Genomic DNA, 72,089 nt, shown 5'->3' on the forward strand with positions numbered 1-72,089 from the left:
TACTTAATATGGTATCAAACTTATAAAGGAGCTCACAAAGTTTGATTCAGTGTCAAATTTATCACTTATTTAATACAATATGAAACATGTTAAGTACTTTTGTGAGTAAACTTGCCCCTGTGCATAAAACTGATCTTCAAAAATTTGTGATTTTATGTGTCAAATGAACAAGAATATATATATAAATATATAAACTTGCAAGAGGAAGGAACATAATTCTATGTTTGGAGAAAAAAATTTATAGAAGTTGATTAGAATGTGAGATTTAGGGGTTAGAGAATAAAATTAGAATTTTTCTAAAAAATAATTTCTTGTTGTTTCTTCATGGTTGTGAAAAAGGAAACTGTGGATTAGCTCCCGGATGTAGGTTACATGTGTGTAATGCTGGAGAGGTTGTGGCACTTTCTTAATGCTTTATATGTGACTTATACAATACCGTGGTTTCAAAATATATGTAATCTCTTAATTTAGTTGTTACAAATTTATTCTATTCATTGCGGAAACTAAAATTTGTAGCTATTATAAGTCATTAATCTGAAACTACATATCAACAACTACATGTATTATAAGTCATTTAGCCTTACTAAAATATAACAAATAACAAATATGAAGAATGAGTACATTGGTAAAAAAATGTTCATTCCTAGGATGCCTCCTAAATAAAATGTTGTGTATCATATCCATTATCTTGTCCATTATAATCGAAACAAAGTCGTTCTCCCTTTTTTATATTACGAAGAGCGACAAGATAAACATGACATTTACCACGAACATTGTACCTCACAGATTTGAGGTTTTTCTTCTTTCTTCCCTCCTGTATTTTTACAGCACTAGTCAATATTTTGGTATGGGTATCCATATTTTTTAGACAACGAAAAATATAGAATTAAAGGGTATGAACCACATAAATACTTACGCAGAATGGTTGTAATGCCACTGATGAAGCGAGCTATATTTCCCCGCTTGTCCGGGCAAATAAAGAGACCATCTTCTTCTTCTGAGTCTCTGTAAGTAAGGAGGGTCATAAAGCTATCAAAATTCTCATCATCTCTCCGATTCCTGACAAAATCTACATCTCCTGTATACTCAGCAAGAAAAGTCATGGCTTTGATTGGACCATCTGCTTCAACTTTGTACCTGGAAATGCAAAAATGCATAATTAATATACATTCTATCTGTATAATTAATAACAAAACCCAATTAATCTATCAAATATGTTTTATACCCTTCCACTTCATCAAAAACAACTTTAAGAGGAGGACATTTTCCTCCTTTCATCATTGCTTTACATTTCTTTATTGTTATGTAATCTTCGGTAGATAGTTCCTAACCAAATAAGAAATATAACATTAAATACAATGTGCATTCAATTAAGATAAATTCGAAAAGAAAAGAACATTACTTAACAAAGGAAACGAGTTGTGCTCCTATAATTAAAATTTAAAATGTATATACCTGGATGTCATCTGCCTCATACTTGGATTGATTAGCAGATTTAGGAGCCATGTCATGTGAGTATGTCAGTTTATCACTAAATGCTACGTTCTTACTCTGCAGAGCAAAACGTAGAGAATCCATTTGTCTGTTCCTACTCTCAACATCATTTGCTGGAACGTACGGAAGAAATTTTGTAGATTTTTTTGGCAAACGTTTACGCCTTTTTTGAGGAACTAAAATATCAACAATATATAAGATAGCTATCAAAATATGAGGTCATGACAATAATTCATAATACAACTAAGTAATTTATAATACAACTATAAGTAGAAAAAATATTATGAATCATGTTTATATTTTTAAATAAAGCTCAAGTAAGATAAATGTCAATTATTTACATTTGTAAAAAAACAATTTTTTTTAATGTATATGTGAAAAATTAGCACATCTTTAGTTGTACCTAGTTAGTTTAAATGATGTACACAACTTTGAGAAATAGGCCCCTACCTGCTACAAAGAAGTTAGGGGGATTTATGGTCTGTTTTTGCTTTTGACAATATTAGTACTAATAAAACAATATGCTATTGATAAAATGCAAAATTATGTCACATAATATGGAAATTAGCAAAATTAAAATTAAAATTAAAACACTTCATGTACTAAATAACAATAAAAATAGATTAACAACATATATATATATATATGTACACAATTCCAAAAATGATCAATAACTTGATTTAAAAATAATAAAATCTTACCTTCGGGTGAAATGTATTTAGCTATAATCCCAAAATACCTCTTCCTTGATTTACTAGATCCATCTCTGGTTGATTCTGCAATATAATCAAATCAAATTTAAAAAGAAATCCAAATTGTAAAATTAAATAAAAAAAATTTCAGGACCACATTTTTCCTATTTACCTTACTTTGATTTTTAAAGTTACACAAGTTCTACAACCAGTGGATTATTAACAATTGTAACATTGTAATCTCAAATCAACACTTAGGTCACAACAATTATTACTAACTTGTATTTCAGATCCGTGCCACTAAAACTTAGATATTAATTTTATTAGGACGCGCACAAACATACAATGTAAAGTAGAGTGACATACCTGTACTGAACTAATAGATACAGACGATGTAGAGTGACAGATACCTTCTGGGTGCTTACTGCGGCAACCATCACAATACCAGTTTTCAGGGGGAATTTCAAGAACAGCCGGTCTCAGACACTTCATATGAAACCCATTATCACAATCATCACATATCAATATTTGGTCCTCTTTGTCCCCAAATCCACATATCTTACATGTGAGCTCATTATAATAAATATGTGGAGCCACAACAACTATGGTTGCCTTCAGGAGATCTTCTATATATTTCTCTTTTGGGTGGACTGGGGGGCCGGAGATGTTGGGAAGATGGGGCCGAGAATCGACTGGTAATTAACTTGTTTTGTGGCCTGATATAAATCGGCCAGTGACCTAAACTTGTGCACACGCGGGACCTTCTTAGGTGGAAACTGTGGGAGGTGGTTGGGTTGAGAATGTGGGGGGTAGTTGGGTTGGGAAGCTATAGGTGTGTTGAATGAAGACATCTTCAGATCTGTTGTAAAATGTCTGAGCTTGTGTTTTGTAATTGGGGATTTTTGTAATTGAAGATGTTGATCGGAGAGGGCTTGTGAAAAGGGATTTATAGATACAATACAGGGCAGAGTTTTCTAGGGGCTCTAGGGGCTGAGTTTTCTAGGAGCGGAGTTTTCTAGGGTTTAGCGGTTATCAATATAGCCGTTACCAATATAGCCGTTATCAATATATATTTCAGTAATATATACATTATTTTTTTTTCAACATATCATTGTAGTTTTAATAATAATTCTACAATATTTTGTAATACTTGATAATATTAAATATATTTTGTCAATTATTATTTAATTGAATTGTTATTCCAAAAAATGATATGTGTGAAGCAAATTTATCATTTATTCTATCATTTTTATTTCTTCCTTAAAGATCAAATTTAGCAATCTCAATACACAATATGCACACCCTCTATATATCATCATAAATTTACGTGTTTCAAAAAATTAACTATTTTCAAGTAAATAATATTTAATTTAGTAGGTTAAGGTACGAGTTTTTTTCTCAAAAAGTCTTTTTTTTCAAGAGAGAAATGATGTAAAATTTAAACTCCAATTCACATTTAAATTACAAGATTACCAATAATAAAACAAAGTCAACAATTTCATTATTGAAAAATCAAAGGTAAATATTTAATTAAGTTATCAAAAGAATAAAATTATGAAAGTGAGCTTATTTACCAACTTCAATCCCCCAAATAAAAAGTGGTCACTGTATTTTTTGAATTTTTTTGGATTGTTTTAAGATATGTAAGTTCTTTATTCAAAAGTCTTAGAATTCTTAATTCCTTCATTTCATTGACAACTTGCATGCAATTTTTTTAGAAATACTTCATTGATCCATTGAGAAAACATTAAACTAAAATCAAATTCCGCTAAAAAAAAGTAAAATCGAGCTAGTAAGTGAGTTAAAGAAAAGCAAAAAAATTGGCCTATAAAAGTAGCATGAAAGAAATGTTGTTTGATCATAATATTGCAAGTAGCAATTAAACATGAATTTCTCCGTGGCACATTGTCCACTATTCCAGTGTACCTGTTACATTTCCTACACCACTTACCCCCATCATAGGAATGTGCTTTATAAGATGTATCTTTAATGATAATCTCATCCCATCATCTCCCCTTTATGATATTGTACAAGATCCATAAAAATTGCTATGAATCAATATACTACAAGAAAAATGTCCATAGACATCGATTTTCGGCGATATCTATGTTGTTTTGCAACAGATATTGATGTCGGTGATGTCTATTGTAGACATCGGCCATACACCGATGTCTTTCAGCCCATTAGACATATATTTCCTTCAAAACAGTGATGTCTATCAATTTTTAGACTTCGATTTCAACACAGAGAAACTAATGTATATTGTACTTTTTGACATCATTTTTAACACAACAAAAGTGATGTATATTTTATTCTTTTATATAAGCTTTTTCACAGTAAAAATGATGTATATTGAATTATTAGACATCCATTTTGTTATAAGAAAATTGATGCATTAACAAAATTAAAAACCTTGGAGTCATAAAATATATGTCCATTGCACAATTTAGAAATACATTCAACTAATTATCATTCAACCAATACATCTATCATCATCAGTACACTCTAGCGTAGGACATATGATACAAGTTGTAAGAAAACTAAGAATCCAAATTTTTAAGCTGGTACGTCGTTTGGGACGAAACATGTGTAGCAGCTATGCAATGTCCTCTGCCTTGTGTAGGAAGGATCCCAGTTCTGATAATAATTCAAAAAATCAACCAGCATCTCTATATTTGGTATCCCAACTTAAACCGTGGCCAGCGTCTATAAATGAAAACCACAAAACTTGGTACTATGTAACACCACATCAAAGGCATTTAAGATGTACATATTTTACACAATAGAATGACACAATATCCAAGTTTTAAAGAATATCTAAAAGCTTGTACCTGATATACTACAACAAATCTGGCCATTTACGACGGTTTTTTTGAACTGAAATCGTCATAATTGAGCCATTTATAAAGGAAAAAATCGTCGTTTTTGGTCGAGTAGTAAGTTCGTTTTTTCGTCACAAGATAAAATCGCGTCGCAAGTTAGGAAGTAGGGGCCCACATAATCAATACGACGAAAAATAATGTCGTAAGTTATGTACTTACGACGGAAAAAATGTCGGATATTACTTTATGGAACCCACTTTTAATAAGATAAAACATAATTTTATGACAGAAAAATGCGTCATAAGTTAGAAATTTCTGACAGAAAAAACGTCATATTTTAGGAATTAGGGCCTATTTACGACGAAATATGTGATGAACAACCGTCGTAAGTTTGTTTTCCAGGTTTAAAAAAATCTAGCCGGATTTCGGGCACTTTCCGGCAACCCCAATTCAACAATTTGATAGATTTCTTCAACATCTAATTTTATTAATAGATAGATTTCTTCAAAAGGTGGACTAACGACTAGAGACTATGTTTACTTTCCATTATTTCCTTCAATAGTAGTAGGTAAAAATCAACTAGTATAAATGACATGAAAAGTAACAAGCCAGATTATATAGATACGACCATGATATTAATATATATCTCTGGTGGAAAAGTTCAATCCACCATAAAGTTTTGAAAGACTTGTATTTAATTACTTTGTGTTTTGATTTCATCCATACTTTCATTCCGCACCATAGCCAAATCAAACACATTTATATATTCACAGTAAAACTGTTCTTAAAATTGAAAAAGTAGCCAGAATTACATTCAACCCCCCTTTCTCTAATTCTTTGCTAGATTGTTAGGGAATAACAATTGGTATCAAAGTAAGCTCTTGAAGAACAAAGAGTTTAAAGATCACAACAACTAACAAGATGAGCAGAAAGGATGTTGGAGTAAAAATTCTATTTCTGGATAAAGACACCTATCACCATTAGAAGGTGAAGATGCATCTGCATCTACTCTCTCAAGATTAAGAATATGTGGACTGCATTGAGAAAGGCCCACATGTCCCTATGATAGCTACTATAGTAAGCCATCCATCCCAAAGCCTAGAGCAGAATGGTCTCATCCAGATATTAAACAAGTTCATAAGGATAAGAAAGTCATGAATATTTTGTTTAATGGTGTTGATGGTGACATGTTTGACAACATCATAAACTACAAAACTGCTACAGAGGTCTCGGATACTATTCAGGTCATATGTGATAGAACTGAGCAAGTAAGGAAAAATAAAATGCAACTGTTAATTTAGCAATATGAGCATTTTCATAGTGAAGAAAGTGAGTCACTCACTAACATTTTCAGTAGATTTCAAAAACTGCTGAATGCTCTAAAGTTGCATGGAAGAGTCCATTAAACAAAGGACTCAAACTCAAATTCCTCAGATCTGTACCAAAGAAATGGAAATGTATGTCAATCTTACTAAGAACTCTCAAGATTACAAGGAATTCACCTTGGATAGACTGTATGGGATTCTAAAAAGTTTAACAAATAAAATTTGGAAAAAAAATAATTTTAAATTTAATTTTACTTTAAAATAATTTTTGATAAGTGTGATTTTATTATGATTCCTACTGTAAAATTACTCTAAACTCTTTAATTAAAGTTCAATGATTTTTTAAATTAAAAAATTGTGCAACTTTGATTTAATTTTGGTAATTAAAATTTGTAATTAAATATAATAAAAATAAAATAAATCTATTTCTGGTTGATATTTGATTGGAAATTAAAAAATTAATCTTTGATAATTTTAAAACTACTCCTCCCAGTGATCAAAATTTAATCGATTTAACTACACAATCTTGTATGAATTTTATAAATTAATCAACGAGATTGGGAATATTTAAAATATTTTTTAAAAAAAAAAGAAAAGAGAGCTTCTTTATGATTTTTTTTATTTAATAAAATAAATTAAATATAATTACTTGAATTTCGTTAATATAATGGATTCATAATTATATTTCATCTATGTCTACAATATATATGATATTTAAAATAAAAATAATAAATAATAATCATTTTAACAAACAAGAATTGTACTAGTTATAGGGTAGTAAAGTATAACGAGTGCATCTATCTTTTAATATGTGATTAAAAATGCTTTAAAATATAAAAACAGTTGACTAGTGACGGAATATTGTTAAATTATGAGTCACTTATAGAGTAAAGTTGCATGGAGTTCACCTTATAAAGTCCATCTATGTTCTGCAAATAAAATATTATCTAAAATCTGTTATCTTGCAAAACATGTTTCACAAATATCATTACTTCAATAAAATCATTCAAATCTCATATATTTACAAGTACAATATGTATATTGTGGAACATGAACATTTATTTTGTGCAAAGTAAACATGTTTTGTAGAATAATATTTTGCTACGTTAGACTTGTAAAATATGTGCAATCTGCAAGATTTTCAATAAAATTGTGATATTTGTAGAATATCATTGGAAAAATGATATGTTTTGCAACAATTTAAGCTACATTTTAGTTGCACAAGGACTCCACGAACTCCAATGAAACACTGGACTCCATAGAACCTAATATATTATTTATTTTAATCAAGGCCGACTTAAGAAAAAATTAACATCTGTTATCCCGAATCAAGGCACATAATATTTAAATGTACTTGTGATTCTAATTGCACACAATGCAATTGCAACATTAAGTACGAAAAAGAAGATGAAGCCAACATGAAGGAAAAAGACAACGAAGAAGAAGCCAAAGACAACACTTGTACTTGCAATTGCCACTAGTCTTGCCATTTTCACTGTATTAGAAAGAATTATAATCCGTGGATAGTGTACATTTATGCTGTTGGTGCAATGGTAGCAATGGTTGTTGATGCCTGGGACGATGATGCGCCACCTGTCCACACTATAGGAACTTTGTTCTGTTGTTTCCAGGTCAAATGCAAATCTAGTTTGAACATTTTTTTTAGTAAGCACGTGGGTGTCCCAGGGACACTAGTTCTAGTTTACGGGCATCTTGACTAATCTTGGAGAGAGATAGTTTGTAAAATATTTAATAATTATGTATGCTTGCTTTTCTATGTGCTTTGCTGATAAAATAATAATTATGATTGCTTTTAATCCTGGAGAGGGATAGCTTATAAATATTTGATAATGATATGTATGCTTGTTTTTCTATGTGCTTTGCTGATCAGGTTGGAGTTTCAGACAAAGAACGAGTATTGCAAAGGAAGCTTAACCATATAGCTGAAGTTGCAGATACAACCTCCTTAAACGGTCTTAACTACGTATTACAAGGTGCACATGCTCTTTGTAGCGTTGATGAAAGTTAAGAGGTCTGTGAATCGGCTGTATAAAATTATGCTGGAAGAGTCACCAGGTGCCTGCTTATTTACACAGAATACAAAGATGGAAGAAGAGTCATGGCTATGGCACTGTCGCCTAGGCCACGTCAATTTTAATGCAATGTCCATCATGAAGGAAAATGATATGGTTGTAGGTTTACCCAGATTGCTTCAACCTACTGAAGTATGCAAGGGATGTCTCATGGCGAAGCAAACACGGACTCCGTTTCCCTCTCAGTCAAGCTATGCATCTAGCAAAGGGTTAGAGCTGGTCCACGGTGACTTATGCGGACCAATCTCTCCACCGACCCCATCTAGAAAGAGGTACTTCTTACTTTTAGTTGATGATTTCAGTCGTATGATGTGGGTTTTCTTTTTGTCAACAAAAGATGAAGCTTTTTCCCAGATCCTTCATGTGAAATGACTTTGACAACAGAGCTTTGAGAGAGTTGATTTCCTCATTGGAATTTCCAGAAATGAGTAGATTGTCTACATATACTAGCACAAGGGTGATTTTTAATTCCTTCCTGTTTGTGAAGAGACTGTAATCAGTCTTTGATTGCAAGTAACCTAGCGTGATCAGATTTTGTGAGAGTTCATTGAACCAGAGTAGGGGACTTTGCTTCAAACCGTACAAAGATTTTACAAGCTTGAACACCAGTTTTTATGGTGTAGAAGCTTGATGTATAGGACATTTCATATACACATTCTCAAGAAGGTCACCGTGTAGAAAAGCATTTGTGACGTCCATCTGAATAGCAATCCAGTCGTTCATTGCAGCCATATCTAGTAATGTTCTAACTGTAGTAAGCTTAATTGAATGTTCATCGAGCTCTATGCCTCTCAACTGTCCCGTCTGGATTAAATTTAGTTTTGAACAACCATTTGCACCCAATGGCTTTCTTGTTTGGTGGTAGTGTAGTGACTTCCCACGTTCCATTGTCCTCCTGAGCTGACAACTCTCTGTTCATAGCGTCTACCTAATGTGCTTCTTGCACTGCTTAATTGAATGTTACAGGATCATTGTTGTTGGATAGAGATGCCAAGAAATAATTGAATTGAGGATTGACAACTTGATCAGCAACATACGATATGTTGGCATTTGGTAGTGATGTATGAACAAAGTTTTCCAACCAAGCAGGTGTTTTTGTGACTCTCGTAGATCTTCTTAACACTGGGGAGTCCTGAGATGTTTCCTCATTGTCAGACATATCTGGTGCTTCATCTGTCTCAGTGACAAATATGTCATCATTACTAGTATCTTTCAATTTAGGCAGTTGTGGCATTATACAAGGAACAGGGTGAACATATGTTTGGGGTGAGGTAGGATTTAAGGGAAACACAGTCTCGTGAAATATGGCATCTCGAGTAACAAACATTGCATATTTGTCAAGTTCAGTAATTTGTAGCCTTTCGGGTTAGGAGGGTATCCAATTATCACACAAGGTACTGATCTCGGTTCAAATTTATCATGAGTTTGGCTTGGGTTAGACGCAAGTATCAAACAACCAAAGGCTCTCAAATTATTAAATGACGTAGGCTCTTGTGAAGTATTTCATATGGGATTTTGTTATTTAAGGCTTGTGTGGGTAGTCTGTTTATTAGGTAAGTGGCAGTCATCACAAACTCTCCCCAGTAGGACAAAGAAAGTCCACATTGAAATTTCAAACATCTTGCACTCTAGAATTTGCATGTGCTTTCTCTCAACCTTGGCATTTTGCTAGGGTCGATTTACACAAGATTTTTGATGAATAATTCCATAAGTTTTGTAAAATTGAGTGCAAGTAACATCTGCAAATTCAGGTGCATTATCTGAACGAATAGAGTTAATAGCAGCAGCAAATTGAGTACGAACATACTTGTAAAAGCTATTATAATAATGAAACTATTCAATAATAGTATTAGTATATATGTTAATATGTATGTATTAATGTATGTACACATTCATATATACACAATCACTATATGATAATGATAATGAGCTATAGATAAGCATGTTAAATACATACCAAATAATAAATTCTTATAAATGAGTTATAAGATGAAATAAATATGACATAGATAATAATGTAAGTATTAATAAATATTAATGAAATTAACAATGATTTAATTATATTATATAATAATATGTTATAAATTAGTGATCAGATGAAATAAATATGACATAGATAATAATGTAAGTATTAATAAATATTAATAAAATTATAAATGAGTAAATTATGTTATATAATAATGAGGTAGATATAAATATAATTATTAAATGAAGTAATAAATGATTATTAATAATTGAAATAAATATTTTATAAATATATATTAGAGTATTCATAATTAAATTTGTTCGTTGAACTCCAATATTATTATTTAATATAAATAATAGATGAACACAAATTGATCTTTAAATAGAAGCTGGTGTGTAGAATTCTTAATACTTTATCACTTTAGTGTCAATCCCTACCCTCTTTTACAATAACACCACCAGTCTTCTATAGTTTTTTTAAAAATTTAAATTTGATTATAAGCTCATTTTGTAAATATAAATTGTGTTATTAATGAATTTTAAATTATATTTTCTTTTATGCTATAATATTTTCAAGCTAATAACTATTAAATTTGTAAACATATTAAAATTAGGTAGAAATTTTTTTAAAAAAAACATGAACCAAAACGGTTAACCGAACCAAAAACATTATTTCGGAAAAATGAGCACAAACCGACATGCACACTCGTACTTTTCACTTTTTATTATCCTAACATGTTTTAACCCGGAAATCCAGCATATCTAAACGAGGCATAAACGCAAACGCGTCGTCAGATTTTTCAACTTAATCTAGTAATCTACTTGGCCTATAAATATTTTAGGGGAGTAACCACAATAACAATATTTTAAAATTTAATTAGAAAATGGAGTCATTTTTAAACATTTTCCAAAAATACCTTATTTTAAGTATAATTATTTTTAAAATATAATTTTCAGCCTTTAACATCCAGTTTTATCGACATTTTATTTTATATTTTTTTGTTAAATAAATTTGATTTATGTTGTATAGGTTGATTTTATATTTGAAATCCAATTCAAATCTAAATTAACTTTGAAGAAAATAAAATTGAAGTTGCAAATTTACATTGCAAAACTTATAAATCATTTTTTGAAAATGAAATTTTTAAAAATTATGTTTTTGAAAATTATTTTATTCATATTTTTGGAAAAACTATTGTCTAAAAGTTGTATTTTTTAGAAAACCTTTCGGTTTTTTCTTTCAATTATATTCGAACAACTTTGAATGACATTGTAACTTTTAAGAATTATAATCAAAATTTACACGATCAATTAAAAAAAGTTAATATATAATACCGAATTTTGTATACAGAATTGAGAATTCAACCGTAAATATCGTGATACTAGAGATCACTCTCAAATCGGGTTAATAATCTAGTGAGTCACTAAGTAGGGCTAGTATATCATTTATCATGTTGGTCACCGAACTCCAAGCGGTTTCAAACTGATCACTTAATTTATGACCAGAAAAATGAAATTTTAAAATTTTCGCATGCGCTATCTATCTCAAAAGGTAAAGACTAACTCAACGATGTAACAGTTTTTCTCTGAAATAATATGTATAAACTCTTATTGCGTAATTAATATCACATTAATTGTATTAACATTGGCTTGACATTAGCACATTAGAGGAGGCCCAAGACCCTTGATAGGGGCCAAAAATAGCCTAGGAATATAATTGGTGTTAAAATTAATTAGACCAGATACGGTCCAATAACGAAGCCCAATTAGAAAGGGCCCAAAACCCTGAATATTAATTAATTATAAAATTAATTAATAAGGGATAAATCAGTGTCAAGATGAGTCCCAATGAGGATATAAATCCTTGAAAATTAGCCCCCAAGGGACCTGATAGGATATGGAATCAGTTTCCTACTTTCTAAAACTCCAAAGTCCATTCTAATTCTGAGACTTGCCCACCAAGTCTCCTAACCCAAGTCTAATTCAAGGACTCCCAACATCTATATAAGGGGCCTCACCCCAAAAATCAGAACTACGTTTTTTTGATTTGATCTTTGGCAATCAGTAAGGTACTAAGGCAGATTGAGTCACGAAACACAAGAGCAGTCAAATCGAGCCTCGAAGCTCACGTTTCTTAGTAATAAATACAGCAATTATTATACTTTAGTTTTTGATCCATAATATTTGGCGCCGTCTGTGGGACAGCACAACAACAACCATTGCGAGAACACGGATAACAAGCAGCGTCCTTGAAGGAGGAACACCCACGGGGACAACCCAAACGATTTCGTCAACCGTGGAGGTACCTCCGCATTCAAGCTCCGCATTCAAATAAGAGATTGAACGTGCTCTGGTTGAGTTTGAACTAGGAAGTTAAATGTATATAATGATATCTCATAGATTCAATTGACTTGACAAATATGAGTTGCCTTGTAAATCAATTGTGAAAATAATTTTTATTAAGCTGAGTGTGAGCCTGTAAAGAAGATCATTTTATTAAACCTATTTTTCTTCTTTTGAATTTTGTAACAATCTTCGCCACAAATATCACAAACGAGTGTTGATACATTATTCCCGTAGTATAACATAAAATCATTTTTAAATGTATCAATTTTTTCATACCCCAAACTTAGCTTCTTCATCAATGTCCTTGTACTATAGTATGTAAGAGGCAATGTATTATGCTTAGAAAGAACATCGAAAAGCAATGCAATAATTCACAGCATTTTGCCATATTCACAGCATTTTGCCATATTTTTGAAATGTAATAATTTACTAATAAGTGTCATCTTCACATACTTTTTTATTACCGGGATAAATAGGAGCTCCAACATCAATAAAATCCTTGTAGACTTGAGAAGAACTTGAGTTTAGCGTTTCTTCATCAACATACTACTACCTTTTATTTTTCCATCCTTATTATTTGGCCCACTAATATCTCATAATAATGTATGTATATCAAAAGTTTTTTCAGTTTTCATAGTCCAATGACGCTTCCTCCTTTGACTTCCTAATTTTTTTCATCATGTACCTCCCACACTTTATAAGTTTCCAAAAAACCATCCATAAGGAAATGATTTCTCACTCCATCAAACTTGAAAAAATTACCATTTTCACATGTATTACATGGGCGCCTTATTTTTTCTCCCTTAATTCAATGTACACTAGCAAATTCAATAAATGCATCGACACATTTCCTATATTCATCATTTGATGATATAAATCGATTTTCTGAACATCGAGAAATCCAATCCCAATTAAGCATGGACGACATCTACATATACATATTTTTTGGTCTAATCAATTCACAAACATAAGATTATTACTCGTACAAAATTTTAGTACACGTAAAAAATTTATTATACATACAAATATACTCATCGTCAACCAATTTCACAGACACATTCATTACACACACAATTATAATACACACAAATACAAATATACTCATCAACTAATTACACGTAAACATTTATTACACAAACATACATAAGTTTATTACACACACAAATTTATTACACCTACACATAAATATATTACACATAAATACAAAGAAATTTACAATTACATGGACAAAATAAACTTACAATTCCAAATCTTCAGGTTCGTCAACAAATTTGATAATTCATAAAATACAAGATCTACATACACACAAATATATATATATAAAAAATATATATGTCTGTGTGTGTGTAAATAGCTTAAAATTATACAAAAAATGACGTCAAGAAGTACTATGAGCAAAAATAACTGAAAAACCTCCAAAGCAACCCCATTGGTCACTTTCCGAACTTTCATGTGATTAAAATATTATATCTCACACCAATCAATCAAATAGGTTGGTTGAAAAATTTAATATGTCTAATTGCAATCATGTTTGGTCCTAAAGTTGGTCGCAATAGATAAATACCGACTGTTGCCTCAGTCGGTAAATTTGTCTGTGTAATTACCGACGAATGTGGTTGGTATAGAGTCAGATGATAAGTTAGATTAAAAAATAGAAATGACTGGCTGATATCGGCGTATTGTATGAGTTCGATCGATATATGATGAATATGGTCATTGTTCGCATAAATCCCAAGAAAAGCCACAATCGGTCATGATTAAGTAGATCAGTCGTAATAGTTGGTCGGTATTGGTTATATCATGTCTTAAAAATTTGCCCGATAGTTTTAAAGCTATCAGAAATTTTTTTAATTTCAAATAAAAAATCAATAATTAAATCCACTGTTCATCATTTACAATCCAAAAAAATTTAAATCGCAGTTCATACCTACACCGAATAAATTAACATAATTAAAACAAAAACAAACAACATTCAACATTCTCTAATATGGCTGTAAGTCATCTTTAAATACTCGATCACCTTCAATTGCTCTTCAAATTCCTCCATCGTGATCCCACACTTGTCCATCTCATAAATTAGTTGATTTTCGATCTTCTTCTCCTACATCTTTTGTTCAAGCTTCGATAAGTTTTCCTTCGCTTCGGTGAGTTACCGACGACTTCCCTGTAGAAACGATCTTTCGCATCCATGCCTACATTTATAAAAAATACAAACAAAATATGTTAGATCATATATACTCCATATTCATACATAAAGACATGCGCGCATAAACACACACACTTATAACCATCATCAATATATATATATGTGTGTGTATGTAATATACCTCAAGATTAACTTATAAATTTTGAAAAAAAAATCAAAAGATGATATAAACTATAAGTAAATAGATCATATGCATGTATATATAACCATAATCGGTCAAAAAACATAAATATTTCATTTTCTCATAACTGCAGAGAAAATTAGAGATCATCTTTTTCACCGAGAAAAACCGACCAACACCCGATTGGTATACTGGTCGAAGTTAGCTGATGTGTAGATCAATTTAACGGTTATTCAACAAGGTTTGACTTTTACATTTATCGACCGAACAACATTCAATTTACTTGATCAGAATTTTGTTTGATCTAGACACCACACGAGCAAGAGTAAAAATATTTGACAATCTTTGACCGTGGTCAGAATAAGCGGTCGGTAATACACATATACTGATCGCCGATATTTCTGCACGGTCATTTCTTGTCATTATTTTGAGTTGGTCGAAATAAGCTGGTCAAAAAAAGCCATATTTCTTGTATTGTGTGTTTCTTGTAGTGTGATATCTTCCCTAACTAGTACATATCACTTACTTTTTACTTTTTGATAGCTTCATTTCTCTCTCTCCCAATTCATAAGTAAATTTGATTATTAAAAAATAAGTTAGGACGTAGGAAACGAGATATTGCTTGGAATGAGACAAGTTTTGTATCTTAGAGGACTATATATATATATTTTTTTATAAAGTTTTAGAAATTTGTTGAAGTTGCTCTTTATTATAATAAAATTTGATTAGTAATTTTCTTGGAAGTTATAGGCAGGTGCTACACCAATGGACTATGAAAACTACATGAACACTTACCATTGTTAGACTGTAATATAAATTCATTTTTATTAGGCCTTCTAATTTTAACACTTTATAGTTTTAAAATGAGTTCTTTACTTAATATGGTATCAAACTTATAAAGGAGCTCACAAAGTTTGAGTGTCAAATTTATCACTTATTTAATACAATATGAAATGTTAAGTACTTTTGTGAGTAAACTTGCCCCTGTGCATAAAACTGATCTTCAAAAATTTGTGATTTTTGTGTCAAATGAACAAGATATATATATAAATATATAAACTTGCAAGAGGAAGGAACATAATTCTATGTTTGGAGAAAACAAATTTATAGAAGTTGATTAGAATGTGAGATTTAGGGGTTAGAGAATAAAATTAGAATTTTTCTAAAAAATAATTTCTTGTTGTTTCTTCATGGTTGTGAAAAAGGAAACTGTGGATTAGCTCCCGGATGTAGGTTACATGTGTGTAATGCTGGAGAGGTTGTGGCACTTTCTTAATGCTTTATATGTGACTTATACAATACCGTGGTTTCAAAATATATTATGTAATCTCTTAATTTAGTTGTTACAAATTTATTCTATTCATTGCGGAAACTAAAATTTGTAGCTATTATAAGTCATTAATCTGAAACTACATATCAACAACTACATGTATTATAAGTCATTTAGCCTTACTAAAATATATAACAAAATAACAAATATGAAGAATGAGTACATTGGTAAAAAAATGTTCATTCCTAGGATGCCTCCTAAATAAAATGTTGTGTATCATATCCATTATCTTGTCCATTATAATCGAAACAAAGTCGTTCTCCCTTTTTTATATTACGAAGAGCGACAAGATAAACATGACATTTACCACGAACATTGTACCTCACAGATTTGAGGTTTTTCTTCTTTCTTCCCTCCCTGTATTTTTACAGCACTAGTCAATATTTTGGTATGGGTATCCATATTTTTTAGACAACGAAAAATATAGAATTAAAGGGTATGAACCACATAAATACTTACGCAGAATGGTTGTTAATGCCACTGATGAAGCGAGCTATATTTCCCCGCTTGTCCGGGCAAATAAAGAGACCATCTTCTTCTTCTGAGTCTCTGTAAGTAAGGAGGGTCATAAAGCTATCAAAATTCTCATCATCTCTCCGATTCCTGACAAAATCTACATCTCCTGTATACTCAGCAAGAAAAGTCATGGCTTTGATTGGACCATCTGCTTCAACTTTGTACCTGGAAATGCAAAAATGCATAATTAATATACATTCTATCTGTATAATTAATAACAAAACCCAATTAATCTATCAAATATGTTTTATACCCTTCCACTTCATCAAAAACAACTTTAAGAGGAGGACATTTTCCTCCTTTCATCATTGCTTTACATTTCTTTATTGTTATGTAATCTTCGGTAGATAGTTCCTAACCAAATAAGAAATATAACATTAAATACAATGTGCATTCAATTAAGATAAATTCGAAAAGAAAAGAACATTACTTAACAAAGGAAACGAGTTGTGCTCCTATAATTAAAATTTAAAATGTATATACCTGGATGTCATCTGCCTCATACTTGGATTGATTAGCAGATTTAGGAGCCATGTCATGTGAGTATGTCAGTTTATCACTAAATGCTACGTTCTTACTCTGCAGAGCAAAACGTAGAGAATCCATTTGTCTGTTCCTACTCTCAACATCATTTGCTGGAACGTACGGAAGAAATTTTGTAGATTTTTTTGGCAAACGTTTACGCCTTTTTTGAGGAACTAAAATATCAACAATATATAAGATAGCTATCAAAATATGAGGTCATGACAATAATTCATAATACAACTAAGTAATTTATAATACAACTATAAGTAGAAAAAATATTATGAATCATGTTTATATTTTTAAATACATTTTAAATAAAGCTCAAGTAAGATAAATGTCAATTATTTACATTTGTAAAAAAACAATTTTTTTTAATGTATATGTGAAAAATTAGCACATCTTTAGTTGTACCTAGTTAGTTTAAATGATGTACACAACTTTGAGAAATAGGCCCCTACCTGCTACAAAGAAGTTAGGGGGATTTATGGTCTGTTTTTGCTTTTGACAATATTAGTACTAATAAAACAATATGCTATTGATAAAATGCAAAATTATGTCACATAATATGGAAATTAGCAAAATTAAAATTAAAATTAAAACACTTCATGTACTAAATAATAAAAAATTAACAACATATATATATGTACACAATTCCAAAAATGATCAATAACTTGATTTAAAAATAATAAAATCTTACCTTCGGGTGAAATGTATTTAGCTATAATCCCAAAATACCTCTTCCTTGACTTCTGCAATATAATCAAATCAAATTTAAAAAGAAATCCAAATTGTAAAATTAAATAAAAAAATTTCAGGACCACATTTTTCCTATTTACCTTACTTTGATTTTTAAAGTTACACAAGTTCTACAACCAGTGGATTATTAACAATTGTAACAATTGTAATCTCAAATCAACACTTAGGTCACAACAATTATTACTACTTGTATTTCCGATCCGTTGCCACTAAAACTTAGATATTAATTTTATTAGGACGCGCACAAACATACAATGTAATGAAGTAGAGGTGACAGATACCTTGGGTGCTTACTGCGGCCACACATCACAATACCAGTTTTCAGGGGGAATTTCAAGAACAGCCGGTCTCAGACCACTTCATAGAAAACCATTATCACAATCATCACATATCAATATTTGGTCCTCTTTGTCCCCAATCCCACATATCTTACATGTGAGCTCATTATAATAAATATTGTGGAGCCACAACAACTATGGTTGCCTTCAGGAGATCTTCTATATATTTCTCTTTTGGGTGGACTGGGGGGCCGGCGATGTTGGGGAAGATGGGGCCGAGAATGGACTGGTATTAACTTGTTTTGTGGCCTGATATAAATCGGCCAGTGACCTAAACTTGTGCACACGCGGGAACCTTCTTAGGGTGGAAACTGTGGAGGTGGTTGGGTTGAGAATGTGGGGGGGTAGTTGGGTTGGAAGCTATAGGTGTGTTGAATGAAGACATCTTCAGATCTGTTGTAAAATGTCTGAGCTTGTTTTTTGTAATTGGGGATTTTTGTAATTGAAGATGTTGATGGGGAGAGGGCTTTGTGAAAGGGATTTATAAATACAATACAGGGCAGAGTTTTCTAGGGGCTCTAGGGGCTTGAGTTTTCTAGGAGCGAGTTTTCTAGGGTTTAGCGGTTATCAATATAGCCGTTACCAATATAGCCGTTATCAATATATATTTCAGTAATATATACATTATTTTTTTTTCAACATATATCATGTAGTTTTAATAATAGTTCTACAATATTTTGTAATACTTGATAATATTAATATATTTTGTCAATTATTATTTTAATTGAATGTTATTCCAAAAAAGTGATATGTGTGAAGCAATTTATCATTTATTCTATCATTTTATTTCTTCCTTAAAGATCAAATTTAGCAATCTCAATACACAATATGCACACCCTCTATAGATCATCATAAATTACGTGTTTCAAAAATTAACTATTTTCAAGTAATAATATTTAATTTAGTAGGTGAAGGTACGAGTTTTTTTTCTCAAAAAGTCTTTTTTTTCAAGAGAGAAATGATGTAAAATTTAAACTCCAATTCACATTTAAATTACAAGATTACAATATAAAACAAAGTCAACAATTTTATTATTGAAAAATCAAAGGTAAATATTTAATTAAGTTATCAAAAGAATAAAATTATGAAAGTGAGCTTATTTACCAACTTCAATCCCCCAAATAAAAAGTGGTCACTGTATTTTTTGAATTTTTTGGATTGTTTTAAGATATGTAAGTTCTTTATTCAAAAGTCTTAGAATTCTTAATTCCTTCATTTCAATTGACAACTTGCATGCAATTTTTTTAGAATACTTCATTGATCCATTGAGAAACATTAAAACTAAAATCAAATTCCGCTAAAAAAAGTAAAATCGAGCTAGTAAGTGAGTTAAAGAAAAGCAAAAAATGGCCAATAAAAGTAGCATGAAAGAAATGTTGTTTGATCATAATATTGCAAGTAGCAATTAAACATGAATTTCTCCGTGGCACATTGTCCACTATTCCAGTGTACGTGTTACATTTCCTACACCACTTACCCCCATCATAGGAATGTGCTTTATAAGATGTATCTTTAATGATAATCTCATCCCATCATCTCCCCTTTATGATAATGTACAAGATCAATAAAAATTGCTATGAATCAATATACTACAAGAAAAATGTCCATAGACATCGATTTTCGGCGATGTCTATGTTGTTTTGCAACAGATATTGATGTCGGTGATGTCTATTGTAGACATCGGCCATACACCGATGTCTTTCAGCCCATTAGACATATAATTTCCTTCAAACAGTGATGTCTATCAATTTTTAGACTTCGATTTCAACACAGAGAAACTAATGTATATTGTACTTTTTGACATCATTTTTAACACAACAAAAGTGATGTATATTTTATTCTTTTATATAAGCTTTTTCACAGTAAAAAATGATGTATATTGAATTATTAGACATCCATTTTGTTACAAGAAAATTGATGCATTAACAAAATTAAAAACCTTGGAGTCATAAAATATATGTCCATTGCACAATTTAGAAAATACATTCAACTAATTATCATTCAACCAATACATCTATCATCATCAGTACACTCTAGCGTAGGACATATAATACAAGTTGTAAGAAAACTAAGAATCCAAATTTTTAAGTTGGTACATCGTTTGGGACGAAACATGTGTAGCAGCTATGCAATATCCTCTGCCTTGTGTAGGAAGGATCCCAGTTCTGATAATAATTCAAAAAATCAACCAGCATCTCTATATTTGGTGTATCCCAACCTAAACCGTGGCCAGCGTCTATAAATGAAAACCACAAAACTTGGTACTATGTAACACCACATCAAAGGCATTTAAGATGTACATATTTTACACAATAGAATGACACAATATCCAAGTTTTAAAGAATATCTAAAAGCTTGTACCTGATACACTATAACAAATCTGGCCATTTACGACGGTTTTTTTGAACTGAAATCGTCATAATTGAGCCATTTATAAAGGAAAAATCGTCATTTTGGTCGAGTAGTAAGTTCGTTTTTTTGTCACAAGATAAAATCGCGTCGCAAGTTAGGAAGTAGGGGCCCACATAATCAATACGACGAAAATAACGTCGTAAGTTATGTACTTACGACGGAAAAAAATGTCGGATATTACTTTATTGAACCCACTTTTAATAAGATAAAACATAATATTATGACAGAAAAATGCGTCGTAAGTTACAAATTTCTGACAGAAAAACGTCATATTTTAGGAATTAGGGCCTATTTACGACGAAATATGTGATGAACAACCGTCGTAAGTTTGTATTTCCAGGTTTAAAAAAATCTAGCCGGATTCCGGGCACTTTCCGGCAACCCCAATTCAACAATTTGATAGATTTCTTCAACATCTAATTTTATTAATAGATAGATTTCTTCAAAAGGTGGACTAACGACTAGAGACTATGTTTAGTTTCCATTATTTCCTTCAATAGTAGTAGGTAAAAATCAACTAGTATAAATGACATGAAAAGTAAAAAGCCAGATTATATAGATACGACCATGATATTAAAAATAAAAAATAACCAATTAACCAATATAAGAATGAATATGCATATTGAATATATACCACAAAGCGTACTGGAATATTCTTTTTATCTTGAATTACGGACTGTAATAAAATAATTGCTTCATCTAGCATCTGTACATCACTATAATGCAACTTTGTTAATAGACTTTGTGTGTTTCCTTTCTCCTCAGATTTCCTTATAATTGGGACAGCCTGCCTCTTCCTGATTTAAACATTCCAATCTATGTCAAACCAAGAAAGACAAAGAAAAGAGCAGTCAAGATGGTCAAGTCTGTCAAACTTCAATTCAAGTCAGTGACCAAACCCAAACCCATTGTCAACAAGGGAGATCAACTCTTCATTTGTGACATTAAAGAATTCTCAGACATAAATCTTTATCTGGATGAGCTAGAAAAAGTTAGAGTTATTGATGCTTACAAACATCTTCCAGAAAGATTAGTCTTTAGGTACAAGGGTGGAAGAGAGATGACTTGGCCACTTCACAGAATTCTCAATGAAGGTTATTCTGTTTTGGTGAAGATTTTCTCCTCAGTAAAGAAGAATTTTGGATTTAACATTGTTGCCAAGAAAATGGTACTGAACAAAATTGAGGAGATAATGAACAACAGAAGAAATCCAAATGCACTACAAAGAGTATTAACCATTCCTTTTACTGGAGATAGGGTGCATTTGAGGCCATATTGGATAATGGAGTTCAAGGATGAAAAATACATCAGAAGATTCTTCAAATTTGAAGATCAACTAAAACATTCTAGCAATGAAACTCTCAAGGAGATACAAGAAAAGTTGGATCAGTCAAATGAGGATGAATTTGAATTCTACAGGCAACTCCAACACCAGATTGAAGAAAATAATGTGAAATTGAGAAAGAAGTTCAGACAATCAAGGAAATAAGCTAAATTTGCTAAATCTAGAGGAGCACCTTGAAAATGACCTGTGAGATTTTCTACAAACCTTCTTCTCTGTGTTTATCAAAAAATTGCAGCACTTGTTAATTTTATCTACTAGAAATCTGTCTGTATTCATAGGGTGTTTTGTTATTATCAAGTTTCTCTTAATTTATGGCTACAATTCCAGTAGACATAAATTGGGGGAGATTGTTAGAAATATGTAGTGCACTTGATGATATGTTGAACAAAACACTTAGTAGATTTAATTCAGTGAATTTGTAACCTTCATCGGATGATCACTTTAACATCCGTTGAAAGGGTAACTTATGTTACAATAAGATTAGTAGCACATTTCTGCAGCCTATTTACAGGTTTTAGAGAATAAAGAAGCATTTCTATTTTCATGCTAAACTGAAGTTATTCAAAGATGTTGGATGGAGAAATAAAGTAGCATGAAATTAGACTAGGGACATTTTGTCTTATTTTTTTATCTTTTTGTCATATATCTTAGTGATATATAAACCAAGTGTAGCAAGTTAAATTGTATCCAAGTTATTAAGCAATTACCAGAGAAATAGATAAAGCTACATCTGTAAAGAATTTCTCTGTTCTTTGTAAGTTCAACTTGTAAGCAGCTGTGTGTAAACATTGCATCACATAGTTCTCATATTAATATATATCTCTGGTGGAAAATTTCAATCCACCAGAAAGTTTTGAAAGACTTGTATTTAATTACTTTGTGTTTTGATTTCATCCATACTTTCATTCCGCACCATAGCCAAATCAAACACATTTATATATTCACAGTAAAACTGTTCTTAAAATTGAAAAAGTAGCCAGAATTACATTCAACCCCCCTTTCTCTAATTCTTTGCTAGATTGTTAGGGAATAACAATTGGTATCAGAGTAAGCTCTTGAAGAACAAAGAGTTTAAAGATCACAACAACTAACAAGATGAGCAGAAAGGATGTTGGAGTAAAAATTCCATTTCTGGATAAAGACACCTATCACCATTAGAAGGTGAAGATGCATCTGCATCTACTCTCTCAAGATTAAGAATATGTGGACTGCATTGAGAAAGGCCCACATGTCCCTATGATAGCTACTATAGTAAATAAGCCATCCATCCCAAAGCCTAGAGCAGAATGGTCTGATCCAGATATTAAACAAGTTCATAAGGATAAGAAGGTCATGAATATTTTATTTAATGGTGTTGATGGTGACATGTTTGACAACATCATAAACTGCAAAACTGCTACAGAGGTCTCGGATACTATTCAGGTCATATGTGATAGAACTGAGCAAGTAAGGAAAAATAAAATGCAACTGTTAATTCAGCAATATGAGCATTTTCATAGTGAAGAAAGTGAGTCACTCACTAACATTTTCAGTAGATTTCAAAAACTGCTGAATGCTCTAAAGTTGCATGGAAGAGTCCATTAAACAAAGGACTCAAACTCAAATTCCTCAGATCTGTACCAAAGAAATGGAAATGTATGTCAATCTTACTAAGAAACTCTCAAGATTACAAGGAATTCACCTTGGATAGACTGTATGGGATTCTAAAAAGTTTAACAATTAAAATTTGGAAAAAAAATAATTTTAAATTTAATTTTACTTTAAAATAATTTTTGATAAGTGTGATTTTATTATGATTCCTACTGTAAAATTACTCTAAACTCTTTAATTAAAGTTCAATGATTTTTTAAATTAAAAAATTGTGCAACTTTGATTTAATTTTGGAAATTAAAATTTGTAATTATATATAATAAAAATAAAATAAATCTATTTCTGGTTGATTTTTGATTGGAAATTAAAAAATTAATCTTTGATAATTTTAAAACTACTATCCTCCCAGTGATCAAAATTTAATCGATTTAACTACACAATCTTGTATGAATTTTATAAATTAATCAATGAGATTGGGAATATTTAAAATATTTTTTTTTAAAAAAAAGAAGAAAAGAGAGCTTCTTTATGATTTTTTTTTATTTAATAAAATAAATTAAATATAATTACTTGAATTTCGTTAATATAATGGATTCATATAATTATATTTCATCTATGTCTACAATATATATGATATTTAAAATAAAAATAATAAAATAATAATCATTTTAACAAACAAGAATTGTACTAGTTATATAACGAGTGCATCTATCTTTTAATATGTGATTAAAAATGCTTTAAAATATAAAAACAGTTGACTAGTGACGGAATATTGTTAAATTATGAGTCACTTATAGAGTAAAGTTGCATGGAGTTCACCTTATAAAGTCCATGTTGTGCAAATAAAATATTATCTAAAACCTGTTATCTTGCAAAACATTCTGGAACATGAACATTTATTTTGTGCAAAGTAAACTTGTTTTGTATAATAATATATTTTGCTACGTTAGACTTGTAAAATATGTGCAATCTGCAAGATTTTCAATAAAATTGTGATATTTGTAAAATATCATTGGAAAAATGATATGTTTTGCAACAATTTAAGCTACATTTTAGTTGCACAAGGACTCCAAGGACTCCAATGAAACACTGGACTCCATAGAACCTAATATATTATTTATTTTAATCAAGGCCGACTTAAGAAAAAATTAACATCTGTTATCCCGAATCAAGGCACATAATATTTAAATGTACTTGTGATTCTAATTGCACACAATGCAATTGCAACATTAAGTACGAAAAAGAAGATGAAGCCAACATGAAGGAAAAAGACAACGAAGAAGAAGCCAAAGACAACACTTGTACTTGCAATTGCCACTAGTCTTGCCATTTTCACTGTATTAGAAAGAATTATAATCCGTGGATAGTGTACATTTATGCTGTTGGTGCAATGGTAGCAATGGTTGTTGATGCCTGGGACGATGATGCGCCACCTGTCCACACTATAGGAACTTTGTTCTGTTGTTTCCAGGTCAAATGCAAATCTAGTTTGAACATTTTTTTTAGTAAGCAGGTGGGTGTCCCAGGGACACTAGTTCTAGTTTACGCGCACCTTGACTAATCTTGGAGAAAGATAGTTTGTAAAATATTTAATAATTATGTATGCTTGCTTTTCTATGTGCTTTGCTGATAAAATAATAATTATGATTGCTTTTAATCCTGGAGAGGGATAGCTTGTAAAATATTTGATAATGATATGTATGCTTGTTTTTCTATGTGCTTTGCTGATCAGGTTGGAGTTTCAGACAAAGAAGAGTATTGCAAAGGAAGCTTAACCATATAGCTGAAGTTGCAGATACATCCTCCTTAAACGGTCTTAACTACGTATTACAAGGTGCACATGCTCTTTGTAACTTTTAATTTTTTGATCCTCGGGTTACTTGCGTATTGTCAATGAGGATGCATATAACATATTCATGGAAAATTGATACTATTAGAAAAAAATAGAATATATGAATAGAAAATGTTTCTAATGACTTATGGTTAGTTGCATCTATCTATATATTCGAAAGAACTTGTGTTACTATCTAAGGCGCATGCAATTTAATCTGCTACGACTAATAGAAAATATTTTCTTGCCCCCCCTGCTTAGGGTATTGATAAGATTTTAAATTGACATATCTCAAGCAGACTGTTAAAGGAACAGGTACATACCAATTTTGATGCAGAACTCTGTATCTAGTATTTCTATACCAAACTAATGTCTGCAAATCAGTTCTTGCAAGGCTAACCTCATCTGTTTTTATCACAATAGCAGCAAAACAAGATCCCTTGCTGAATATTAGAAGCAGAATACTGGCTAGAGATTGTAAAATTCTAGATAATAAAACTACTACTTGTTATTCAGAAAACCATTGCCGAGCTCTTACTTATATTCTTATAAGGTTTCTGTAGTTTGGGTAAAAGATCAGCGTAATTATTCATTAAAGGGTTTAACGTGACCTAGAGGAAAAAACATGTAAACCTCATCAAGTAAATCACCATCAAGAAATGCATTTGTTGAACACACTTTAGGTGTAGCTATAGAAGATCTTTCCTTAATCATGATGAACACCTATCCTTATTAGGTAGTGCATTTGATAATGATCTTATATATCCATTTTTGCCATTAACTGCCTTATTGTGTGGAAGCTCCATTAGATTTTAAAGCATCTTGTTGCCTATCCATGACCTCTACCCCCTTACTGCGTATAATTTTCCCTAATAATCTAAGCTTCGAGTCAGTTGGAAACCTAGCATAAAAAGAAGTCTAGAGATAGCAGATATCTGAGGAAGTGACACGCACAATATTTTTTATTAAAGATGAATCAGCTGAAGAAGAACTATGAATCAGAGTTTAAATCAGAAGCTTGAAAATCAGCATCGGCAATATAGGTGATCATGAGAATGTTTGTAAAAACAACACAAATACAGCAGGAAATTATTAAGAAGAAACAATAGTTGAGCTTGCTGTTATAGTGCTGGTAAATATTATTAAAGAATTATGATCTTCAAGTTCATGTACTTAAGATTCACATTAATAATTAAACAAAATGTACTATACTGAGAAGTAAGAGGATTATTAGTAGTTAGTAGTAGAAAATCAAGAACATAATAGTCTTGTCAACCAAATTTATTAGTTGACTAACTCTGCGTACAAATGCCTAAAACTAAGTCTAGTGTTTCATTATTTGAATGTTATTCTCTAGAAAGGTTCATCTCTAGGAGACTGCGATCACGCTTACCTCTTTCGAAACCTACAGTTCTACCTTTCTGATCATTCTTTTAATTTTTCTTTGAAACTTACTTTTTCGTTTTTGTATATCATATTCATATATGTATTGGATCATCCTCACATACTCAACTTGTCCTGCCGATTTAATTTGTGATTTTTCAATTTATCGCAGAGGTGATTAAAGCTCTTATTCAGCAGAATGCATCCTCTTTCCAATTTTCCAGTCTATCTGTAAATCAATTTGTATCTTCTTATCAATATATATAGTTTGTCAGTCGTTACACCTGGTATGCCGGCATAAACAAAATAATAACAATAAAACTTTGTATTAAACATAACAATAACTATTTGTTGGTTTTAATTTAAATTTGGTTTTCGTATTTTGAAGTTTGTATTTAAATAAATCAGCTGTTAAGTCAGGACTGCAGCTAAGGCTTAGTTAGGTGTTTGTTTCATGTTTTATAGGATCGTGGAGTAGTAGATGAGGAGTAGGAATGTAGTCGCTATTTTCTAGGAACCAGCAACTCTTGTTTCTATTTAAGTACTTCTTGTAATCTCTTTGGCTGAATAAGAAGCTAAGTATCGTATTAAGCTCTTCAGATTTATCTACTTGTGTTAAAGAGTTCAAATATATAGTTCTGTTTTTACATTTGGTATCAGAGCTCATATATTCAGAGTACTCTCGAGACAGCACTGTAAGATGGATAACGGGAAAAACAAAGGTGGATCGTTTGGGCTAACTTACCCAATGTTGGCCAAGGGAAATTACACGGCGTGGGCTTTAAAAATGAGAGTGTTTATGCAGGCCCAGGGAGTATGGAATGCGATAGAAGCGCCTGACCCCAAAGATGAGAAGAGTGACAAGATTGCCTTGGCCATGATTTATCAGGGCATACCTGAAGACATGTTATTATCCATCGCTGAAAAGAAAACAGCCAAAGAGGGGTGGGAAGCCATTAAAGTCATGTGCCAGGGAGCTGATCGTGTAAAGAAGGCCAGAGTGCAGACACTTAAGGCGGAGTTCGAGACTTTACGGATGAATGATGGTGAGCAACTTGATGACTTTTATATGAAGCTCAATGGTCTGGTGTCTACCATTCGAGCTTTAGGAGAGGAAATGCACGAATCATATATTGTTAAGAAATTGCTTCGAGCGGTTCCGTCCAGATTTCTCCAAATAGCTTCAACAATCGAGCAGTTTGGAGATTTAGAGAAAATGACAGTTGAAGAGACCGTTGGTTCGCTTCAAGCTCATGAGGAAAGATTGAAAGGGCAGAATGAGACAGCAGGGAGTAAGTTGTTGTTGACAGAGGAGGAGTGGTCCAGGCGTGAGAAAAATGACACTAAACTTTTACTCACATGGGAGGACTGGCTAAAACGTACAGGCAACACTGATGGGACTAACAATTGGCGAGGTGGTCGTGGTTTCAAAGGCATGAGTCGAGACAAAAGCACTGTGAGGTGTTTCAATTGTAATATGCTGGGGCATTATGCTGCAGATTGCAGGAGGCCTCGTCGAGAAAGAAATCAAAAGTCTGAAGCAAATCTGGTGGAAATCAAAGATGACGAGCCTGCATTATTGTTGTCTGAGCTAGATGAAAGTAAGACACAAATGGTGTTGCTGAACGAGGAGAAAGTAATCCCGAGATTGGAGACAAACCCAATAGCGAAGAGAACGTCATAAGTATGGTACTTGGACAATGGAGCTAGTAATCATATGACCGGAGATAAAAACAAAATTCTCGACGCTGGATGAAGGAATAACTGGTGAGGTAAAGTTTGGAGACGGGTCAACCGTGAATATAAAAGGGAAAGGGTCAATCACTTTTAAGTGTAAAAATGGAGAAGAAAGAATATTTGCTAATGTATTCTATATTCCATGCCTGTGCAACAATATTATAAGTCTTGGACAGATGTCGGAAGAAGGTAACAAGGTGGTAATGCATGGTGATCTATTGTGGGTTTATGAGAAAGATGGGAGGGCGTTGATGAAAGTTAAGAGGTCTGTGAATCGGCTGTATAAAATTATGCTGGAAGAGTCACCAGGTGCCTGCTTATTTACACAGAATACAAAGATGGAAGAAGAGTCATGGCTATGGCACTGTCGCCTAGGCCACGTCAATTTTAACGCAATGTCCATCATGAAGGAAAATGATATGGTTGTAGGTTTACCCAGATTGCTTCAACCTACTGAAGTATGCAAGGGATGTCTCATGGCGAAGCAAACACGGACTCCGTTTCCCTCTCAGTCAAGCTATGCATCTAGCAAAGGGTTAGAGCTGGTCCACGGTGACTTATGCGGACCAATCTCTCCACCGACCCCATCTGGAAAGAGGTACTTCTTACTTTTCGTCGATGATTTCAGTCGTATGATGTGGGTTTTCTTTTTGTCAACAAAAGATGAAGCTTTTTCCCAGATCCTTCATGTGAAATGACTTTGATAACAGAGCTTTGAGAGAGTTGATTTCCTCATTGGAATTTCCAGAAATGAGTAGATTGTCTACATATACTAGCACAAGGGTGATTTTTAATTCCTTCCTGTTTGTGAAGAGACTGTAATGAGTCTTTGATTGCAAGTAACCTAGCGTGATCAGATTTTGTGAGAGTTTATTGAACCAGAGTAGGGGACTTTGCTTCAAACCGTACAAAGATTTTACAAGCTTGCACACCAGTTTTTATGGTGTAGAAGCTTGATGTATAGGACATTTCATATACACAGTCTCAAGAAGGTCACTGTGTAGAAAAGCATTTATGACGTCCATCTGAATAGCAATCCAGTCGTTCATTGCAGCCATATCTAGTAATGTTCTAACTGTAGTAAGCTTAATTGAATGTTCATCGAGCTCTATGCCTCTCAACTGTCCCGTCTGGATTAAATTTAGTTTTGAACAACCATTTGCACCCAATGGCTTTCTTGTTTGGTGGTAGTGTAGTGACTTCCCACGTTCCATTATCCTCCTGAGCTGACAACTCTCTGTTCATAGCGTCTACCTAATGTGCTTCTTGCACTGCTTAATTGAATGTTACAGGATCATTGTTGTTGGATAGAGATGCCAAGAAATAATTGAATTGAGGATTGACAACTTGATCAGCAACATACGACATGTTGGCATTTGGTAGTGCTGTATGAACAAAGTTTTCCAACCAAGCAGGTGTTTTTGTGACTCTCGTAGATCTTCTTAACACTGGGGAGTCCTGAGATGTTTCCTCATTGTCAGACATATCTGGTGCTTCATCTGTCTCAATGATAAATATGTCATCATCACTAGTATCTTTCAATTTAGGCAGTTGTGGCATTATACAAGGAACAGGGTGAACATATGTTTGGGGTGAGGTAGGATTTAAGGGAAACACAGTCTCATGAAATATGGCATCTCGAGTAACAAACATCTGCATATTTGTCAAGTTCAGTAATTTGTAGCCTTTCGGGTTAGGAGGGTATCCAATTATCACACAAGGTACTGATCTCGGTTCAAATTTATCATGAGTTTGGCTTGGGTTAGACGCAAGTATCAAACAACCAAAGGCTCTCAAATTGTTAAATGACGTAGGCTCTTTGTGAAGTATTTCATATGGGATTTTGTTATTTAAGGCTTGTGTGGGTAGTCTGTTTATTAGGTAAGTGGCTGTCATCACAAACTCTCCCCAGTAGGACAAAGAAAGTCCACATTGAAATTTCAAACATCTTGCAATCTCTAGAATTTGCATGTGCTTTCTCTCAACCTTGGCATTTTGCTAGGGTCGATTTACACAAGATTTTTGATGAATAATTCGATAAGTTTTGTAAAATTGAGTGCAAGTAACATCTGCAAATTCAGGTGCATTATCTGAACGAATAGAGTTAATAGCAGCAGCAAATTGAGTACGAACATACTTGTAAAAGCTATTATAATAATGAAACTATTCAATAATATAGTATTAGTATATATGTTAATATGTATGTATTAATGTATGTACACATGCATATATACACAATCACTATATGATAATGATAATGAGCTATAGATAAATATGCATGTTAAATACATACCAAATAATAAATTCTTATAAATGAGTTATAAGATGAAATAAATATGACATAGATAATAATGTAAGTATTAATAAATATTAATGAAATTAACAATGATTTAATTATATTATATAATAATATGTTATAAATTAGTGATCAGATGAAATAAATATGACATAGATAATAATGTAAGTATTAATAAATATTAATAAAATTATAAAAGAGTAAATTATGTTATATAATAATGAGGTAGATATAAATATAATTATTAATTATGAAGTAATAAATGATTATTAATAATTGAAATAAATATTTTATAAATATATATTAGAGTATTCATAATTAAATTTGTTCGTTGAACTCCAATATTATTATTTAATATAAATAATAGATGAACACAAATTGATCTTTAAATAGAAGCTCGTGTGTAGAATTCTTAATACTTTATCACTTTAGTGTTAATCCCTACCCTCTTTTACATTAACACCACCAGTCTTCTATAGTTTTTTTAAAAATTTAAATTTGATTATAAGCTCATTTTGTAAATATAAATTGTGTTATTATAATGAATTTTAAATTATATTTTCTTTTATGCTATAATATTTTCAAGCTAATAACTATTAAATTTGTAAACATATTAAAATTAGGTAGAAAATTTTTTAAAAAAAACATGAACCAATAAACGGTTAACCGAACCAAAAACATTATTTCGGAAAAATGAGCACAAACCGACATGCACACTCGTACTTTTCACTTTTTATTATCCTAACATGTTTTTAACGCGGAAATCCAGCATATCTAAACGAGGCATAAACGCAAACGCGTCGTCAGATTTTTCAACTTAATCTAGTAATCTACTTGGCCTATAAATATTTTAGGGGAGTAACCACAATAACAATATTTTAAAATTTAATTAGAAAATGGAGTCATTTTTAAACATTTTCCAAAAATACCTTATTTTAAGTATAATTATTTTTAAAATATAATTTTCAGCCTTTAACATCCAGTTTTATCGACATTTTATTTTATATTTTTTTGTTAAATAAATTTGATTTATGTTGTATAAGTTGATTTTATATATGAAATCCAATTCAAATCTAAATATAACTTTGAAGAAAATAAAATTGAAGTTGCAAATTTACATTGCAAAACTTATAAATCATATTTTTGAAAATGAAATTTTTAAAAATTATGTTTTTGAAAATTATTTTATTCATATTTTTGGAAAAACTATTGTCTAAAAGTTGTATTTTTTAGAAAACCTTTCGGTTTTTTCTTTCAATTATATTCGAACAACTTTGAATGACATTGTAACTTTTAAGAATTATAATCAAAATTTACACGAACATCAATTAAAAAAAGTTAATATATAATACCGAATTTTGTATACAGAATTGAGAATTCAACCGTAAATATCGTGATACTAGAGATCACTCTCAAATCGGGTTAATAATCTAGTGAGTCACTAAGTAGGGCTAGTATATCATTTATCATGTTGGTCACCGAACTCCAAGCGGTTTCAAACTGATCACTTAATTTTATGACCAGAAAAATGAAATTTTAAAATTTATAGCATGCGCTATCTATCTCAAAAGGTAAAGACTAACTCAACGATGTAACAGTTTTGTCTCTGAAATAATATGTATATTGATAGGGAATAAAATAAACTCTTATTACGTAATTAATATCACACTAATTGTATTAACATTGGCTTGACAGTTAAGCACATTAGAGGAGGCCCAAGACCCTTGATAGGGGCCAAAAATAGCCTAGGAATATAATTGGTGTTAAAATTAATTAGACCAGATACGGTCCAATAACGAAGCCCAATTAGAAAGGGCCCAAAACCCTGAATATTAATTAATTATGAAATTAATTAATAAGGGATAAATCAGCTGTCAAGATGAGTCCCAATGAGGATATAAATCCTTGAAAATTAGCCCCCAGGGGACCTGATAGGATATGGAATCAGTTTCCTACTTTCTAAAACTCCAAAGTTCATTCTAATTCTGAGACTTGCCCACCAAGTCTCCTAACCCAAGTCTAATTCAAGGACTCCCAACATCTATATAAGGGGCCTCACCCCAAAAATCAGAACTACGTTTTTTTGATTTGATCTTTGGCAATCAGTAAGGTACTAAGGCAGATTGAGTCACGAAACACAAGAGCAGTCAAATCGAGTCTCGAAGCTCACGTTCCTTAGTAATAAATACAGCAATTAGTATACTTTAGTTTTTGATCCATAATATTTGGCGCCGTCTGTGGGACAGCACAACAACAACCATTGCGAGAACACGGATAACAAACAGCGTCCTTGAAGGAGGAACATCCACGGGGACAACCCAAACGATTTCGTCAACCGTGGAGGTACCTCCGCATTCAAGCTCCGCATTCAAATAAGAGATTGAACGTGCTCTACTGGTTGAGTTTGAACTAGGAAGTTAAATGTATATAATGCTATCTCATAGATTCAATTGACTTGACAAATATGAGTTGCCTTGTAAATCAATTGTGAAAATAATTTTTATTAAGCTGAGTGTGAGCCTGTAAAGAAGATCATTTTATTAAACCTATTTTTCTTCTTTTGAATTTTGTAACAATCTTCGCCACAAATATCACAAACGAGTGTTGATACATTATTCCCGTAGTATAACATAAAATCATTTTTAAATGTATCAATTTTTTCATACCCCAAACTTAGCTTCTTCATCAATGTCCTTGTACTATAGTATGTAAGAGGCAATGTATTATGCTTAGAAAGAACATCGAAAAGCAATGCAATAATTCACAGCATTTTGCCATATTCACAGCATTTTGCCATATTTTTGAAATGTAATAATTTACTAATAAGTGTCATCTTCACATACTTTTTTATATTACCGGGATAAATAGGAGCTCCAACATCAATAAAATCCTTGTAGACTTGAGAAGAACTTGAGTTTAGCGTTTTTTCATCAACATACTACTACCTTTTATTTTTCCATCCTTATTATTTGGCCCACTAATATCTCATAATAATGTATGTATATCAAAAGTTTTTTCAGTTTTCATAGTCCAATGACGCTTCCTCCTTTGACTTCCTAATTTTTTTCATCATGTACCTCCCACACTTTATAAGTTTCCAAAAAACCATCCATAAGGAAATGATTTCTCACTCCATCAAACTTGAAAAAATTACCATTTTCACATGTATTACATGGGCGCCTTATTTTTTCTCCCTTAATTCAATGTACACTAGCAAATTCAATAAATGCATCGACACATTTCCTATATTCATCATTTGATGATATAAATCGATTTTCTGAACATCGAGAAATCCAATCCCAATTAAGCATGGACGACATCTACATATACATATTTTTTGGTCTAATCAATTCACAAACATAAGATTATTACTCGTACAAAATTTTAGTACACGTAAAAAATTTATTATACATACAAATATACTCATCGTCAACCAATTTCATAGACACATTCATTACACACACAATTATAATACACACAAATACAAATATACTCATCAACTAATTACACGTAAACATTTATTACACAAACATACATAAGTTTATTACACACACAAATTTATTACACCTACACATAAATATATTACACATAAATACAAAGAAATTTACAATTACATGGACAAAATAAACTTACAATTCCAAATCTTCAGGTTCGTCAACAAATTTGATAATTCATAAAATACAAGATCTACATACACACAAATATATATATATAACATATATATATATATGTCTGTGTGTGTGTAAATAGCTTAAAATTATACAAAAAATGACGTCAAGAAGTACTATGAGCAAAAATAACTGAAAAACCTCCAAAGCAACCCCATTGGTCACTTTCCGAACTTTCATGTGATTAAAATATTATATCTCACACCAATCAATCAAATAGGTTGGTTGAAAAATTTAATATGTCTAATTGCAATCATGTTTGGTCCTAAAGTTGGTCGCAATAGATAAATATTACCGACTGTTGCCTCAGTCGGTAAATTTGTCTGTGTAATTACCGACGAATGTGGTTGGTATAGAGTCAGATGATAAGTTAGATTAAAAAATAGAAATCACTGGCTGATATCGGCCGTATTGTATGAGTTCGATCGATATATGATGAATATGGTCATTGTTCGCATAAATCCCAAGAAAAGCCACAATCGGTCATGATTAAGTAGATCAGTCGTAATAGTTGGTCGGTATTGGTTATATCATGTCTTAAAAATTTGCCCGATAGTTTTAAAGCTATCAGGAAATTTTTTTAATTTCAAATAAAAAATCAATAATTAAATCCACTGTTCATCATTTACAATCCAAAAAAATTTAAATCGCAGTTCATACCTACACCGAATAAATTAACATAATTAAAACAAAAAACAAACAACATTCAACATTCTCTAATATGGCTGTAAGTCATCTTTAAATACTCGATCACCTTCAATTGCTCTTCAAATTCCTCCATCGTGATCCCACACTTGTCCATCTCATAAATTAGTTGATTTTCGATCTTCTTCTCCTACATCTTTTGTTCAAGCTTCGATAAGTTTTCCTTCGCTTCGGTGAGTTACCAGACGACTTCCCTGTAGAAACGATCTTTCGCATCCATGCCTATATTTATAAAAAATACAAACAAAATATGTTAGATCATATATATACTCCATATTCATACATAAAGACATGCGCGCATAAACACACACACTTATAACCATCATCAATATATATATATGTGTGTGTATGTAATATACCTCAAGATTAACTTATAAATTTTGAAAAAAAAATCAAAAGATGATATAAACTATAAGTAAATAGATCATATGCATGTATATATAACCATAATCGGTCAAAAAACATAAATATTTCATTTTCTCATAACTGCAGAGAAAATTAGAGATCATCTTTTTCACCGGAGAAAAACCGACTAACACCCGATTGGTATACTGGTCGAAGTTAGCTGATGTGTAGATCAATTTAACGGTTATTCAACAAGGTTTGACTTTTACATTTATCGACCGAACAACATTCAATTTACTTGATCAGAATTTTGTTTGATCTAGACACCACACGAGCAAGAGTAAAAAATATTTGACAATCTTTGACCGTTGTCAGAATAAGCGGTCGGTAATACACATATACTGATCGCCGATATTTCTGCACGGTCATTTCTTGTCATTATTTTGAGTTGGTCGAAATAAGCTGGTCAAAAAAAGCCATATTTCTTGTATTGTGTGTTTCTTGTAGTGTGATATCTTCCCTAACTAGTACATATCACTTACTTTTTACTTTTTGATAGCTTCATTTCTCTCTCTCCCAATTCATAAGTAAATTTGATTATTAAAAAATAAGTTAGGACGTAGGAAACGAGATATTGCTTGGAATGAGACAAGTTTTGTATCTTAGAGGACTATATATATATATATATATATTTTATATAAAGTTCTAGAAATTTGTTGAAGTTGCTCTTTATTATAATAAAATTTGATTAGTAATTTTCTTGGAAGTTATAGGCAGGTGCTACACCAATGGACTATGAAAACTACATGAACACTTACCATTGTTAGACTGTAATATAAATTCATTTTTATTAGGCCTTCTAATTTTAACACTTTATAGTTTTAAAATGAGTTCTTTACTTAATATGGTATCAAACTTATAAAGGAGCTCACAAAGTTTGATTCAGTGTCAAATTTATCACTTATTTAATACAATATGAAACATGTTAAGTACTTTTGTGAGTAAACTTGCCCCTGTGCATAAAACTGATCTTCAAAAATTTGTGATTTTATGTGTCAAATGAACAAGAATATATATATAAATATATAAACTTGCTAGAGGAAGGAACATAATTCTATGTTTGGAGAAAACAAATTTATAGAAGTTGATTAGAATGTGAGATTTAGGGGTTAGAGAATAAAATTAGAATTTTTCTAAAAAATAATTTCTTGTTGTTTCTTCATGGTTGTGAAAAAGGAAACTGTGGATTAGCTCCCAGATGTAGGTTACATGTGTGTAATGCTGGAGAGGTTGTGGCACTTTCTTAATGCTTTATATGTGACTTATACAATGCCGTGGTTTCAAAATATATTATGTAATCTCTTAATTTAGTTGTTACAAATTTATTCTATTCATTGCGGAAACTAAAATTTGTAGCTATTATAAGTTATTAATCTGAAACTACATATCAACAACTACATGTATTATAAGTCATTTAGCCTTACTAAAATATATAACAAAATAACAAATATGAAGAATGAGTACATGGGTAAAAAAATGTTCATTCCTAGGATCCCTCCTAAATAAAATGTTGTGTATCATATCCATTATCTTGTCCATTATAATCGAAACAAAGTCGTTCTCCCTTTTTTATATTACGAAGAGCGACAAGATAAACATGACATTTACCACGAACATTGTACCTCACAGATTTGAGGTTTTTCTTATTTCTTCCCTCCCTGTATTTTTACAGCACTAGTCAATATTTTGGTATGGGTATCCATATTTTTTAGACAACGAAAAATATAGAATTAAAGGGTATGAACCACATAAATACTTACGCAGAATGGTTGTTAATGCCACTGATGAAGCGAGCTATATTTCCCCGCTTGTGCGGGCAAATAAAGAGACCATCTTCTTCTTCTGAGTCTCTGTAAGTAAGGAGGGTCATAAAGCTATCAAAATTCTCATCATCTCTCCGATTCCTGACAAAATCTACATCTCCTGTATACTCAGCAAGAAAAGTCATGGCTTTGATTGGACCATATGCTTCAACTTTGTACCTGGAAATGCAAAAATGCATAATTAATATACATTCTATCTGTATAATTAATAACAAAACCCAATTAATCTATCAAATATGTTTTATACCCTTCCACTTCATCAAAAACAACTTTAAGAGGAGGACATTTTCCTCCTTTCATCATTGCTTTACATTTCTTTATTGTTATGTAATCTTCGGTAGATAGTTCCTAACCAAATAAGAAATATAACATTAAATACAATGTGCATTCAATTAAGATAAATTCGAAAAGAAAAGAACATTACTTAACAAAGGAAACGAGTTGTGCTCCTATAATTAAAATTTAAAATGTATATACCTGGATGTCATCTGCCTCATACTTGGATTGATTAGCAGATTTAGGAGCCATGTCATGTGAGTAAGTCAGTTTATCACTAAATGCTACGTTCTTACTCTGCAGAGCAAAACCTAGAGAATCCATTTGTCTGTTCCTACTCTCAACATCATTTGCTGGAACGTACGGAAGAAATTTTGTAGATTTTTTTGGCAAACGTTTACCCCTTTTTTGAGGAACTAAAATATCAACAATATATAAGATAGCTATCAAAATATGAGGTCATGACAATAATTCATAATACAACTAAGTAATTTATAATACAACTATAAGTAGAAAAAATATTATGAATCATGTTTATATTTTTAAATACATTTTAAATAAAGCCCAAGTAAGATAAATGTCAATTATTTACATTTGTAAAAAAACAATTTTTTTTAATGTATATGTGAAAAATTAGCACATCTTTAGTTGTACCTAGTTAGTTTAAATGATGTACACAACTTTGAGAAATAGGCCCCTACCTGCTACAAAGAAGTTAGGGGGATTTATGGTCTGTTTTTGCTTTTGACAATATTAGTACTAATAAAACAATATGCTATTGATAAAATGCAAAATTATGTCACATAATATGGAAATTAGCAAAATTAAAATTAAAATTAAAACACTTCATGTACTAAATAACAATAAAAATAGATTAACAACATATATATATGTACACAATTCCAAAAATGATCAATAACTTGATTTAAAAATAATAAAATCTTACCTTCGGTGAAATGTATTTAGCTATAATCCCAAAATACCTCTTCCTTGATTTACTAGATCCATCTCTGGTTGATTCTGCAATATAATCAAATCAAATTTAAAAAGAAATCCAAATTGTAAAATTAAATAAAAAAAATTTCAGGACCACATTTTTCCTATTTACCTTACTTTGATTTTTAAAGTTACACAAGTTCTACAACCAATGGATTATTAACAATTGTAACAATTGTAATCTCAAATCAACACTTAGGTCACAACAATTATTACTAACTTGTATTTCAGATCCGTGCCACTAAAACTTAGATATTAATTTTATTAGGACGCGCACAAACATACAATGTAATGAAGTAGAGTGACAGATACCTTCTGGGTGCTTACTGCGGCAACCATCACAATACCAGTTTTCAGGGGGAATTTCAAGAACAGCCGGTCTCAGACACTTCATATGAAACCCATTATCACAATCATCACATATCAATATTTGGTCCTCTTTGTCCCCAAATCCACATATCTTACATGTGAGCTCATTATAATAAATATGTGGAGCCACAACAACTATGGTTGCCTTCAGGAGATCTTCTATATATTTCTCTTTTGGGTGGACTGGGGGGCGGGAGATGTTGGGAAGATGGGGCCGAGAATCGACTGGTATATTAACTTGTTTTGTGGCCTGATATAAATCGGCCAGTGACCTAAACTTGTGCACACGCGGGACCTTCTTAGGTGGAAACTGTGGGAGGTGGTTGGGTTGAGAATGTGGGGGGTAGTTGGGTTGGGAAGCTATAGGTGTGTTGAATGAAGACATCTTCAGATCTGTTGTAAAATGTCTGAGCTTGTGTTTTGTAATTGGGGATTTTTGTAATTGAAGATGTTGATCGGGAGAGGGCGTGTGAAAAGGGATTTATAGATACAATACAGGGCAGAGTTTTCTAGGGGCTCTAGGGGCTGAGTTTTCTAGGAGCGGAGTTTTCTAGGAGCGGAGTTTTCTAGGAGGGGAGTTTTCTAGGGTTTAGAGGTTATCAATATAGCCGTTACCAATATAGCTGTTATCAATATATATTTCAGTAATATATACATTATTTTTTTTTCAACATATATCATTGTAGTTTTAATAATAATTCTACAATATTTTGTAATACTTGATAATATTTTAGAAATACTTCATTGATCCATTGAGAAAACATTAAACTAAAATCAAATTCCGCTAAAAAAAAGTAAAATCGAGCTAGTAAGTGAGTTAAAGAAAAGCAAAAAAATTGGCCTATAAAAGTAGCATGAAAGAAATGTTGTTTGATCATAATATTGCAAGTAGCAATTAAACATGAATTTCTCCGTGGCACATTGTCCACTATTCCAGTGTACCTGTTACATTTCCTACACCACTTACCCCCATCATAGGAATGTGCTTTATAAGATGTATCTTTAATGATAATCTCATCCCATCATCTCCCCTTTATGATATAATGTACAAGATCCATAAAAATTGCTATGAATCAATATACTACAAGAAAAATGTCCATAGACATCGATTTTCGGCGATGTCTATGTTGTTTTGCAACAGATATTGATGTCGGTGATGTCTATTGTAGACATCGTCCATACACCGATGTCTTTCAGCCCATTAGACATATATTTCCTTCAAAACAGTGATGTCTATCAATTTTTAGACTTCGATTTCAACACAGAGAAACTAATGTATATTGTACTTTTTGACATCATTTTTAACACAACAAAAGTGATGTATATTTTATTCTTTTATATAAGCTTTTTCACAGTAAAAATGATGTATATTGAATTATTAGACATCCATTTTGTTATAAGAAAATTGATGCATTAACAAAATTAAAAACCTTGGAGTCATAAAATATATGTCCATTGCACAATTTAGAAATTACATTCAACTAATTATCATTCAACCAATACATCTATCATCATCAGTACACTCTAGCGTAGGACATATGATACAAGTTGTAAGAAAACTAAGAATCCAAATTTTTAAGCTGGTACGTCGTTTGGGACGAAACATGTGTAGCAGCTATGCAATGTCCTCTGCCTTGTGTAGGAAGGATCCCAGTTCTGATAATAATTCAAAAAATCAACCAGCATCTCTATATTTGGTGTATCCCAACTTAAACCGTGGCCAGCGTCTATAAATGAAAACCACAAAACTTGGTACTATGTAACACCACATCAAAAGCATTTAAGATGTACATATTTTACACAATAGAATGACACAATATCCAAGTTTTAAAGAATATCTAAAAGCTTGTACCTGATATACTACAACAAATCTGGCCATTTACGACGGTTTTTTTGAACTGAAATCGTCATAATTGAGCCATTTATAAAGGAAAAAATCGTCATTTTTGGTCGAGTAGTAAGTTCGTTTTTTCGTCACAAGATAAAATCGCGTCGCAAGTTAGGAAGTAGGGGCCCACATAATCAATACGACGAAAAATAACGTCGTAAGTTATGTACTTACGACGGAAAAAATGTCGGATATTACTTTATGGAACCCACTTTTAATAAGATAAAACATAATTTTATGACAGAAAAATACGTCATAAGTTAGAAATTTCTGACAGAAAAAACGTCATATTTTAGGAATTAGGGCCTATTTACGACGAAATATGTGATGAACAACCGTCGTAAGTTTGTATTTCCAGGTTTAAAAAAATCTAGCCGGATTTCGGGCACTTTCCTGCAACCCCAATTCAACAATTTGATAGATTTCTTCAACATCTAATTTTATTAATAGATAGATTTCTTCAAAAGGTGGACTAACGACTAGAGACTATGTTTACTTTCCATTATTTCCTTCAATAGTAGTAGGTAAAAATCAACTAGTATAAATGACATGAAAAATAACAAGCCAGATTATATAGATACGACCATGATATTAATATATATCTCTGGTGGAAAAGTTCAATCCACCAGAAAGTTTTGAAAGACTTGTATTTAATTACTTTGTGTTTTGATTTGATCCATACTTTCATTCCGCACCATAGCCAAATCAAACACATTTATATATTCACAGTAAAACTGTTCTTAAAATTGAAAAAGTAGCCAGAATTACATTCAACCCCCCTTTCTCTAATTCTTTGCTAGATTGTTAGGGAATAACAATTGGTATCAGAGTAAGCTCTTGAAGAACAAAGAGTTTAAAGATCACAACAACTAACAAGATGAGCAGAAAGGATGTTGGAGTAAAAATTCCATTTCTGGATAAAGACACCTATCACCATTAGAAGGTGAAGATGCATCTGCATCTACTCTCTCAAGATTAAGAATATGTGGACTGCATTGAGAAAGGCCCACATGTCCCTATGATAGCTACTATAGTAAATAAGCCATCCATCCCAAAGCCTAGAGCAGAATGGTCTGATCTAGATATTAAACAAGTTCATAAGGATAAGAAGGTCATGAATATTTTGTTTAATGGTGTTGATGGTGACATGTTTGACAACATCATAAACTACAAAACTGTTACAGAGGTCTCGGATACTATTCAGGTCATATGTGATAGAACTGAGCAAGTAAGGAAAAATAAAATGCAACTGTTAATTCAGCAATATGAGCATTTTCATAGTGAAGAAAGTGAGTCACTCACTAACATTTTCAGTAGATTTCAAAAACTGCTGAATGCTCTAAACTTGCATGGAAGAGTCCATTAAACAAAGGACTCAAACTCAAATTCCTGAGATCTGTACCAAAGAAATGGAAATATATGTCAATCTTACTAAGAAACTCTCAAGATTACAAGGAATTCACCTTGGATAGACTGTATGGGATTCTAAAAAGTTTAACAATTAAAATTTGGAAAAAAATAATTTTAAATTTAATTTTACTTTAAAATAATTTTTGATAAGTGTGATTTTATTATGATTCCTACTGTAAAATTACTCTAAACTCTTTAATTAAAGTTCAATGATTTTTTAAATTAAAAAATTGTGCAACTTTGATTTAATTTTGGTAATTAAAATTTGTAATTATATATAATAAAAATAAAAATAAATCTATTTCTGGTTGATTTTTGATTGGAAATTAATTAATTAATCTTTGATAATTTTAAAACTACTATCCTCCCAGTGATCAAAATTTAATCCATTTAACTACACAATCTTGTATGAATTTTATAAATTAATCAATGAGATTGGGAATATTTAAAATATTTTTTTTTAAAAAAAAAAGAAGAAAAGAGAGCTTCTTTATGATTTTTTTTTATTTAATAAAATAAATTAAATATAATTACTTGAATTTCGTTAATATAATGGATTCATATAATTATATTTCATCTATGTCTACAATATATATGATATTTAAAATAAAAATAATAAAATAATAATCATTTTAACAAACAAGAATTGTACTAGTTATAGGGTAGTAAAGTATAACGAGTGCATCTATCTTTTAATATGTGATTAAAAATGCTTTAAAATATAAAAACAGTTGACTAGTGACGGAATATTGTTAAATTATGAGTCACTTATAGAGTAAAGTTGCATGGAGTTCACCTTATAAAGTCCATGTTCTGCAAATAAAATATTATCTAAAACCTGTTATCTTGCAAAACATGTTTCACAAATATCATTACTTCAATAAAATCATGCAAATCTCATATATTTACAAGTACAATATGTATATTCTGGAACATGAACATTTATTTTGTGCAAAGTAAACATGTTTTGTGGAATAATATATTTTGCTACGTTAGACTTGTAAAATATGTGTAATCTGCAAGATTTTCAATAAAATTGTGATATTTGTAGAATATCATTGGAAAAATGATATGTTTTGCAACAATTTAAGCTACATTTTAGTTGCACAAGGACTCCACTGACTCCAATGAAACACTGGACTCCATAGAACCTAATATATTATTTATTTTAATCAAGGCCGACTTAAAGAAAAAATTAACATCTGTTATCCCGAATCAAGGCACATAATATTTAAATGTACTTGTGATTCTAATTGCACACAATGCAATTGCAACATTAAGTACGAAAAAGAAGATGAAGCCAACATGAAGGAAAAAGACAACGAAGAAGAAGCCAAAGACAACACTTGTACTTGCAATTGCCACTAGCCTTGCCATTTTCACTGTATTAGAAAGAATTATAATCCGTGGATAGTGTACATTTATGCTGTTGGTGCAATGGTAGCAATGGTTGTTGATGCCTGGGACGATGATGCGCCACCTGTCCACACTATAGGAACTTTGTTCTGTTGTTTCCAGGTCAAATGCAAATCTAGTTTGAACATTTTTTTTAGTAAGCAGGTGGGTGTCCCAGGGACACTAGTTCTAGTTTACGCGCACCTTGACTAATCTTGGAGAGAGATAGTTTGTAAAATATTTAATAATTATGTATGCTTGCTTTTCTATGTGCTTTGCTCATAAAATAATAATTATGATTGCTTTTAATCCTGGAGAGGGATAGCTTGTAAAATATTTGATAATGATATGTATGCTTGTTTTTCTATGTGCTTTGCTGATCAGGTTGGAGTTTCAGACAAAGAACGAGTATTGCAAAGGAAGCTTAACCATATAGCTGAAGTTGCAGATACATCCTCCTTAAACGGTCTTAACTACGTATTACAAGGTGCACATGCTCTTTGTAACTTTTAATTTTTTGATCCTCGGGTTACTTGCGTATTGTCAATGAGGATGCATATAACATATTCATGGAAAATTGATACTATTAGAAAAAAATAGAATATATGAATAGAAAATGTTTCTAATGACTTATGGTTAGTTGCATCTATCTATATATTAGAAAGAACTTGTGTTACTATCTAAGGCGCTTGCAATTTGCTTGCAATTTAATCTGTTACTACTAATAGAAAATATTTTCTTGCCCCCCCTGCTTAGGGTATTGATAAGATTTTAAATTGACATATCTCAAGCAGACTGTTAAAGGAACACGTACATACCAATTTTGATGCAGAACTCTGTATCTAGTATTTCTATACCAAACTAATGTCTGCAAATCAGTTCTTGCAAGGCTAACCTCATCTGTTTTTATCACAATAGCAGCAAAACAAGATCCCTTGCTGAATATTAGAAGCAGAATACTGGCTAGAGATTGTAAAATTCTAGATAATAAAACTACTACTTGTTATTCAGAAAACCATTGCCGAGCTCTTACTTATATTCTTATAAGGTTTCTGTAGTTTGGGTAAAAGATCAGCGTAATTATTCATTAAAGGGTTTAACGTGACCTAGAGGTAAAAACATGTAAACCTCATCAAGTAAATCACCATCAAGAAATGCATTTGTTGAACACACTTTAGGTGTAGCTATAGAAGATCTTTCCTTAATCATGATGAACACCTATCCTTATTAGGTAGTGCATTTGATAATGATCTTATATATCCATTTTTGCCATTAACTGCCTTATTGTGTGGAAGCTCCATTAGATTTTAAAGCATCTTGTTGCCTATCCATGACCTCTACCCCCTTACTGCGTATAATTTTCCCTAATAATCTAAGCTTCGAGTCAGTTGGAAACCTAGCATAAAAAGAAGTCTAGAGATAGCAGATATCTGAGGAAGTGACACGCACAATATTTTTTATTAAAGATGAATCAGCTGAAGAAGAACTATGAATCAGAGTTTAAATCAGAAGCTTGAAAATCAGCATCGGCAATATAGGTGATCATGAGAATGTTTGTAAAAACAACACAAATACAGCAGGAAATTATTAAGAAGAAACAATAGTTGAGCTTGCTGTTATAGTGCTGGTAAATATTATTAAAGAATTATGATCTTCAAGTTCATGTACTTAAGATTCACATTAATAATTAAACAAAATGTACTATACTGAGAAGTAAGAGGATTATTAGTAGTTAGTAGTAGAAAATCAAGAACATAATAGTCTTGTCAACCAAATTTATTAGTTGACTAACTCTGCGTACAAATGCCTAAAACTAAGTCTAATGTTTCATTATTTGAATGTTATTCTCTAGAAAGGTTCATCTCCAGGAGACTGCGATCACGCTTACCTCTTTCGAAACCTACAGTTCTACCTTTCTGATCATTCTTTTAATTTTTCTTTGAAACTTACTTTTTCGTTTTTGTATATCATATTCATATATGTATTGGATCATCCTCACATACTCAACTTGTCCTGCCGATTTAATTTGTGATTTTTCAATTTATCGCAGAGGTGATTAAAGCTCTTATTCAGCAGAATGCATCCTCTTTCCAATTTTCCAGTCTATCTGTAAGTCAATTTGTATCTTCTTATCAATATATATAGTTTGTTAGTCGTTACACCTGGTATGCCCGCATAAACAAAATAATAACAATAAAACTTTGTATTAAACATAACAATAACTATTTGTTGGTTTTAATTTAAATTTGGTTTTCGTATTTTGAAGTTTGTATTTAAATAAATCAGCTGTTAAGTCAGGACTGCAGCTAAGGCTTAGTTAGGTGTTTGTTTCCTGTTTTATAGGATCGTGGAGTAGTAGATGAGGAGTAGGAATGTAGTCGCTATTTTCTAGGAACCAGCAACTCTTGTTTCTATTTAAGTACTTCTTGTAATCTCTTTGGCTGAATAAGAAGCTAAGTATCGTATTAAGCTCTTCAGATTTATCTACTTGTGTTAAAGAGTTCAAATATATAGTTCTGTTTTTACATTTGGTATCAGAGCTCATATATTCAGAGTACTCTCGAGACAGCACTGTAAGATGGATAACGGGAAAAACAAAGGTGGATCGTTTGGGCTAACTTACCCAATGTTGGCCAAGGGAAATTACACGGCGTGGGCTTTAAAAATGAGAGTGTTTATGCAGGCCCAGGGAGTATGGAATGCGATAGAAGCGCCTGACCCCAAAGATGAGAAGAGTGACAAGATTGCCTTGGCCATGATTTATCAGGGCATACCTGAAGACATGTTATTATCCATCCCTGAAAAGAAAACAGCCAAAGAGGGGTGGGAAGCCATTAAAGTCATGTGCCAGGGAGTTGATCGTGTAAAGAAGGCCAGAGTGCAGACATTTAAGGCGGAGTTCGAGACTTTACGCATGAATGATGGTGAGCAACTTGATGACTTTTATATGAAGCTCAATGGTCTGGTGTCTACCATTCGAGCTTTAGGAGAGGAAATGCACGAATCATATGTTGTTAAGAAATTGCTTCGAGCGGTTCCGTCCAGATTTCTCCAAATAGCTTCAACAATCGAGCAGTTTGGAGATTTAGAGAAAATGACAGTTGAAGAGACCGTTGGTTCGCTTCAAGCTCATGAGGAAAGATTGAAAGGGCAGAATGAGACAGCAGGGAGTAAGTTGTTGTTGACAGAGGAGGAGTGGTCCAGGCGTGAGAAAAATGACACTAAACTTTTACTCACATGGGAGGACTGGCTAAAACGTACAGGCAACACTGATGGGATTAACAATTGGCGAGGTGGTCGTGGTTTCAAAGGCATGAGTCGAGACAAAAGCACTGTGAGGTGTTTCAATTGTAATATGCTGGGGCATTATGCTGCAGATTGCAGGAGGCCTCGTCGAGAAAGAAATCAAAAGTCTGAAGCAAATCTAGTGGAAATCAAAGATGACGAGCCTGCATTATTGCTGTCTGAGCTAGATGAAAGTAAGACACAAATGGTGTTGCTGAACGAGGAGAAAGTAATCCCGAGATTGGAGACAAACCCAATAGCGAAGAGAACGTCACAAGTATGGTACTTGGACAATGGAGCTAGTAATCATATGACCGGAGATAAAACAAAATTCTCGACGCTGGATGAAGGAATAACAGGTGAGGTAAAGTTTGGAGACGGGTCAACCGTGAATATAAAAGGGAAAGGGTCAATCACTTTTAAGTGTAAAAATGGAGAAGAAAGAATATTTGCTAATGTATTCTATATTCCATGCCTGTGCAACAATATTATAAGTCTTGGACAGATGTCGGAAGAAGGTAACAAGGTGGTAATGCATGGTGATCTATTGTGGGTTTATGAGAAAGATGGGAGGGCGTTGATGAAAGTTAAGAGGTCTGTGAATCGGCTGTATAAAATTATGCTGGAAGAGTCACCAGGTGCCTGCTTATTTACACAGAATACAAAGATGGAAGAAGAGTCATGGCTATGGCACTGTCGCCTAGGCCACGTCAATTTTAACGCAATGTCCATCATGAAGGAAAATGATATGGTTGTAGGTTTACCCAGATTGCTTCAACCTACTGAAGTATGCAAGGGATGTCTCATGGCGAAGCAAACACGGACTCCGTTTCCCTCTCAGTCAAGCTATGCATCTAGCAAAGGGTTAGAGCTGGTCCACGGTGACTTATGTGGACCAATCTCTCCACCGACCCCATTTGGAAAGAGGTACTTCTTATTTTTAGTCAATGATTTCAGTCGTATGATGTGGGTTTTCTTTTTGTCAACAAAAGATGAAGCTTTTTCCCAGATCCTTCATGTGAAATGACTTTGACAACAGAGCTTTGAGAGAGTTGATTTCCTCATTGGAATTTCCAGAAATGAGTAGATTGTCTACATATACTAGCACAAGGGTGATTTTTAATTCCTTCCTGTTTGTGAAGAGACTGTAATCAGTCTTTGATTGCAAGTAACCTAGCGTGATCAGATTTTGTGAGAGTTTATTGAACCAGAGTAGGGGACTTTGCTTCAAACCGTACAAAGATTTTACAAGCTTGCACACCAGTTTTTATGGTGTAGAAGCTTGATGTATAGGACATTTCATATACACAGTCTCAAGAAGGTCACCGTGTAGAAAAGCATTTGTGACGTCCATCTGAATAGCAATCCAGTCGTTCATTGCAGCCATATCTAGTAATGTTCTAACTGTAGTAAGCTTAATTGAATGTTCATCGAGCTCTATGCCTCTCAACTGTCCCATCTGGATTAAATTTAGTTTTGAACAACCATTTGCACCCAATGGCTTTCTTGTTTGGTGGTAGTGTAGTGACTTCCCACGTTCCATTGTCCTCCTGAGCTGACAACTCTCTGTTCATAGCGTCTACCTAATGTGCTTCTTGCACTGCTTAATTGAATGTTACAGGATCATTGTTGTTGGATAGAGATGCCAAGAAATAATTAAATTGAGGATTGACAACTTGATCAGCAACATACGATATGTTGGCATTTGGTAGTGCTGTATGAACAAAGTTTTCCAACCAAGCAGGTGTTTTTGTGACTCTCGTATATCTTCTTAACACTGGGCAGTCCTGAGATGTTTCCTCATTGTCAGACATATCTGGTGCTTCATCTGTCTCAGTGACAAATATGTCATCATCACTAGTGTCTTTCAATTTAGGCAGTTGTGGCATTATACAAGGAACAGGGTGAACATATGTTTGGGGTGAGGTAGGATTTAAGGGAAACACAGTCTCGTGAAATATGGCATCTCAAGTAACAAACATCTGCATATTTGTCAAGTTCAGTAATTTGTAGCCTTTCGGGTTAGGAGGGTATCCAATTATCACACAAGGTACTGATCTCGGTTCAAATTTATCATGAGTTTGGCTTGGGTTAGACGCAAGTATCAAACAACCAAAGGCTCTCAAATTGTTAAATGACGTAGGCTCTTTGTGAAGTATTTCATATGGGATTTTGTTATTTAAGGCTTGTGTGGGTAGTCTGTTTATTAGGTAAGTGGCAGTCATCACAAACTCTCCCCAGTAGGACAAAGAAAGTCCACATTGAAATTTCAAACATCTTGCAATCTCTAGAATTTGCATGTTCTTTCTCTCAACCTTGGCATTTTGCTAGGGTCGATTTACACAAGATTTTTGATGAATAATTCCATAAGTTTTGTAAAATTGAGTGCAAGTAACATCTGCAAATTAAGGTGCATTATCAGAACGAATAGAGTTAATAGCAGCAGCAAATTGAGTACAAACATACTTGTAAAAGCTATTATAATAATGAAACTATTCAATAATATAGTATTAGTATATATGTTAATATGTATGTATTAATGTATGTACACATGCATATATACACAATCACTATATGATAATGATAATGAGCTATAGATAAATATGCATGTTAAATACATACCAAATAATAAATTCTTATAAATGAGTTATAAGATGAAATAAATATGACATAGATAATAATGTAAGTATTAATAAATATTAATGAAATTAACAATGATTTAATTATATTATATAATAATATGTTATAAATTAGTGATCAGATGAAATAAATATGACATAGATAATAATGTAAGTATTAATAAATATTAATAAAATTATAAATGAGTAAATTATGTTATATAATAATGAGGTAGATATAAATATAATTATTAATTATGAAGTAATAAATGATTATTAATAATTGAAATAAATATTTTATAAATATATATTAGAGTATTCATAATTAAATTTGTTCGTTGAACTCCAATATTATTATTTAATATAAATAATAGATGAACACAAATTGATCTTTAAATAGAAGCTCGTGTGTAGAATTCTTAATACTTTATCACTTTAGTGTCAATCCCTACCCTCTTTTACACTAACACCACCAGTCTTCTATAGTTTTTTTAAAAATTTAAATTTGATTATAAGCTCATTTTGTAAATATAAATTGTGTTATTATAATGAATTTTAAATTATATTTTCTTTTATGCTATAATATTTTCAAGCTAATAACTATTAAATTTGTAAACATATTAAAATTAGGTAGAAAATTTTTATAAAAAAAACATGAACCAATAAACGGTTAACCGAACCAAAAACATTATTTCGGAAAAATGAGCACAAACCGACATGCACACTCGTACTTTTCACTTTTTATTATCCTAACATGTTTTTAACCCGGAAATCCAGCATATCTAAACGAGGCATAAACGCAAACGCGTCGTCATATTTTTCAACTTAATCTAGTAATCTACTTGGCCTATAAATATTTTAGGGGAGTAACCACAATAACAATATTTTAAAATTTAATTAGAAAATGGAGTCATTTTTAAACATTTTCCAAATATACCTTATTTTAAGTATAATTATTTTTAAAATATAATTTTCAGCCTTTAACATCCAGTTTTATCGACATTTTATTTTATATTTTTTTGTTAAATAAATTTGATTTATGTTGTATAAGTTGATTTTATATTTGAAATCCAATTCAAATCTAAAATTAACTTTGAAGAAAATAAAATTGAAGTTGCAAATTTACATTGCAAAACTTATAAATCATATTTTTGAAAATGAAATTTTTAAAAATTATGTTTTTGAAAATTATTTTATTCATATTTTTGGAAAAACTATTGTCTAAAAGTTGTATTTTTTAGAAAACCTTTCGGTTTTTTCTTTCAATTATATTCGAACAACTTTGAATGACATTGTAACTTTTAAGAATTATAATCAAAATTTACACAAACATCAATTAAAAAAAGTTAATATATAATACCGAATTTTGTATACAGAATTGAGAATTCAACCGTAAATATCGTGATACTAGAGATCACTCTCAAATCGGGTTAATAATCTAGTGAGTCACTAAGTAGGGCTAGTATATCATTTATCATGTTGGTCACCGAACTCCAAGCGGTTTCAAACTGATCACTTAATTTTATGACCAGAAAAATGAAATTTTAAAATTTATCGCATGCGCTATCTATCTCAAAAGGTAAAGACTAACTCAACGATGTAACAGTTTTGTCTCTGAAATAATATGTATATTGATAGGGAATAAAATAAACTCTTATTACGTAATTAATATCACATTAATTGTATTAACATTGGCTTGACAGTTAAGCACATTAGAGAAGGCCCAAGACCCTTGATAGGGGCCAAAAATAGCCTAGGAATATAATTGGTGTTAAAATTAATTAGACCAGATACGGTCCAATAACGAAGCCCAATTAGAAAGGGCCCAAAACCCTGAATATTAATTAATTATGAAATTAATTAATAAGGGATAAATCAGCTGTCAAGATGAGTCCCAATGAGGATATAAATCCTTGAAAATTAGCCCCCAAGGGACCTGATAGGATATGGAATCAGTTTCCTACTTTCTAAAACTCCAAAGTTCATTCTAATTCTGAGACTTGCCCACCAAGTCTCCTAACCCAAGTCTAATTCAAGGACTCCCAACATCTATATAAGGGGCCTCACCCCAAAAATCAGAACTACGTTTTTTTGATTTGATCTTTGGCAATCAGTAAGGTACTAAGGCAGATTGAGTCACGAAACACAAGAGCAGTCAAATCGAGCCTCGAAGCTCACGTTCCTTAGTAATAAATACAGCAATTATTATACTTTAGTTTTTGATCCATAATATTTGGCGCCGTCTGTGGGACAGCACAACAACGACCATTGCGAGAACACGGATAACAAGCAGCGTCCTTGAAGGAGGAACACCCACGGGGACAACCCAAACGATTTCGTCAACCGTGGAGGTACCTCCGCATTCAAGCTCCGCATTCAAATAAGAGATTGAACGTGCTCTACTGGTTGAGTTTGAACTAGGAAGTTAAATGTATATAATGCTATCTCATAGATTCAATTGACTTGACAAATATGAGTTGCCTTATAAATCAATTGTGAAAATAATTTTTATTAAGCTGAGTGTGAGCCTGTAAAGAAGATCATTTTATTAAACCTATTTTTCTTCTTTTGAATTTTGTAACAATCTTCGCCACAAATATCACAAACGAGTGTTGATACATTATTCCCGTAGTATAACATAAAATCATTTTTAAATGTATCAATTTTTTCATACCCCAAACATAGCTTCTTCATAAATGTCCCTGTACTATAGTATGTAAGAGGCAATGTATTATGCTTAGAAAGAACATTGAAAAGCAATGCAATAATTCACAGCATTTTGCCATATTCACAGCATTTTGCCATATTTTTGAAATGTAATAATTTACTAATAAGTGTCATCTTCACATACTTTTTTATATTACCGGGATAAATAGGAGCTCCAACATCAATAAAATCCTTGTAGATTTGAGAAGAACTTGAGTTTAGTGTTTCTTCATCAACATACTACTACCTTTTATTTTTCCATCCTTATTATTTGGCCCACTAATATCTCATAATAATGTATGTATATCAAAAGTTTTTTCAGTTTTCATAGTCCAATGACGCTTCCTCCTTTGACTTCCTAATTTTTTTCATCATGTACCTCCCACACTTTATAAGTTTCCAAAAAACCATCCATAAGGAAATGATTTCTCACTCCATCAAACTTGAAAAAATTACCATTTTCACATGTATTACATGGGCGCCTTATTTTTTCTCCCTTAATTCAATGTACACTAGCAAATTCAATAAATGCATCGACACATTTCCTATATTCATCATTTGATGATATAAATCGATTTTCTGAACATCGAGAAATCCAATCCCAATTAAGCATGGACGACATCTACATATACATATTTTTTGGTCTAATCAATTCACAAACATAAGATTATTACTCGTACAAAATTTAAGTACACGTAAAAAATTTATTATACATACAAATATACTCATCGTCAACCAATTTCACAGACACATTCATTACACACACAATTATAATACACCCAAATACAAATATACTCATCAACTAATTACACGTAAACATTTATTACACAAACATACATAAGTTTATTACACACACAAATTTATTACACCTACACATAAATATATTACACATAAATACAAAGAAATTTACAATTACATGGACAAAATAAACTTACAATTCCAAATCTTCAGGTTCGTCAACAAATTTGATAATTCATAAAATACAAGATCTACATACACAAAAATATATATATATAACAAATATATATATGTCTGTGTGTGTGTAAATAGCTTAAAATTATACAAAAAATGACGTCAAGAAGTACTATGAGCAAAAATAACTGAAAAACCTCCAAAGCAACCCCATTGGTCACTTTCCGAACTTTCATGTGATTAAAATATTATATCTCACACCAATCAATCAAATAGGTTGGTTGAAAAATTTAATATGTCTAATTGCAATCATGTTTGGTCCTAAAGTTGGTCGCAATAGATAAATATTACCGACTGTTGCCTCAGTCGGTAAATTTGTCTGTGTAATTACCGACGAATGTGGTTGGTATAGAGTCAGATGATAAGTTAGATTAAAAAATAGAAATGACTGGCTGATATCGGCCGTATTGTATGAGTTCGATCGATATATGATGAATATGGTCATTATTCGCATAAATCCCAAGAAAAGCCACAATCGGTCATGATTAAGTAGATTAGTCGTAATAGTTGGTCGGTATTGGTTATATCATGTCTTAAAAATTTGCCCGATAGTTTTAAAGCTATCAGGAAATTTTTTTAATTTCAAATAAAAAATCAATAATTAAATCCACTGTTCATCATTTACAATCCAAAAAAATTTAAATCGCAGTTCATACCTACACCGAATAAATTAACATAATTAAAACAAAAAACAAACAACATTCAACATTCTCTAATATGGCTGTAAGTCATCTTTAAATACTCGATCACCTTCAATTGCTCTTCAAATTCCTCCATCGTGATCCCACACTTGTCCATCTCATAAATTAGTTGATTTTCGATCTTCTTCTCCTACATCTTTTGTTTAAGCTTCGATAAGTTTTCCTTCGCTTCGGTGAGTTACCAGACGACTTCCCTGTAGAAACGATCTTTCGCATCCATGCCTACATTTATAAAAAATACAAACAAAATATGTTAGATCATATATATACTCCATATTCATACATAAAGACATGCGCGCATAAACACACACACTTATAACCATCATCAATATATATATGTGTGTGTATGTAATATACCTCAAGATTAACTTATAAATTTTGAAAAAAAAATCAAAAGATGATATAAACTATAAGTAAATAGATCATATGCATGTATATATAACCATAATCGGTCAAAAAACATAAATATTTCATTTTCTCATAACTGCAGAGAAAATTAGAGATCATCTTTTTCACCGGAGAAAAACCGACCAACACCCGATTGGTATACTGGTCGAAGTTAGCTGATATGTAGATCAATTTAACGGTTATTCAACAAGGTTTGACTTTTACATTTATCGACCGAACAACATTCAATTTACTTGATCAGAATTTTGTTTAATCTAGACACCACACGAGCAAGAGTAAAAAATATTTGACAATCTTTGACCATTGTCAGAATAAGCGGTCGGTAATACACATATACTGATCGCCGATATTTCTGCACGGTCATTTCTTGTCATTATTTTGAGTTGGTCGAAATAAGCTGGTCAAAAAAAGCCATATTTCTTGTATTGTGTGTTTCTTGTAGTGTGATATCTTCCCTAACTAGTACATATCACTTACTTTTTACTTTTTGATAGCTTCATTTCTCTCTCTCCCAATTCATAAGTAAATTTGATTATTAAAAAATAAGTTAGGACGTAGGAAACGAGATATTGCTTGGAATGAGACAAGTTTTGTATCTTAGAGGACTATATATATATATATTTTATATAAAGTTTTAGAAATTTGTTGAAGTTGCTCTTTATTATAATAAAATTTGATTAGTAATTTTCTTGGAAGTTATAGGCAGGTGCTACACCAATGGACTATGAAAACTACATGAACACTTACCATTGTTAGACTGTAATATAAATTCATTTTTATTAGGCCTTCTAATTTTAACACTTTATAGTTTTAAAATGAGTTCTTTACTTAATATGGTATCAAACTTATAAAGGAGCTCACAAAGTTTGATTCAGTGTTAAATTTATCACTTATTTAATACAATATGAAACATGTTAAGTACTTTTGTGAGTAAACTTGCCCCTGTGCATAAAACTGATCTTCAAAAATTTGTGATTTTATGTGTCAAATGAACAAGAATATATATATAAATATATAAACTTGCAAGAGGAAGGAACATAATTCTATGTTTGGAAAAAACAAATTTATAGAAGTTGATTAGAATGTGAGATTTAGGGGTTAGAGAATAAAATTAGAATTTTTCTAAAAAATAATTTCTTGTTGTTTCTTCATGGTTGTGAAAAAGGAAACTGTGGATTAGCTCCCGGATGTAGGTTACATGTGTGTAATGCTGGAGAGGTTGTGGCACTTTCTTAATGCTTTATATGTGACTTATACAATACCGTGGTTTCAAAATATATTATGTAATCTCTTAATTTAGTTGTTACAAATTTATTCTATTCATTGCGGAAACTAAAATTTGTAGCTATTATAAGTCATTAATCTGAAACTACATATCAACAACTACATGTATTATAAGTCATTTAGCCTTACTAAAATATATAACAAATTAACAAATATGAAGAATGAGTACATTGGTAAAAAAATGTTCATTCCTAGGATGCCTCCTAAATAAAATGTTGTGTATCATATCCATTATCTTGTCCATTATAATCGAAACAAAGTCGTTCTCCCTTTTTTATATTACGAAGAGCGACAAGATAAACATGACATTTACCACGAACATTGTACCTCACAGATTTGAGGTTTTTCTTCTTTCTTCCCTCCCTGTATTTTTACAGCACTAGTCAATATTTTGGTATGGGTATCCATATTTTTTAGACAACGAAAAATATAGAATTAAAGGGTATGAACCACATAAATACTTACGCAGAATGGTTGTTAATGCCACTGATGAAGCGAGCTATATTTCCCCGCTTGTCCGGGCAAATAAAGAGACCATCTTCTTCTTCTGAGTCTCTGTAAGTAAGGAGGGTCATAAAGCTATCAAAATTCTCATCATCTCTCCGATTCCTGACAAAATCTACATCTCCTGTATACTCAGCAAGAAAAGTCATGGCTTTGATTGGACCATCTGCTTCAACTTTGTACCTGGAAATGCAAAAATGCATAATTAATATACATTCTATCTGTATAATTAATAACAAAACCCAATTAATCTATCAAATATGTTTTATACCCTTCCACTTCATCAAAAACAACTTTAAGAGGAGGACATTTTCCTCCTTTCATCATTGCTTTACATTTCTTTATTGTTATGTAATCTTCGGTAGATAGTTCCTAACCAAATAAGAAATATAACATTAAATACAATGTGCATTCAATTAAGATAAATTCGAAAAGAAAAGAACATTACTTAACAAAGGAAACGAGTTGTGCTCCTATAATTAAAATTTAAAATGTATATACCTGGATGTCATCTGCCTCATACTTGGATTGATTAGCAGATTTAGGAGCCATGTCATGTGAGTATGTCAGTTTATCACTAAATGCTACGTTCTTACTCTGCAGAGCAAAACGTAGAGAATCCATTTGTCTGTTCCTACTCTCAACATCATTTGCTGGAACGTACGGAAGAAATTTTGTAGATTTTTTTGGCAAACGTTTACGCCTTTTTTGAGGAACTAAAATATCAACAATATATAAGATAGCTATCAAAATATGAGGTCATGACAATAATTCATAATACAACTAAGTAATTTATAATACAACTATAAGTAGAAAAAATATTATGAATCATGTTTATATTTTTAAATAAAGCTCAAGTAAGATAAATGTCAATTATTTACATTTGTAAAAAAACAATTTTTTTTAATGTATATGTGAAAAATTAGCACATCTTTAGTTGTACCTAGTTAGTTTAAATGATGTACACAACTTTGAGAAATAGGCCCCTACCTGCTACAAAGAAGTTAGGGGGATTTATGGTTTGTTTTTGCTTTTGACAATATTAGTACTAATAAAACAATATGCTATTGATAAAATGCAAAATTATGTCACATAATATGGAAATTAGCAAAATTAAAATTAAAATTAAAACACTTCATGTACTAAATAACAATAAAAATAGATTAACAACATATATATATATATATATGTACACAATTCCAAAAATGATCAATAACTTGATTTAAAAATAATAAAATCTTACCTTCGGGTGAAATGTATTTAGCTATAATCCCAAAATACCTCTTCCTTGATTTACTAGATCCATCTCTGGTTGATTCTGCAATATAATCAAATCAAATTTAAAAAGAAATCCAAATTGTAAAATTAAATAAAAAAAATTTCAGGACCACATTTTTCCTATTTACCTTACTTTGATTTTTAAAGTTACACAAGTTCTACAACCAGTGGATTATTAACAATTGTAACTATTGTAATCTCAAATCAACACTTAGGTCACAACAATTATTACTAACTTGTATTTCAGATCCGTGCCACTAAAACTTAGATATTAATTTTATTAGGACGCGCACAAACATACAATGTAATGAAGTAGAGTGACAGATACCTTCTGGGTGCTTACTGCGGCAACTAAAACTTAGATATTAATTTTATTAGGACGCGCACAAACATACAATGTAATGAAGTAGAGTGACAGATACCTTCTGGGTGCTTACTGCGGCAACCATCACAATACCAGTTTTCAGGGGGAATTTCAAGAACAGCCGGTCTCAGACACTTCATATGAAACCCATTATCACAATCATCACATATCAATATTTGGTCCTCTTTGTCCCCAAATCCACATATCTTACATGTGAGCTCATTATAATAAATATGTGGAGCCACAACAACTATGGTTGCCTTCAGGAGATCTTCTATATATTTCTCTTTTGGGTGGACTGGGGGGCCGGAGATGTTGGGAAGATGGGGCCGAGAATCGACTGGTAAATTAACTTGTTTTGTGGCCTGATATAAATCGGCCAGTGACCTAAACTTGTGCACACGCGGGACCTTCTTAGGTGGAAACTGTGGGAGGTGGTTGGGTTGAGAATGTGGGGGGTAGTTGGGTTGGGAAGGTATAGGTGTGTTGAATGAAGACATCTTCAGATCTGTTGTAAAATGTCTGAGCTTGTGTTTTGTAATTGGGGATTTTTGTAATTGAAGATGTTGATCAGGAGAGGGCTTGTGAAAAGGGATTTATAGATACAATACAGGGCAGAGTTTTCTAGGGGCTCTAGGGGCTGAGTTTTCTAGGAGCGGAGTTTGTTTTCTAGGGTTTAGCGGTTATCAATATAGCCGTTACCAATATAGCCGTTATCAATATATATTTCAGTAATATATACATTATTTTTTTTTCAACATATATCATTGTAGTTTTAATAATAATTCTACAATATTTTGTAATACTTGATAATATTAAATATATTTTGTCAATTATTATTTTAATTGAATTGTTATTCCAAAAAATGATATGTGTGAAGTAAATTTATCATTTATTCTATCATTTTTATTTCTTCCTTAAAGATCAAATTTAGCAATCTCAATACACAATATGCACACCCTCTATATATCATCATAAATTTACGTGTTTCAAAAAATTAACTATTTTCAAGTAAATAATATTTAATTTAGTAGGTTAAGGTACGAGTTTTTTTCTCAAAAAGTCTTTTTTTTCAAGAGAGAAATGATGTAAAATTTAAACTCCAATTCACATTTAAATTACAAGATTACCAATAATAAAACAAAGTCAACAATTTCATTATTGAAAAATCAAAGGTAAATATTTAATTAAGTTATCAAAAGAATAAAATTATGAAAGTGAGCTTATTTACCAACTTCAATCCCCCAAATAAAAAGTGGTCACTGTATTTTTTGAATTTTTTTGGATTGTTTTAAGATATGTAAGTTCTTTATTCAAAAGTCTTAGAATTCTTAATTCCTTCATTTTATTGACAACTTGCATGCAATTTTTTTAGAAATACTTCATTGATCCATTGAGAAAACATTAAACTAAAATCAAATTCCGCTAAAAAAAAGTAAAATCGAGCTAGTAAGTGAGTTAAAGAAAAGCAAAAAAATTGGCCTATAAAAGTAGCATGAAAGAAATGTTGTTTGATCATAATATTGCAAGTAGCAATTAAACATGAATTTCTCCGTGGCACATTGTCCACTATTCCAGTGTACCTGTTACATTTCCTACACCACTTACCCCCATCATAGGAATGTGCTTTATAAGATGTATCTTTAATGATAATCTCATCCCATCATCTCCCCTTTATGATATATTGTACAAGATCCATAAAAAATGCTATGAATCAATATACTACAAGAAAAATGTCCATAGACATCGATTTTCGGCGATATCTATGTTGTTTTGCAACAGATATTGATGTCGGTGATGTCTATTGTAGACATCGGCCATACACCGATGTCTTTCAGCCCATTAGACATATATTTCCTTCAAAACAGTGATGTCTATCAATTTTTAGACTTCGATTTCAACACAGAGAAACTAATGTATATTGTACTTTTTGACATCATTTTTAACACAACAAAAGTGATGTATATTTTATTCTTTTATATAAGCTTTTTCACAGTAAAAATGATGTATATTGAATTATTAGACATCCATTTTGTTATAAGAAAATTGATGCATTAACAAAATTAAAAACCTTGGAGTCATAAAATATATGTCCATTGCACAATTTAGAAATTACATTCAACTAATTATCATTCAACCAATACATCTATCATCATCAGTACACTCTAGCGTAGGACATATGATACAAGTTGTAAGAAAACTAAGAATCCAAATTTTTAAGCTGGTACGTCGTTTGGGACGAAACATGTGTAGCAGCTATGCAATGTCCTCTGCCTTGTGTAGGAAGGATCCCAGTTCTGATAATAATTCAAAAAATCAACCAGCATCTCTATATTTCGTGTATCCCAACTTAAACCGTGGCCAGCGTCTATAAATGAAAACCACAAAACTTGGTACTATGTAACACCTCATCAAAGGCATTTAAGATGTACATATTTTACACAATAGAATGACACAATATCCAAGTTTTAAAGAATATCTAAAAGCTTGTACCTGATATACTACAACAAATCTGGCCATTTACGACGGTTTTTTTGAACTGAAATCGTCATAATTGAGCCATTTATAAAGGAAAAAATCGTCGTTTTTGGTCGAGTAGTAAGTTCGTTTTTTCGTCACAAGATAAAATCGCGTCGCAAGTTAGGAAGTAGGGGCCCACATAATCAATACGACGAAAAATAATGTCGTAAGTTATGTACTTACGACGGAAAAAATGTCGGATATTACTTTATGGAACCCACTTTTAATAAGATAAACATAATTTTATGACAGAAAAATGCGTCATAAGTTAGAAATTTCTGACAGAAAAAACGTCATATTTTAGGAATTAGGGCCTATTTACGACGAAATATGTGATGAACAACCGTCGTAAGTTTGTTTTTCCAGGTTTAAAAAAATCTAGCCGGATTTCGGGCACTTTCCGGCAACCCCAATTCAACAATTTGATAGATTTCTTCAACATCTAATTTTATTAATAGATAGATTTCTTCAAAAGGTGGACTAACGACTAGAGACTATGTTTACTTTCCATTATTTCCTTCAATAGTAGTAGGTAAAAATCAACTAGTATAAATGACATGAAAAGTAACAAGCCAGATTATATAGATACGACCATGATATTAATATATATCTCTGGTGGAAAAGTTCAATCCACCATAAAGTTTTGAAAGACTTGTATTTAATTACTTTGTGTTTTGATTTCATCCATACTTTCATTCCGCACCATAGCCAAATCAAACACATTTATATATTCACAGTAAAACTGTTCTTAAAATTGAAAAAGTAGCCAGAATTACATTCAACCCCCCTTTCTCTAATTCTTTGCTAGATTGTTAGGGAATAACAATTGGTATCAAAGTAAGCTCTTGAAGAACAAAGAGTTTAAAGATCACAACAACTAACAAGATGAGCAGAAAGGATGTTGGAGTAAAAATTCTATTTCTGGATAAAGACACCTATCACCATTAGAAGGTGAAGATGCATCTGCATCTACTCTCTCAAGATTAAGAATATGTGGACTGCATTGAGAAAGGCCCACATGTCCCTATGATAGCTACTATAGTAAATAAGCCATCCATCCCAAAGCCTAGAGCAGAATGGTCTCATCCAGATATTAAACAAGTTCATAAGGATAAGAAAGTCATGAATATTTTGTTTAATGGTGTTGATGGTGACATGTTTGACAACATCATAAACTACAAAACTGCTACAGAGGTCTCGGATACTATTCAGGTCATATGTGATAGAACTGAGCAAGTAAGGAAAAATAAAATGCAACTGTTAATTTAGCAATATGAGCATTTTCATAGTGAAGAAAGTGAGTCACTCACTAACATTTTCAGTAGATTTCAAAAACTGCTGAATGCTCTAAAGTTGCATGGAAGAGTCCATTAAACAAAGGACTCAAACTCAAATTCCTCAGATCTGTACCAAAGAAATGGAAATGTATGTCAATCTTACTAAGAAACTCTCAAGATTACAAGGAATTCACCTTGGATAGACTGTATGGGATTCTAAAAAGTTTAACAAATAAAATTTGGAAAAAAAATAATTTTAAATTTAATTTTACTTTAAAATAATTTTTGATAAGTGTGATTTTATTATGATTCCTACTGTAAAATTACTCTAAACTCTTTAATTAAAGTTCAATGATTTTTTAAATTAAAAAATTGTGCAACTTTGATTTAATTTTGGTAATTAAAATTTGTAATTAAATATAATAAAAATAAAATAAATCTATTTCTGGTTGATATTTGATTGGAAATTAAAAAATTAATCTTTGATAATTTTAAAACTACTATCCTCCCAGTGATCAAAATTTAATCGATTTAACTACACAATCTTGTATGAATTTTATAAATTAATCAACGAGATTGGGAATATTTAAAATATTTTTTTAAAAAAAAAAGAAGAAAAGAGAGCTTCTTTATGATTTTTTTTATTTAATAAAATAAATTAAATATAATTACTTGAATTTCGTTAATATAATGGATTCATATAATTATATTTCATCTATGTCTACAATATATATGATATTTAAAATAAAAATAATAAAATAATAATCATTTTAACAAACAAGAATTGTACTAGTTATAGGGTAGTAAAGTATAACGAGTGCATCTATCTTTTAATATGTGATTAAAAATGCTTTAAAATATAAAAACAGTTGACTAGTGACGGAATATTGTTAAATTATGAGTCACTTATAGAGTAAAGTTGCATGGAGTTCACCTTATAAAGTCCATCTATGTTCTGCAAATAAAATATTATCTAAAATCTGTTATCTTGCAAAACATGTTTCACAAATATCATTACTTCAATAAAATCATTCAAATCTCATATATTTACAAGTACAATATGTATATTGTGGAACATGAACATTTATTTTGTGCAAAGTAAACATGTTTTGTAGAATAATATATTTTGCTACGTTAGACTTGTAAAATATGTGCAATCTGCAAGATTTTCAATAAAATTGTGATATTTGTAGAATATCATTGGAAAAATGATATGTTTTGCAACAATTTAAGCTACATTTTAGTTGCACAAGGACTCCACGAACTCCAATGAAACACTGGACTCCATAGAACCTAATATATTATTTATTTTAATCAAGGCCGACTTAAGAAAAAATTAACATCTGTTATCCCGAATCAAGGCACATAATATTTAAATGTACTTGTGATTCTAATTGCACACAATGCAATTGCAACATTAAGTACGAAAAAGAAGATGAAGCCAACATGAAGGAAAAAGACAACGAAGAAGAAGCCAAAGACAACACTTGTACTTGCAATTGCCACTAGTCTTGCCATTTTCACTGTATTAGAAAGAATTATAATCCGTGGATAGTGTACATTTATGCTGTTGGTGCAATGGTAGCAATGGTGTTGATGCCTGGGACGATGATGCGCCACCTGTCCACACTATAGGAACTTTGTTCTGTTGTTTCCAGGTCAAATGCAAATCTAGTTTGAACATTTTTTTTAGTAAGCACGTGGGTGTCCCAGGGACACTAGTTCTAGTTTACGGGCATCTTGACTAATCTTGGAGAGAGATAGTTTGTAAAATATTTAATAATTATGTATGCTTGCTTTTCTATGTGCTTTGCTGATAAAATAATAATTATGATTGCTTTTAATCCTGGAGAGGGATAGCTTATAAAATATTTGATAATGATATGTATGCTTGTTTTTCTATGTGCTTTGCTGATCAGGTTGGAGTTTCAGACAAAGAACGAGTATTGCAAAGGAAGCTTAACCATATAGCTGAAGTTGCAGATACAACCTCCTTAAACGGTCTTAACTACGTATTACAAGGTGCACATGCTCTTTGTAGCGTTGATGAAAGTTAAGAGGTCTGTGAATCGGCTGTATAAAATTATGCTGGAAGAGTCACCAGGTGCCTGCTTATTTACACAGAATACAAAGATGGAAGAAGAGTCATGGCTATGGCACTGTCGCCTAGGCCACGTCAATTTTAATGCAATGTCCATCATGAAGGAAAATGATATGGTTGTAGGTTTACCCAGATTGCTTCAACCTACTGAAGTATGCAAGGGATGTCTCATGGCGAAGCAAACACGGACTCCGTTTCCCTCTCAGTCAAGCTATGCATCTAGCAAAGGGTTAGAGCTGGTCCACGGTGACTTATGCGGACCAATCTCTCCACCGACCCCATCTAGAAAGAGGTACTTCTTACTTTTAGTTGATGATTTCAGTCGTATGATGTGGGTTTTCTTTTTGTCAACAAAAGATGAAGCTTTTTCCCAGATCCTTCATGTGAAATGACTTTGACAACAGAGCTTTGAGAGAGTTGATTTCCTCATTGGAATTTCCAGAATGAGTAGATTGTCTACATATACTAGCACAAGGGTGATTTTTAATTCCTTCCTGTTTGTGAAGAGACTGTAATCAGTCTTTGATTGCAAGTAACCTAGCGTGATCAGATTTTGTGAGAGTTCATTGAACCAGAGTAGGGGACTTTGCTTCAAACCGTACAAAGATTTTACAAGCTTGAACACCAGTTTTTATGGTGTAGAAGCTTGATGTATAGGACATTTCATATACACATTCTCAAGAAGGTCACCGTGTAGAAAAGCATTTGTGACGTCCATCTGAATAGCAATCCAGTCGTTCATTGCAGCCATATCTAGTAATGTTCTAACTGTAGTAAGCTTAATTGAATGTTCATCGAGCTCTATGCCTCTCAACTGTCCCGTCTGGATTAAATTTAGTTTGAACAACCATTTGCACCCAATGGCTTTCTTGTTTGGTGGTAGTGTAGTGACTTCCCACGTTCCATTGTCCTCCTGAGCTGACAACTCTCTGTTCATAGCGTCTACCTAATGTGCTTCTTGCACTGCTTAATTGAATGTTACAGGATCATTGTTGTTGGATAGAGATGCCAAGAAATAATTGAATTGAGGATTGACAACTTGATCAGCAACATACGATATGTTGGCATTTGGTAGTGATGTATGAACAAAGTTTTCCAACCAAGCAGGTGTTTTTGTGACTCTCGTAGATCTTCTTAACACTGGGGAGTCCTGAGATGTTTCCTCATTGTCAGACATATCTGGTGCTTCATCTGTCTCAGTGACAAATATGTCATCATTACTAGTATCTTTCAATTTAGGCAGTTGTGGCATTATACAAGGAACAGGGTGAACATATGTTTGGGGTGAGGTAGGATTTAAGGGAAACACAGTCTCGTGAAATATGGCATCTCGAGTAACAAACATTTGCATATTTGTCAAGTTCAGTAATTTGTAGCCTTTCGGGTTAGGAGGGTATCCAATTATCACACAAGGTACTGATCTCGGTTCAAATTTATCATGAGTTTGGCTTGGGTTAGACGCAAGTATCAAACAACCAAAGGCTCTCAAATTATTAAATGACGTAGGCTCTTGTGAAGTATTTCATATGGGATTTTGTTATTTAAGGCTTGTGTGGGTAGTCTGTTTATTAGGTAAGTGGCAGTCATCACAAACTCTCCCCAGTAGGACAAAGAAAGTCCACATTGAAATTTCAAACATCTTGCACTCTCTAGAATTTGCATGTGCTTTCTCTCAACCTTGGCATTTTGCTAGGGTCGATTTACACAAGATTTTTGATGAATAATTCCATAAGTTTTGTAAAATTGAGTGCAAGTAACATCTGCAAATTCAGGTGCATTATCTGAACGAATAGAGTTAATAGCAGCAGCAAATTGAGTACGAACATACTTGTAAAAGCTATTATAATAATGAAACTATTCAATAATATAGTATTAGTATATATGTTAATATGTATGTATTAATGTATGTACACATTCATATATACACAATCACTATATGATAATGATAATGAGCTATAGATAAATATGCATGTTAAATACATACCAAATAATAAATTCTTATAAATGAGTTATAAGATGAAATAAATATGACATAGATAATAATGTAAGTATTAATAAATATTAATGAAATTAACAATGATTTAATTATATTATATAATAATATGTTATAAATTAGTGATCAGATGAAATAAATATGACATAGATAATAATGTAAGTATTAATAAATATTAATAAAATTATAAATGAGTAAATTATGTTATATAATAATGAGGTAGATATAAATATAATTATTAAATATGAAGTAATAAATGATTATTAATAATTGAAATAAATATTTTATAAATATATATTAGAGTATTCATAATTAAATTTGTTCGTTGAACTCCAATATTATTATTTAATATAAATAATAGATGAACACAAATTGATCTTTAAATAGAAGCTGGTGTGTAGAATTCTTAATACTTTATCACTTTAGTGTCAATCCCTACCCTCTTTTACAATAACACCACCAATCTTCTATAGTTTTTTTAAAAATTTAAATTTGATTATAAGCTCATTTTGTAAATATAAATTGTGTTATTATAATGAATTTTAAATTATATTTTCTTTTATGCTATAATATTTTCAAGCTAATAACTATTAAATTTGTAAACATATTAAAATTAGGTAGAAATTTTTTTTAAAAAAAACATGAACCAGTAAACGGTTAACCGAACCAAAAACATTATTTCGGAAAAATGAGCACAAACCGACATGCACACTCGTACTTTTCACTTTTTATTATCCTAACATGTTTTTAACCCGGAAATCCAGCATATCTAAACGAGGCATAAACGCAAACACGTCGTCAGATTTTTCAACTTAATCTAGTAATCTACTTGGCCTATAAATATTTTAGGGGAGTAACCACAATAACAATATTTTAAAATTTAATTAGAAAATGGAGTCATTTTTAAACATTTTCCAAAAATACCTTATTTTAAGTATAATTATTTTTAAAATATAATTTTCAGCCTTTAACATCCAGTTTTATCGACATTTTATTTTATATTTTTTTGTTAAATAAATTTGATTTATGTTGTATAGGTTGATTTTATATTTGAAATCCAATTCAAATCTAACATTAACTTTGAAGAAAATAAAATTGAAGTTGCAAATTTACATTGCAAAACTTATAAATCATATTTTTGAAAATGAAATTTTTAAAAATTATGTTTTTGAAAATTATTTTATTCATATTTTTGGAAAAACTATTGTCTAAAAGTTGTATTTTTTAGAAAACCTTTCGGTTTTTTCTTTCAATTATATTCTAACAACTTTGAATGACATTGTAACTTTTAAGAATTATAATCAAAATTTACACGAACATCAATTAAAAAAAGTTAATATATAATACCGAATTTTGTATACAGAATTGAGAATTAAACCGTAAATATCGTGATACTAGAGATCACTCTCAAATCGGGTTAATAATCTAGTGAGTCACTAAGTAGGGCTAGTATATCATTTATCATGTTGGTCACCGAACTCCAAGCGGTTTCAAACTGATCACTTAATTTATGACCAGAAAAATGAAATTTTAAAATTTTTCGCATGCGCTATCTATCTCAAAAGGTAAAGACTAACTCAACGATGTAACAGTTTTATCTCTGAAATAATATGTATAAACTCTTATTGCGTAATTAATATCACATTAATTGTATTAACATTGGCTTGACATTTAAGCACATTAGAGGAGGCCCAAGACCCTTGATATGGGCCAAAAATAGCCTAGGAATATAATTGGTGTTAAAATTAATTAGACCAGATACGGTCCAATAACGAAGCCCAATTAGAAAGGGCCCAAAACCCTGAATATTAATTAATTATAAAATTAATTAATAAGGGATAAATCAGTTGTCAAGATGAGTCCCAATGAGGATATAAATCCTTGAAAATTAGCCCCCAAGGGACCTGATACGATATGGAATCAGTTTCCTACTTTCTAAAACTCCAAAGTCCATTCTAATTCTGAGACTTGCCCACCAAGTCTCCTAACCCAAGTCTAATTCAAGGACTCCCAACATCTATATAAGGGGCCTCACCCCAAAAATCAGAACTACGTTTTTTTGATTTGATCTTTGACAATCAGTAAGGTACTAAGGCAGATTGAGTCACGAAACACAAGAGCAGTCAAATCGAGCCTCGAAACTCACATTTCTTAGTAATAAATATAGCAATTATTATACTTTAGTTTTTGATCCATAATATTTGGCGCCGTCTGTGGGACAGCACAACAACAACCATTGCGAGAACACGGATAACAAGCAGCGTCCTTGAAGGAGGAACACCCACGGGGACAACCCAAACGATTTCGTCAACCGTGGAGGTACCTCCGCATTCAAGCTCCGCATTCAAATAAGAGATTGAACGTGCTATACTGGTTGAGTTTGAACTAGGAAGTTAAATGTATATAATGATATCTCATAGATTCAATTGACTTGACAAATATGAGATGCCTTGTAAATCAATTGTGAAAATAATTTTTATTAAGCTGAGTGTGAGCCTGTAAAGAAGATCATTTTATTAAACCTATTTTTCTTCTTTTGAATTTTGTAACAATCTTCGCCACAAATATCACAAACGAGTGTTGATACATTATTCCCGTAGTATAACATAAAATCATTTTTAAATGTATCAATTTTTTCATACCCCAAACTTAGCTTCTTCATCAATGTCCTTGTACTATAGTATGTAAGAGGCAATGTATTATGCTTAGAAAGAACATCAAAAAGCAATGCAATATTTCACAGCATTTTGCCATATTCACAGCATTTTGCCATATTTTTGAAATGTAATAATTTACTAATAAGTGTCATCTTCACATACTTTTTTATATTACCGGGATAAATAGGAGCTCCAACATCAATAAAATCCTTGTAGACTTGAGAAGAACTTGAGTTTAGCGTTTCTTCATCAACATACTACTACCTTTTATTTTTCCATCCTTATTATTTGGCCCACTAATATCTCATAATAATGTATGTATATCAAAAGTTTTTTCAGTTTTCATAGTCCAATGACGCTTCCTCCTTTGACTTCCTAATTTTTTTCATCATGTACCTCCCACACTTTATAAGTTTCCAAAAAACCATCCATAAGGAAATGATTTCTCACTCCATCAAACTTGAAAAAATTACCATTTTCACATGTATTACATGGGCGCCTTATTTTTTCTCCCTTAATTCAATGTACACTAGCAAATTCAATAAATGCATCGACACATTTCCTATATTCATCATTTGATGATATAAATCGATTTTCTGAACATCGAGAAATCCAATCCCAATTAAGCATGGACGACATCTACATATACATATTTTTTGGTCTAATCAATTCACAAACATAAGGTTATTACTCGTACAAAATTTTAGTACACGTAAAAAATTTATTATACATACAAATATACTCATCGTCAACCAACTTCACAGACACATTCATTACACACACAATTATAATACACACAAATACAAATATACTCATCAACTAATTACACGTAAACATTTATTACACAAACATACATAAGTTTATTACACACACAAATTTATTACACCTACACATAAATATATTACACATAAATACAAAGAAATTTACAATTACATGGACAAAATAAACTTACAATTCCAAATCTTCAGGTTCGTCAACAAATTTGATAATTCATAAAATACAAGATCTACATACACACAAATATATATATATATATATAACAAATATATATATGTCTGTGTGTGTGTAAATAGCTTAAAATTATACAAAAAATGACGTCAAGAAGTACTATGAGCAAAAATAACTGAAAAACCTCCAAAGCAACCCCATTGGTCACTTTACGAACTTTCATGTGATTAAAATATTATATCTCACACCAATCAATCAAATAGGTTGGTTGAAAAATTTAATATGTCTAATTGCAATCATGTTTGGTCCTAAAGTTGGTCGCAATAGATAAATATTACCGACTGTTGCCTCAGTCGGTAAATTTGTCTGTGTAATTACCGACGAATGTGGTTGGTATAGAGTCAGATGATTAGTTAGATTAAAAAATAGAAATGACTGGCTGATATCGGCCGTACTGTATGAGTTCGATCGATATATGATGAATATGGTCATTGTTCGCATAAATCCCAAGAAAAGCCACAATCGGTCATGATTAAGTAGATCAGTCGTAATAGTTGGTCGGTATTGGTTATATCATGTCTTAAAAATTTGCCCGATAGTTTTAAAGCTATCAGAAAATTTTTTTAATTTCAAATAAAAAATCAATAATTAAATCCACTGTTCATCATTTACAATCCAAAAAAATTTAAATCGCAGTTCATACCTACACCGAATAAATTACCATAATTAAAACAAAAAACAAACAACATTCAACATTCTCTAATATGGATGTAAGTCATCTTAAAATACTCGATCACCTTCAATTGCTCTTCAAATTCCTCCATCGTGATCCCACACTTGTCCATCTCATAAATTAGTTGATTTTCGATCTTCTTCTCCTACATCTTTTGTTCAAGCTTCGATAAGTTTTCCTTCGCTTCAGTGAGTTACCAGACGACTTCCCTGTAGAAACGATCTTTCGCATCCATGCCTACATTTATAAAAAATACAAACAAAATATGTTAGATCATATATATACTCCATATTCATACATAAAGACATGCGCGCATGAACACACACACTTATAACCATCATCAATATATATATATGTGTGTGTATGTAATATACCTCAAGATTAACTTATAAATTTTGAAAAAAAAATCAAAAGATGATATAAACTATAAGTAAATAGATCATATGCATGTATATATAACCATAATCGGTCAAAAAACATAAATATTTCATTTTCTCATAACTGCAGAGAAAATTAGAGATCATCTTTTTCACCCGAGAAAAACCGACCAACACCCGATTGGTATACTGGTCGAAGTTAGCTGATGTGTAGATCAATTTAACGGTTATTCAACAAGGTTTGACTTTTACATTTATCGACCGAACAACATTCAATTTACTTGATCAGAATTTTGTTTGATCTAGACACCACACGAGCAATAGTAAAATATATTTGACAATCTTTGACCGTGGTCAGAATAAGCGGTCGGTAATACACATATACTGATCGCCGATATTTCTGCACGGTCATTTCTTGGTATTATTTTGAGTTGGTCGAAATAAGCTGGTCAAAAAAAGCCATATTTCTTGTATTGTGTGTTTCTTGTAGTGTGATATCTTCCCTAACTAGTACATATCACTTACTTTTTACTTTTTGATAGCTTCATTTCTCTCTCTCCCAATTCATAAGTAAATTTGATTATTAAAAAATAAGTTAGGACGTAGGAAACCAGATATTGCTTGGAATGAGACAAGTTTTATATCTTAGAGGACTATATATATATATTTTTTTTTTTTATATAAAGTTTTAGATATTTGTTGAAGTTGCTCTTTATTATAATAAAATTTGATTAGTAATTTTCTTGGAAGTTATAGGCAGGTGCTACACCAATGGACTATGAAAACTACATGAACACTTACCATTGTTAGACTGTAATATAAATTTATTTTTATTAGGCCTTCTAATTTTAACACTTTATAGTTTTAAAATGAGTTCTTTACTTAATATGGTATCAAACTTATAAAGGAGCTCACAAAGTTTGATTCAGTGTCAAATTTATCACTTATTTAATACAATATGAAATATGTTAAGTACTTTTGTGAGTAAACTTGCCCCTGTGCATAAAACTGATCTTCAAAAATTTGTGATTTTATGTGTCAAATGAACAAGAATATATATATAAATATATAAACTTGCAAGAGGAAGGAACATAATTCTATGTTTGGAGAAAACAAATTTATAGAAGTTGATTAGAATGTGAGATTTAGGGGTTAGAGAATAAAATTAGAATTTTTCTAAAAAATAATTTCTTGTTGTTTCTTCATGGTTGTCAAAAAGGAAACTGTGGATTAGCTCCCGGATGTAGGTTACATGTGTGTAATGCTGGAGAGGTTGTGGCACTTTCTTAATGCTTTATATGTGAC

At 31.5% G+C, this 72,089-nt stretch overlaps 4 protein-coding genes across 4 annotated transcripts; all 4 read right to left on the bottom strand.

Annotated features, from left to right (window-relative positions):
* Positions 1 to 655: 655 nt before the first annotated feature.
* On the bottom strand, positions 656 to 2,678 carry LOC141701267 (putative Histone-lysine N-methyltransferase ATXR5). Its single transcript, XM_074504953.1, has 6 exons — positions 2,597 to 2,678; positions 2,196 to 2,270; positions 1,456 to 1,670; positions 1,226 to 1,326; positions 913 to 1,137; positions 656 to 806 (listed from the first exon to the last, which is right to left on the bottom strand). The coding sequence occupies exons 1-6, from the start codon at positions 2,676 to 2,678 to the stop codon at positions 656 to 658; spliced, it is 849 nt and encodes a 282-aa protein (XP_074361054.1).
* Positions 2,679 to 16,591: 13,913 nt separating this feature from the next.
* LOC141701262 (putative Histone-lysine N-methyltransferase ATXR5) lies at positions 16,592 to 25,206 on the bottom strand. Its single transcript, XM_074504947.1, has 5 exons — positions 25,071 to 25,206; positions 17,394 to 17,608; positions 17,164 to 17,264; positions 16,854 to 17,075; positions 16,592 to 16,751 (listed from the first exon to the last, which is right to left on the bottom strand). Exons 1-5 carry the CDS (start codon positions 25,204 to 25,206, stop codon positions 16,592 to 16,594), a joined length of 834 nt encoding a protein of 277 aa, XP_074361048.1.
* Positions 25,207 to 37,399: 12,193 nt separating this feature from the next.
* Positions 37,400 to 38,324, bottom strand: LOC141701263 (putative Histone-lysine N-methyltransferase ATXR5). The gene is made up of 4 exons (XM_074504948.1): positions 38,202 to 38,324; positions 37,972 to 38,072; positions 37,662 to 37,883; positions 37,400 to 37,559 (listed from the first exon to the last, which is right to left on the bottom strand). Exons 1-4 carry the CDS (start codon positions 38,322 to 38,324, stop codon positions 37,400 to 37,402), a joined length of 606 nt encoding a protein of 201 aa, XP_074361049.1.
* Positions 38,325 to 56,235: 17,911 nt separating this feature from the next.
* LOC141701264 (putative Histone-lysine N-methyltransferase ATXR5) lies at positions 56,236 to 58,678 on the bottom strand. The gene is made up of 6 exons (XM_074504950.1): positions 58,237 to 58,678; positions 57,780 to 57,854; positions 57,038 to 57,252; positions 56,808 to 56,908; positions 56,498 to 56,719; positions 56,236 to 56,395 (listed from the first exon to the last, which is right to left on the bottom strand). Exons 1-6 carry the CDS (start codon positions 58,676 to 58,678, stop codon positions 56,236 to 56,238), a joined length of 1,215 nt encoding a protein of 404 aa, XP_074361051.1.
* Between the last annotated feature and the right edge of the window lie 13,411 nt (positions 58,679 to 72,089).

This window comes from Apium graveolens, unplaced genomic scaffold (genome assembly GCF_009905375.1).
Source record: "Apium graveolens cultivar Ventura unplaced genomic scaffold, ASM990537v1 ctg366, whole genome shotgun sequence".
NCBI lineage: Eukaryota > Viridiplantae > Streptophyta > Magnoliopsida > Apiales > Apiaceae > Apium > Apium graveolens.

Coding starts and splice junctions, on each gene's coding strand:
- LOC141701267 (XM_074504953.1), bottom strand. CDS start 2,678: ATGAAGTGTCTGAGACCGGCTGTTCTTGAAATTCCCCCTGAAAACTGG. Junction 2,271..2,596: donor CCGCAGTAAGCACCCAGAAG/GTATCTGTCACT, acceptor ATTATATTGCAG/AATCAACCAGAGATGGATCT. Junction 1,138..1,225: donor GTTTTTGATGAAGTGGAAGG/GTATAAAACATA, acceptor TTGCATTTCCAG/GTACAAAGTTGAAGCAGATG.
- LOC141701262 (XM_074504947.1), bottom strand. CDS start 25,206: ATGGCAAGACTAGTGGCAATTGCAAGTACAAGTGTTGTCTTTGGCTTC. Junction 17,609..25,070: donor GTGTGCAATTAGAATCACAA/GTACATTTAAAT, acceptor TTGATATTTTAG/TTCCTCAAAAAAGGCGTAAA. Junction 17,076..17,163: donor GTTTTTGATGAAGTGGAAGG/GTATAAAACATA, acceptor TTGCATTTCCAG/GTACAAAGTTGAAGCAGATG.
- LOC141701263 (XM_074504948.1), bottom strand. CDS start 38,324: ATGGATTCTCTAGGTTTTGCTCTGCAGAGTAAGAACGTAGCATTTAGT. Junction 38,073..38,201: donor ATGAGGCAGATGACATCCAG/GTATATACATTT, acceptor TTATTTGGTTAG/GAACTATCTACCGAAGATTA. Junction 37,884..37,971: donor GTTTTTGATGAAGTGGAAGG/GTATAAAACATA, acceptor TTGCATTTCCAG/GTACAAAGTTGAAGCATATG.
- LOC141701264 (XM_074504950.1), bottom strand. CDS start 58,678: ATGTCTTCATTCAACACACCTATACCTTCCCAACCCAACTACCCCCCA. Junction 56,909..57,037: donor ATGAGGCAGATGACATCCAG/GTATATACATTT, acceptor TTATTTGGTTAG/GAACTATCTACCGAAGATTA. Junction 56,396..56,497: donor GGCATTAACAACCATTCTGC/GTAAGTATTTAT, acceptor GTAAAAATACAG/GGAGGGAAGAAAGAAGAAAA.